At 38.7% G+C, this 72089-nt stretch overlaps 1 pseudogene; it reads left to right on the top strand.

Moving 5' to 3' along the window:
- The first annotated feature begins 16395 nt into the window (after positions 1–16395).
- On the top strand, positions 16396–70972 carry LOC136319312 (eukaryotic initiation factor 4A-I-like; annotated as a pseudogene).
- Positions 70973–72089: the final 1117 nt, after the last annotated feature.

Raw genomic sequence — 72089 nt, 5'->3', positions numbered from 1 at the left:
ATACCAAAAATGCACATATGATTAACAATACATGTTTATCCTATAGCAAAATATCTTCAGATGAAAATTAAATTGTAAGCATTGTTCTATTTTGCCTTCTAAGGAAAAATTTTAAATATGTGTTATTTATCTTACCTAGCTAATACCAACAAATATAAACTGCTCCAAAATCCAAATGTAGTTTTATTTTTTATAAAAATAAAAGATATCATATTTGTCCTCACCTATAGTTTCATCAGTCAATGAGTTACATGTGGTCTCTAGCCTATTTATAAATTCAATTTGAGAAACAGATTCAGAATATAAGTTCATTACAAGATATTTTTTGGTAATAACCATTCCTTCCCTGACCAGGCGATGGCAAAGTGGATAAAGCATTGGACTGGGATGCGATGGACCCAGGTTCGAGACCCCGAGGTCACCAGCTTGAGCGTGGGTTCATCTGGTTTGAGCAAAAGCTCACCAGCTTGGACCCAAGGTCGCTGGCTTGAGCAAGGGGTTACTCAGTCTGCTGAAGGCCCACAGTCAAGGCACATATGAGAAAACAATCAATGAAGAACTAAAATGCCACAACAAAGAATTGATGCTTCTCATCTCTCTCTGTTTCTGTCTGTCTGTCCCCATCTATCCTTCTCTCTGACTCTCTGTCTCCGTCAAAAATAAATAAAACATAAAATAAAATAAAAAATAACCATTTTTTGTAACTAATAAAAAATTTATTAATTTATCTCTTAAGGACATATAATTTGTGCTGAAGCATCTTTGTTGATATATATACCATCCTCAAACTTAAAGGTTTCACCAGTACCTATTGGCAATGACTGGTCTCCTGATTTCTTTTTCTTAATTTTAATGGGGTGACATTGATAAATCAGGGTACATATGTTCAGAGAAAACCTCTCTACGTTATTTTGACATTTGATTATGCTGCATTTCCATCACCCAAAGTCCAATGGTCTTCCGTCACCTTCTAACTGCTTTTCAGTGTGCCCCTCAACTCCCCAAACCCCTCCCTCTCCTCTTCCCACCCTGTAACTCCCACACTCTTGTCCATGTCTCTGAGTCTCATTTTTATGTCTCAGCTATGTATGGAATCATAGTTATTAGTTTTTTCTGATTTACTTATTTCGCTCAGTATAATGTTATCAAGGTCCAACCATGTTGTTGTAAATGATTCGATGTCATCATTTCTTATGGCTGAGTAGTATTCCATAGTATATATGTACCAAAGCTTTTTAATCCACTTGTCCACTGACGGACACTTGGGCTGTTTCCAGATCTTCGCTATTGTGAACAATGTTGAAATAAACATAGGGATGCTTTTCTTCTTTTGAAACAGTGCTATAGTGTTCTTGGGGTACATTTCTAAAAGAGGTATAGCTGGGTCAAAAGGCAGTTCAATTTTTAACTTTTTGAGGAATCTCCATACTGTTTTCCACAGTGGCTGCACCAGTCTGCATTCCCATCAGCAGTGCAAAAGGGTTCCCTTTTCATCCTCGCCAGCACTTATTCTGTACTGTTTTGTGATGAGCACCATTCTGATTGCTGTGAAATTATATCTCATTGTGATTTTAATTTACATTTCTCTAATGATTAGTGATGTTGAGCATTTTTTCATATGCCTATTGGCCATCTGTATGTCCTTTTTTGAGAAGAGTCTATTCATTTCTTTCACCCATTTTTTTATTGGATTGTCTTCCTGGTATTGAGTTTTACAAGTTCTTTATAAATTTTGGTCATTAACCCCTTATCAGATGAATAGTCAAATATATTCTCCCATTGTGTAGTTTGTCTTTTTATTCTGTTCTTATTGTCTTTAGCTGTGCAAAAGCTTTTTAGTTTGATATAGTCCCATTTATTTATCTTGTCTTTTATTTCACTTGCCCATGGAGATAAATCGGCAAGTATATTGCTGCAAGAAATGTCAGAGCTTACTGCCTATGTTTTCTTCTAAGTTGTTTATGGTTTTATGGCTTACATTTAAGTCTTATCCACTTTGAGTTTATTTTTGTGAATGGTGAAAATTGGTGGTCTAGTTTTATTTTTTTGCAGGTAGCTGTCCAATTTTCCCAATACCATTTGTTGAAGAGGCTGTCTTTACTCCAATGTATGCTCTTACCTCCTTTGTCAAATATCAGTTATCCATAAAAGTGTGGGTTTATTTCTGGGTTCTCAGTTCTGTTTCATTAATCTATATGCCTGTTCTTATGCCAGTACCAGCTGTTTTGAGTACAATGGCTTGTAGTATAACTTGATATCAGGAAGTGTGATAGCTTCCACTTTATTCTTCCTTTCCAAGATTGCTGAGGCTATTCGTGCTTGCTTTTGGTTCCATATAATTTTTTGGAATATGTGTTCTATATCTTTAAAGTAAGTCATTGGTATTTTAATTGGTATTGCATTGAATTTATAAGTTGCTTTGGGTAATATAGACATTTTAATGATGTTTATTCTCCCTAATCATGAGTACGGTGTATGCTTCCACTTGTTTTTTTCTTCCCTGATATCTTTTATTAATGTTTTATAATTTTCCGAGTACAAGTCTTTAATCTCCTTGGTTAAATTTATTCCTAGGTACTTTATTTTTTTGGTTGCAATGGTGAAGAGGATTGCTTCCTTAATTTTTCTTTCTGACAGTTCATTGTTAGTGTATAAAAATGCCTCTGATTTCTGAGTATTAATTTTATATCCTGCCACTTTGCTGAATTCATTTATCAGGTCCAGTAGTTTTTGACTGAGACTTTAGGGTTTTCTATATACAATGTCATATCACCTGCAAATAATGATAGTTTTACTTCTTCTTTTCGAATTTGGATGCCTTTTATTTCTTCTTCTTGTCTGATTGCTGTGGCTAGGACTTGCAGAACTATGTTGAATAAGAGTGGTGAAAAGGGGCACCCCTGCCTTGTTCCTGATCTTAAGGGGATCGCTTTTAATTTTTGCCCATTGAGTATGATGTTGGCTGTGGGTTTGTCATAGATGGCCTTTATCATGTTGAGGTATGTTCCCTGTATTCCCACTTTGCTGAGAGTTTTGATCATGAATGTGTGCTGGATTTTATCAAATACATTTTCTGCATCTATTGAAATTATCATGTGGTTTTTCTCCTTCCTTTTGTTTATGTGATGAATCACATTGATTGATTTGTGAATATTGTACCAGCCTTGCCTCCCAAGAATAAATCCCACTAGATCAGGGGTCCCCAAACTACAGCCTGCGGGCAGCATGTGGCCCCCTGAGGCCATTTATCCGGCCCCCGCTGCACTTCTGGAAAAGGCACCTCTTTCATTGGTGGTCAGTGAAAGGAGCATAGTTCCCATTGAATTACTGGTCAGTTGGTTGATTTAAATTTACTTGTTCTATATTTTAAATATTGTATTTGTTCCCGTTTTGTTTTTTTACTTTAAAATAAGATATGTGCATTGTGCATAGGGGTTTGTTCATAGTTTTTTTTATAGTACGGCCCTCCAACAGTCTGAGGGACAGTGAACTGGCCCCCTGTGTAAAAAGTTTGGGGACCCCTGCGCTAGATCATGGTTTATAATTTATTTCATATATTGCTGAATTCGGTTTGCAAAAATTTTGTTGAGGATTTTAGCATCTAAATTCATCAGGGATATTGGCCTATAATTTTCTTTCTTTGTGTTGCCTTTGCCTGGTTTTGGAATCAAAATTATACTCACCTCATAAAAGAAGCTTGGAATTCTTCCTTCCTCTTGAATTTTTTGAAATAGCTTGTTAAGGATAAGAGTTAGTTCTTCTTTAAATATTTGGTAGAATTCACTTGTGAAGCCATCAAGCCCAGAACTTTTCTTTTTTGAAAGTTTTTTGATAACTGTTTCAATCTCATTTGTTGTAATTGGTCTGTTTAGGTTTTCTGATTCTTCCAGATTAATCTTTGGAAGATTATATGTTTCAAGAAATTTGTCCATTTCATCTAGGTTGTCTAGTTTTTTGGCGTACAGTTCATCATAGTATTTTCTTACAATATTTTGTATTTCTGTTGTGTTAGTTGTTATTTCTCCACTCTCATTTCTAATTTTACTTATTTGAGTCCTCTTTCTTTTTTCTTGGTGAGTCTGGTTAAAGGTTCATTGATCTTCTCAAAGAACCAGCTCCTAGTTTCATTGATCCTCTGTATTGTTTCTTTAGCCTCTATGTCATTTATTTCTGCTCTGATCTTTATTATTTCCTTGCTTCTACTACCTCTAAGCTTTACGTGCTGTTCTTTTTCTAGTTCTTTTAGATGCAGGGTCAAGTTGTTTATTTGAGCTTTTTCTAGCTTCTTGAGGAGTGCCTGTAATGCTATAAACTTCCCTCTCAGGACTGCTTTTCCTGTGTCCCATAAATTTTAAGTTGATGTATGCTCATTATCATTCTTTTCTAGGAATTTTTTTATTTCTTCTTCAATCTCATTGTTAATGCATTTGTTATTTAATAACATGCTATTTAGTTTCCAAGTGTTTGAATATTTTTCAGTTTTTCTGTTGTGGTTGATTTCTAGTTTCATGCCATTGTGATCAGAGAAAGTGCTCAATATGATTTCCATCTTCTTAAATTTGTTGAGACTGCTTTTATGCCCTAACATGTGGTCTATTCTAGAGAATGTACTATGATCACTTCAAAACAATGAATATTCTGCTGCTTTAGGGTGAAAGGTTCTGAAGATATCTATTAAATCAAGTTGGTCTAGTATGTCCTTTAAGTCTGCTGTTACTTTGTTAATTTTGTTTCTTGAGGATCTATCTAGTGATGTTAGTGGGGTATTGAAAACCCCTACTATTATAGTATTGCTGTTGATCTTGCCCTTTAAATCCATCAAAGTTTGCTTTATATATTTAGGTGCTCCTATATTAGGTGCATAGATATTTATAATGGCTATATCTTTCTGTTGGATTGCTCCCTTTATCATTATGTAGTGACCTTCTTTATCTCTTACTATAACCTTTGCTTTAAAGTCCATTTTGTCTGATATAAGTATTGCTACCCCAGCTTTTTCTTCATTTCCATCTGCATGAAATATTTTTTCCATTCTTTATCTTCAGTCTATGTGCATCTTTTGTTTTAAGGTGTGTCTCTTGTAGACAGCATATGTATGGGTCCTGTTTTCTTATCCATGCAGATACCCTATGTCTTTTGATCAGATCATTTAATCCATTTACATTTAAGATTATTATTGATATGTAGTTCTTTATTGCTTTTTTATTCTTTAAAGCTGTATTTCTCCTTTTCTTTTTTTTTTTTAGTGATAGAGAGAGACAGAGACAGACAGGAAGGGAGAGAGATGAGAGCATCAACTTGTAGTTGCAGCACTTAGTTGTCCAATGATTGCTTTTTCATATGTGCCTTGACCAAGGGCCCCTGCCAATGTGGGAAGTGTGAAACCAGAAACAGGCAGAAACCTGTGGCTGAGCATAGGTGCGCAGCCCTTTCTGTGGTGCTGAGGCTTGTGGCCCTGGTGGCGTGCAGGCCCACCCATGGGGGCGGGGCAAGGGCCAAGGCCAGCCGAGGCTTGTAGACTGGGCACATGAACACAGCCCCTCCCATGGAGGAGAAGTGAAAACCTCACTGACTTCCACAGCAGGCCGGCACCAGCAATGCCTATACCCGAATGCCCAAGACAGCAGCAGGGGGGTGGCGGGCCAGCAAGCAGACCACACCTAGAGAACACACAGGCCACACCCATTGGACTCCAGTGGCTACACCCTTCTTAGACACAGACAAAATGAGAAGGCAGAGAAATGCAACCCAAATGAATCAAGAGAAATCCTCATAAAAGGACTTGAATGAGTCAGATATAACAAAATTACCAGATGCAGAGTTTAAAATAATGATTGTTAGGATGCTCAATGATGTTAGAACAACAATAGATGAACATAAAAAAACACCTGAAAAAGAAATAGCAAGTATAAAAAAGGACATTAAAATATTTTTAAAAATCATTCAGAAATGACAAATACAATATCAGAAATGAAGGCCACACTGGAAGGAATTAAAAGCAGAATGGATGAAGCTAAGGATAGAATCAACGAGTTAGAGTACAAGAAAAATGAAGGCACAGAAGCAGAGCAGCAAAAGGAAAAGAGACTCAAAAAGTCTGAGGAAACCCTAGGAGAGCTCTGTGACAACATGAAGAGAAATAACATCTGCATCATAGGGATTCCTGAAGAAGAAGAGAAAGAACAAGGGATAGACACTTTGTTCAATCAAATCATAGCTGAAAACTTTCTTAAATTAATGCAGAAAAAAGTCACACAAATTCAAGGAGCACAGAGAATTCCATTAAAGAGAAACCCAAACAAATCTACATAAAAACAATAATAACCAAAATACCAAAGCTAAGAGATAAAGAGAAAATATTGAAAGCTGCTGAAGAAAAAAAAAAGGCTATCACCTACAAAGGAGACCCCATAAGGATGACATCCGAGTTCTCAACAGAAACACTTGAGTACAAAAGGGTATGGCAAAAAATATTCAAAGTAATGCAGAACAAGAGCTTACAACCAAGACTACTATATCCAGCAAGGCTATCATTTAAAATTGAAGGAGAAATAAAAGCTTCTCAGACAAAAAAAAAAAAAAAAAACTCAAGGAATTTATTACAACCAAACCAATGCTGCAAAAAATGTTAAGGGGCCTGTTGTAAACAGATCAAAGGGGGGGGAAAGAATATAGCAAAAGAGGAATACATTTTTAAAGAATAAAATGGCAAGAAACAACTATATGTCAATAATAACCTTAAATGTAAATGGATTAAATGATTCGATCAAAAGACATAGGGTAGCTGTGTGGATAAAAAAACAGGACCCATACATATACTATCTACAAGAAACACACCTTAAAACAAAAGATGCACATAGACGAAAGGTAAAAGGATGAAAAAAAATATTTCATGCAAATGGAAATGAAAAAAATTTTGCGATAGCAATACTTATATCAGAAAAATAGACTTTAAAACAAAGGCTATAGTATTAGATAAAGAAGGTCACTATATAATAATAAAGGAAGCAATCCAACAGAAAGTTATAACCATTATAAATATCTACACACCCAATATAGGAGCACCTAAATATATAAAGCAGACTTTGGTGGTTTAAAGGGCGAGATCAACAGCAATACTATAATAGTAGGGGATTTCAATACTCCACTAACATCATTAGATAGATCCTCAAGAAAGAAAATTAACAAAGAAACAGCAGACTTAAAGGACACACTAAATCAACTCGATTTAATAGATATCTTCAGAACCTTTCACCCTTAAGCAGCAGATTATACATTCTTTTCAAGTGCTCATGGTACATTCTCTAGGATAGATCACATGTTAGGACACAAAAGCAGTCTCAACAAATTTAAAAAGATTGATATCATATCAAGCATTTTCTCTGATCACAATGGCGTGCAACTAGAAATCAACCATAACAGAAACACTGAAAAATACTCAAACACTTGGAAACTAAATAGCATGTTATTAAATAACGAATAGGTCAACAATGAGATCAAACAAGAAATTTTAAAAATCTTAGAAACGAATGATAATGAGCATACAACAACTCAAAATTTATGGGACACGGCAAAAGCAGTCCTGAGAAGGAAGTTCATAGCATTACAGGCATACCTTAAGAAGCTAGAAAAAGCTCAAATAAACAACTTAACCTGGCATCTAAAAGGACTAGAAAAAAAACAGCAAGTAAAGCCCAGAGGTAGTAGAAGAAGAAAATAATAAAAATCAGAGCAGAAATAAATGACATAGAGGCTAAAGAAACAATACAGAGGATCAAAAAAAGCAGGAGTGCATTCTTTAAAAAGGTAAACAAGAGGCCCTGGCCAGTTGGCTCAGTGGTAGAGCATCGGCCTGGCATACAGAAGTCCTGGGTTCGATTCCCGGCCAGGGCACACAGGGGAAGCGCCCATCTGCTTCTCCACCCCTCCCCCTCTCCTTCCTCTCTGTCTCTCTCTTCCCCTCCCACAACTGAGGTTCCACTGAAGCAAAGATGGCCCAGGCGCTGGGGATGGTTCCTTGGCCTCTGCCCCAGGCGCTAGAGTGGCTCTGGTTGCAACAGAGCGATGCCCTGGAGGGGCAGAGCATCGCCCCCTGGTGGGCAGAGCGTCGCCCCTGGTGGGCGTGCTGGGTGGATCCCAGTCGGGCACATGCGGGAGTCTGTCTGACTGTCTCTCCCCATTTCCAGCTTCAGAAAAATACAAAAAAAAAGGTAAACAAGATCAATGAACCTTTAGCCAGACTCACCAAGAAAAAAAGAGAGAGGACTCAAATAAAAATATTAGAAATGAAAGAGGAGAAATAACTGACACAACAGAAATACAAAAATACTATGAAGAACTGTATGCCAAAAAATTAGACCATCTAGATGAAAAGGACAAATTTCTTGAAACATATAATCTTTTAAAAACCAATCAGGAAGAATCAGATAACCTAAACAGAATGATTACAACAAATGAGATCAAAACAGTTTCAAAAAACTCCCAACAAATAAAAGCCCGGGCCAGATGGCTTCACAAGTGAATTCTACCAAATATTCAAAAAAGAACTAACTCCTACCTTCTCAAGCTGTTTCAAAATATACAAGAGGAAGGAAGACTTCCAAGTTCCTTTTATGAGACGAGAATTATTCAGATTCCAAAACCAGGCAAAGACAACACAAAGAAAGAAAACTGTAAACCAATATCCCTGATGAATATATATGCTAAAATGTTCAACAAAATATTAGCAAACCAGATCCAGCAATATATGAAAAAAATTATACACCATTATCAAGTGGGATTTATTCTGGGGAGGAAAGGCTCGTACAACATTTGCAAATCAATGTAATTCATCACATAAACAAAAGGAAGGAGAAAAACCACATGATAATTTCAATAGATGCAGAAAATGTATTTGATAAAGTCCAGCACCCATTCATGATCAAAACTCTTAGCAAAGTGGGAATACAGGAAACATACCTCAACACGATAAAGGCCATCTATGACAAACCCACAGCCAACATCATACTCAATGGGCAAAAATTAAAAGCAATCCCCTTAAGATCAGGAACAAGGCAGGGGTGCCCCTTTTCACCACTCTTATTCAACATAGTTCTGGAAGTCCTAGCCACAGCAATCAGACAAGAAGAAGAAATAAAAGGCATCCAAATTCGAAAAGAAGTAAAACTGTCATTATTTGCAGATGATATGATATTGTATATAGAAAACCCTGAAGTCTCAGTCAAAAAACTACTGGACCTTTCAGAAAGGTGGCAGGATATAAAATTAATACTCAGAAATCAGAGGCATTTTTATACACCAACAATGAACTGTCTGAAAAAGAAATTTAAAAAAAAAACAATTCTTTTCACTCTTGCAACCAGAAAAAATAAAGTACCTAGGAGTAAATTTAACCAAGGAGATTAAAGACTTGTACTCGGAAAATTATAAAACATTGATAAAAGAAATTAAGGAAGATACAAACAAGTGGAAGCATATACTGTGCTCATGGTTAGGAAGAATAAACATCATTAAAATATCTATATTACCCAAAGCAATTTATAAATTAAGTGCAACACCAATCAAAATACCAATGTCATACTTCAAAGATATAGAAAGTATGTTCCAAAAATGTATATGGAACCAAAAAAGAACATGAATAACCTCAGTAATCTTGAAAAGGAAGAATAAAGTGAGAGGCATCACACTTCCTGATATCAAGTTATATTACAAGGTCATTGTACTCAAAATATCTTTGTACTGGCATAAGAACAGGCATATAGATTAATGAAACAGAACTGAGAACCCAGAAATAAACCCACACTTTTATGGATAACTGATATTTGACAAAGGAGGTAAGAGCATACATTGGAGTAAAGACAGCCTCTTCAACAAATGGTGTTAGGAAAATTGGACAAGTACTTGCAAAAAAATGAAACTAGACCACCAACTTACACAATTCACAAAAATAAACTCAAAATGGATAAAAGACTTAAATGTAAGCTGTGAAACTATAAACAGCTTAGAAGAAAACATAGGCATTAAGCTCTCCAACATCTCTCAACAATATATTTGCTGATTTATCTCCACCACCAAGGGAAATAAAAGACAGGATAAACAAATGGGACTATATCAAACTAAAAAGCTTTTGCCAGCTAAAGACAATAAGAACAGAATAAAAAGACAAACTACACAATGAAAGAACATATTCGACAATACGTCTGATAAGGGGTTAATAACCAAAATTTATAAAGAACTTGTAAAATTCAATACCAGGAAGATAAACGATCCAATCAAAAAATGGGCAAAGGAAATGAATACACACTTCTCCAAAGAGGATATACAGATGGCCAATAGGCATATGAAAAAATGCTCAACATCACTAGTCATTAGAGAAATGAAAATTAAAACCACAATCAGATATCACCTCACACCAATCAGAATGGCACTCATCAACAAAACAACACAGAATAAGTGCTGGCGAGGATGTGGAGAAAAGGGAACCCTCCTGCACTGCTGGTGGGAATGCAGACTAGTGCAGCCACTGTGGAAAACAGTATGGAGAGTCCTCAAAAAATTAAAAATTGAACTGCCTTTTGATCCAGCTATCCCACTTTTAGAAATATACTCAAGAATTTCATAGCACTGTTTCATGTTTACGGCAGCACTGTTCACAGGGCAATGCAAAGAAAGCCTGACCTGTGGTGGCACAGTGGATAAAGCGTCAACCTGGAAATGCTGAGGTCGCCAGTTCAAAACCCTGGGCTTGCCTGGTCAAGGCACATATGGGAGTTGATGCTTCCAGCTCCTCCCCCCTTCTCTCTCTCTGTCTCTCCTCTCTCTCTCCCTCTCCTCTCTAAAATGAATAAATAAATAAATAAAAATTTAAATATCCCTGGCTTGTACCACTCCTGAGTTCCTCTTCCTTAAAAAAAAAGAAAGCCAGACGATACCTGCATCCACATTGTGTAGTGTTCCAGGAGAGAAAATTTGGGAAATTTGAATATTAGTCCCTAGGCAGTGGTTCAATAGATATAGAGTGTCAGCCCGGCATATGGATGTCCCAGGGTTCAATTCCCGGTCAGGGCACACAGGAGATGTGATCATCTGCTTATCTTCCCCTTCCTCTCTCACTTCTCTCCCTCTTCCCCTCCCATAGCCAATGGCTTCATTGGTTTGAGCATGGCCCTGGGTGCTGAGAATACCTTGGTTGGTCCAACCGTGTTAGCCTCGGGCACTAAAAATAACTCAGTACTCAAACATCAGCCCCAGATGGGGTTGCCAGGTGGATCCCAATAGGGGCATATGCAGGAGTCTGCTTCATTATTTCCTCTCCTCTCACCAAAAAAAGAAGAAAAAAAGAGATAGGAAGGAAGGAAGGAAGGAAGGAAGGAAGGAAGGAAGGAAGGAAGGAAGGAAGGAAGGAAGGAGAGAGAGAGAGAGAAAGGAAAGTAATTAATTAAGAAAGAAAGAAGGAAGGAAGGAAGGAAGGAAGGAAGGAAGGAAGGAAGGAAGGAAGGAAGGAAGGAAGGAAGGAAGGAGAGAGAGAGAAAGGAAAGAAAGAAAGAAAAAAGAAAGAAAGAAAGAAAAAGAAAGAAAGAAAGAAAGAAAGAAAGAAAGAAAGAAAGAAAGAAAGAAAGAAAGAAAGAAAGAGGAAAAGAAAAAGGAGAAGAAAGAAATAATATTTTATAATGGCAAATCTCTTTGCCCTGGAAAGAGACTATTATCCTTCTTATATTGTATGGTAACATGCTTACCCTTAGCTCCAGAGGGAAATACTATTCTTATGTGCTGGGGAATATTATTAGTTTCCCATTGCTGCTGAAATAAATCACTACAAACTTAGTGACTTAACCAATATGTGTTTATTATCTTGCGGTTCTGGAGGTCAGAAATCCAAATGGACTAAAATCAAGGTGTTAGCTGCTGTCCTTTCATAGGAAAATCCATTTCCTTCACTTTTCCAGCCTCTGGGGCCACCAGAATTCTTGGGTTCGTGACCTCTTTCTTCCATCAAGACCAAGCTGAGTCCTACTCAGGTTGATTCACTCTGATCTTTTCTGCCTCTCTCTTCTACTTTCAAGTATCCTTGTGATTACATTGGGCCTATCTGGAGAACCCAGAATAACTTCCTTATTATTTTTATTTTATCCTCAAGATTTTATTGTCACATAATGTGAAGCTTAGAACTGGATCACTTGGCCCTTTCTCTTATCTTCTCCCAGTTAAAAATGCTTGCATCTCTTGATAGCCAGCATTCTCTTCGATCTGCAGTTGGGCTGAAGGTATTCAAGCCCAGCACAATCTTTTTTGTAGTTTTAGTTTTTTGCAAAAAAAAAAAAAATTGGCTTAGTCTGCCCCCCATAGCCTCTCTGCTTCCTGTCATAATACCATTTCTCCTGTGCATACAGAAAATCCTTGCCCTTCTTGTACTGTGTTAATCTGTAGGTTGACACCTACAACACTTCTGACACCTACAACACTTCTTACAGAAAGTGCAACGGGTTTTAGGAATGTTCACCATGTTTGCGAGAGTGTTATCAGTATATGTAACCTCCTTAATTTAAGGTCCTTAAGCTGATTAGCATTCTTAATCATATCTACATTAATTCTCATTTACCTTATAAGGTAACAATTAAGACATGGTCATCTTAGAGGGACCATTATTCTGCCTACCTCACAAAACTAAAAGAACATCTGCTATTTGCTTCAAAGGAAGACAATCCTTATCTTCCAAGGTGGTTAGCTGTGCAAACAGCCATGAAAAGATCTTCCAAGACAAAGGGCAGTCAGTGTTTTCCTTCACAAGACGGACAGAAATATGAGACACTCATGGATGTATCACAATTTATTACCTTCACATAGTTGCATAAAACTAAGCAAGGATTTTTAATTGCTTTGTTATATATTTTCCCTCCTATTATTGTTTTTGTTCTGTTTTTAAATATGACACCTGACAGAATCACATAGCTACATTGGTTTATATGGGTTAAAAAGGCTAAATGATTCCATGTACCTGTGGAAACTGAAATTATAACTAGATCTCTTTAGCAGAAGTTTCATACATTAATCAGGCACTAAGACTTAATAAACTGTCACTAACTTACAGAGGTAAATGAACACTTACAGAAAACAAAGCAGGTTTTTTTTGTTTGTTTGTTTTTTGTTTTTGTATTTTTCTGAAGTGAGAAGCAGGGAGACAGAGAGACAAATTCTCGCATGTGCCTGACTGGGATCCACCCAGCAAGCCCACCAGGGGGTGATGCTCTGCCCATCTGGGGTGTTGCTCCATTGCAACTGGAGCCATTCTAGTGCCTGAGGTGGAGGCTATGGAGCCATCCTCAGTGTCTGGGCCAACTTTGCTCCAATGGAGCCTTGGCTGCAGGAAGGGAAGAGAGAGATAGAGAGGAAGGAGAGGGAGGAGGGTGGAGAAGCAGATGGGTGCTTCTCCAGTGTGCCCTGGCTGGGAATCAAACCCAGGACTTCCACACTTGGGCCAACACTCTACCACTGAGCCAGCCATCCAGGGCTGAAAACAAAGCAGTTTAAATAACCGCAACAAAGGTGGTTTGGTGGCCAGCGCTGGAGGGAGGGTTCTTTTATATTTCATCTCAGTGCTAGAGAATTTTCTATGTCAGGAAATTCTTTGTACTTAACCTTAAATCTTGCTATTTACAGTTTTAACCCATCTCCTCTTAAAATATCCTCAGTGATATCTCATTCACATGATCCTTTGTGTCTTCTAGAAAGGACAAAAATAAAAGCCTCTAGTGATACTCCTTCCTAATAAATTGTTCTGAAAGAAATTTACCCTGTTGTTTTTTTACAAAATTATCAAGATTTATTAATAAATTTTAATTTTCCAGTGACAATGAGATCTATGCATCTGAAGTTATTCTCCTGCCACATGGCAGAAGAAGGGTTTATTCTAACAAAACTGGTATATTACAATTTCCCAAAACGTTGAAACAAAGTGTCTTGATGAATGTGCACTTTTTTCTAAAAACATAAAAGTAGCACATGGGCAAACAGTGGCACTATGTAGACTTCATGAACATAGGGGTTGTCTTGCATCTTATTCAATACCTGGAGAGAGGCTCATGACACCTCAGCAAACAGAAGTCAGAGGTGGACCACCAGACTGAACTACAGATAGCCTGAGCAAGAGAATTCAACTGAAACAAGAGAGCTACAGAAGAGAAACTCATAACCAGGAGAGGAAATGGGTGTCCACAGAACAAAAGAAAGCATCCCAGAAACAGTTCATATTGAATATTGGCAAATCCCCTTCTGCAAGAGTAGATGTCAATCAAAAACCTTCTTGCCTGACCATTGGTAGCACTGAAGTCACCAGTTCGAAGCCCCTAAGGTTCTGGCTCTGAGTGCAGGCTCATCAGCAGAGGGTTGCTGGCTTGAGCAGGGGGAATCATCCATATGATCCCAAAGCTCTCCATCTTGAGCTCAAAGGTTGCTGACATGAAAAGCTCAAAGCCACTAACTTGAGCAAGGGAACAGTGGCTCGCCCTAGTCAACGCACATACAAAAAGCAATTAACATACAACTAAAGTGAAAGCAACCACAAGTTGATGCTTCTCATCCTCTCTCTCCCTTCCTAACTCTCTCTTGAAAAAAAAAAAAGTAAAGTAAAAACTGTCTTGTCCCTTTCCCCATTTCTTTTCCTATTTTTCTGTTTCAACTGCCAGGACCAGAAACATTAGCTGGCAAGATGGAAAGAGTGAAGGAAGCACATATGTAATGTGCTACCATAGAGGGATTAGAAAGTTCTAAAGGAATGCTGATCCTCAAACTTTTCTCTCATGGCTTAAAAGGCTTCAACAGAACCCTAAAATCTATTTCACAATCACACACACAGATACACACACACACACACACACACACAGAAATTATACTTATTATGTTCCTCCCATCTCTAAAGTTTGGTTAATTTTAAATTTTTTATGGGTTGATATCTGCTAGTATTTAAAAACTCATGAAGCCCTGGCCGGTTGGCTCAGCGGTAGAGCGTCGGCCTGGTGTGCGGGGGACCCGGGTTCGATTCCCAGCCAGGGCACATAGGAGTAGCGCCCATTTGCTTCTCCACCCCCCCCTCCTCTCTGTCTCTCTCTTCCCCTCCTGCAGCCAAGGCTCCATTGGAGCAGAGATGGCCCAGGCGCTGGGGATGGCTCCTTGGCCTCTGCCCCAGGTGCTAGAGTGGCTCTGGTCACGGCAGAGCGACGCCCCAGAGGGGCAGAGCATCGCCCCCTGGTGGGCAGAGCATGGCCCCTGGTGGGCGTGCCGGGTGGATCCCGGTCGGGCGCATGCAGGAGTCTGTCTGACTGTCTCTCCCCGTTTCCAGCTTCAGAAAAATATAAATAAATAAATAAATAAAATAAAAACTCATGAAATTAGGTAAAGTAAACCTAAGACAGCATATAAAAAGTAATTAAGCCCAATAGGGCAAAGAAGACCAAAAGGTAAAGAGGAATAAAATAAGATAAATGGAAACAGACTGTAGCAGACAAAAGGGCCAGATTTCCAAAAAAACAACAAAATATGTTTTAACTTAATTGAGACATCATCATGATAACGTCAATGAAAGTAAGATGACTGACAGGTGGACTGAAGTCATGCCTCCAACATCTATCTGGCACCACTGAGGTGATCACAAGCAGTTGTGCCTTTCTGGAATGTGTGTAAGGAAAATCAGGCTCTAGTTAAAAAGCTAGGAAGCCAAGGAAACTTCTGGGACAGGAGACTTGAAAAACATCAGGAAGACATTCAGACCCAGAATGGACCTTGAATCCAAAGATCACAATGAAGTAATGGGACTAAATTAACAGAAACCCCAAAACAAGCAGAAACCAGAAGTTTGCCAAATTCACTAAGTCCAAACACATCAGCTACCAAGATAACTCTGAAACCCAAAATAAGCAGACTATTAATAACCATAGTGATCATTCAATACCAAAAAAATATTTTAACATAATAATCTTAATGTCACAGAAAAATAGATGTAATTTTTAACTTCAATTTGCATATTTTTGTTGCTATCGCAGTTTAGTAGGGTGAATGTATTCATCAGAGTTCTCTGGAGGAACAGGACTAATAGGAGATAGCTTTGTTTTAAGGAATTGGCGATGTGATCAAGGCCCCATAAACAGTCTCACATATATCTCAATGAATCTAAGAGATACATTTTCTTGATAATCTTTTTTACTTTTTAAAAACAATTATCAAATGTGTTTTATATATTTTTATATTTGTCTTATATTTTTTAATTTTTTTCTATTGATTTGTGAGACAGAGAGGAAGGGGGAGAGGGAAAAAGACAGAGAATCATCAACTTGTTTCACTTAGTTCTTCCATTCAGTTGTGGACCCATTGATTATTTCTAACACACGCTGTAAGGCCACCGCCATGGACCATGCAGATTCCCATTGGTTTCGGGCAGACGGTAAAGGAACTGTGGAACCAGAAGATGATGAGCCATTTTGTGTATTAAAGTCTCCTAACAGCAGGCAGGGAAGACTGTTTCCCTTTTTCCCATCTCAGGACCCCACCAGCCTCAGCACTCCCAGCCAAACAGGCTGGGTGGAAATCACGGCTCCCAAGCCCCAGCCCGGACTCTCTCTTTCTGCACTTCTCTCTCTCTCTCTTTCTTTCTCTCTCTCTCTCTTCCCACACCTCAGCAAAACAGGCTGGGGGGGAAAAACCCTTCTCCAGCAAACAATAGCAAACAATGGCTCCTCCCAAGCAGGAAGGCAATCTGCAATCTGCTGCCCTGAGGGCAAGCACAGCAGCCTTCCATAGAGCTGCTCTGATACAAGTGGGAAAACCTAAAAAAAAAACACTTGTTTACCCAACACATGCCTTAACTAGGGGTCAAACAGGTGACTTCTGGCATGCCAGGTCGACAGGTAACCAAACCACTGGCCAGAGCCAATTATTGAATGTTTTCATATCTCTATACTATTTTGAGCAACAGCAGACTATTAACCTTAGTGATCATTCAATACCAAAAAAATATTTTAACAAAATAATCTTAATGTCACAGAAAAATAGATGTAATTTTTAACTTCAATTTACATATTTTTGTTGCTATCGCAGTTTAGTATGGTGAATGTATTCATCAGAGTTCTCAAGAGGAACAGGTCTAATAAAAGATTTGTTTTAAGGAATTGGCTATGTGATTGTAGGGACTGGCATATTTGAAGTCTGCAGGGCTGTTGGGCGGATAAAATGTATTATGCTCACTTTGTTAAAGATGCCGTGGCCCAGGTGATATTAATGTGTGTTGGGGGCAAGCAGGATCATTGTAGCCTGGGGCTTGGTTTTGGGATTAAGCCTTTCCCACCCCATTTTGATGTGGGGTGGTACAATCCAATCATGCCTCAGAGAAGTGACTTTGTATTAGAGACTTCCCTATTTTGTATATTGGATTAGAGGTTGTGAGGCTACACTATAAAATGGGGGCAGAACAGGAGTTTACGGCTCTTGGTTCCTGAGATTATCATTAGAAGAGAGAGCAGAGGAGAGCAGAGAAAGGCCACGTGGAGGAGGCCAGGAGAAGCAGCCAAGATGGTGGAGTGCTGAGTGAGATGGAGTTTGTACAGAGTTTGTATCTGGGATAAGGAAGGAGATGGGGAACAGAGGTGAATAAGTCTAGTGAGCTAGAAACCTTTGATTCTAGGAAACTCGGATAAGTCAGTGGCTTTGTGAGCGCTGAATGTGACTGGGTTTTGGAGCCCAGTGTGTATTTTTACTTGCCTGCCGGGTGCAAGCTAGAATTAAAGACTATGGCCCATCAGCTTTTGGCTCCGTTGTTTCTTTACCGACTGTCCGAATCCAATGCGAACCTGCATAGGCCAGAAGGCTGCTTTGATAGTGGCCCTGGCCTTGGCTTCTGGCTTTACAAGGGCAGTCTGGTAAGCTAGAAACTCAGGTAGGAGTAATGTTGCAGTCTTGGAGAATTTTGTCCTCAGGAAACCTCAGTTATTGCTTTTCATTCAACTGTTTAGATGAATCTCCACATGATCAAGGGTAATCTCCTTAAAGGAGGTGTTAACCACACCTATAAAAACCTCTAGATTAGTGTTTAAGTAGGTACTTGTAAAGCCAGAAGCCACAGCTACCATCACAGTAGCCCGGTCCATGCAGGTTTGCATTGGATTCGGACAGTCGGTAAGGAAACAACGGAGCCAAAAACTGGTGGGCCATTAGCTTTAATCCTAGCTTGCACCTGGCAGGCAAGTAAAAACACACACTGGGCTCCAAAACCCACTCACATTCAGTGCTCACAAAGCTACTGATTTATCCGAGTTTCCTAGAATCAAAGGTGTCTAGCTCACCAGACTTACTCATCTCTGTTCCCCATCTCCTTCCTTCTCCAGCATCAAACTGCACAAACTGGCCTCTCACTCAATACTCCGCCATCTTGGTTGCTTCTCCTGGCCTACTCCACGTGGCCTTTCTCTGCTTTCCTCTCTGCTCTCTCCTCTAATCTCAGGAACCAAGAGCGCAAGCTCCCACTCTGCCCCTATTTTTTTTTTATATTTTATTTATTAATTTTTAGAGAGAGAGGAGAGAGAGAGAGAGAATGGGAGGGAGGAGCAGGAAGCATCAACTCCCATATGTGCCTTGACCGGGCAAGCCCAAGGTTTCGAACCGGCAACCTCAGTGTTCCAGGTCGACGCTTTATCCCACTGCGCCACCACAGGTCAGGCTCTGCCCCTATTTTATAGTGTAGAAATCCAAACCTATAATCCAATATACAAAATAGGGAAGTCTCTAATACAAAGTCATGCCCAGATAAGGGGCATGATGGGATTGTACCACCCCACATCAAAAAGGGTGGGAAAGGCTTAATCCCAAAACCAAGCCCCAGGCTACAAGGATTCTGCCTGCCCACCGCCTGCCCCCAACACACATTAATATCATCTGGGCATCAGCCTCTTTAACAAAGTGAGCATAATACATTTTATCTGCCCAACAGTACTATAGCCCAGTGGTCCTCAACCTTTTTTGTGCCATGGACTGTTTTAATGTCAGAAAATATAAATATTTTCACGGACTTGCCTTTAGGGTGGGATGGATAAATGTATCACATGACTGAGACAAGCGTCAAGAGTGAGTCTTAGATGGATGTAACAGAGGGAATCTGGTCATTTTTTAAAAATAAAACATAGTTCAGACTTAAATACAGTGTGTCCTAAAGTCATGGTGCACTTTTGACCAGTCACAGGAAAACCAAAAGATGATAGAAATGTGAAATCTGCACCAAATAAAAGGAAAACCCTCCCAGTTTCTGTAGGATGATGTGGCAGTATGTGTGCGTGCGCAGATGATGACGTAACACCATGTATACAGCAGAGCAGCCCACGGCCATGCCAGTTGAGATGTGGACAGTACAGAGGAAAGTTCAGTGTGTTTTGTAGCTCGCTAAATTCGAATTCGTGACCAAAGTGCAAATGTGAATATTGGCGCGTTTATAATGAAGCGCCACTACATAGGAATAACATTACTCGGTGGGATAAGCAGTTGAAGGAAACAGGCAGTTTGGTGGAGAAACCCCATTCTGGTAGGCCATCAGTCAGTGATGAGTCTGTAGAGACTATATGGGATAGCTACCTAAGGAGCCCTAAAAAATCTGTGCATGAGCCCACATCGAACTGCACTGAATAGGTATGAAACTGGGAGAGATTTTCTTTTATTTGGTGCAGATTTCACATTTCTATCATCTTTTGTTGCTTTCCTGTGACCGGTCAAAAGTGCACCATGACTTTACGGACACACTGTATAAATAAAACGGAAATAATGTTAAGTTATTTATTCTTTCTCTGTGGACCGGTACCAAATGGCCCACAGACCGGTACCAGTCCACGGCCCAGGGGTCAGGGACCACTGCTATAGCATATCCTAGTTGACAGAAAATTAACTACCGCAATTGTAAAGCCAGAAGCCACGGCCAGGGCCACCACTATCAAAGCAGCCCGGCCCATGCAGGTTCGCATTGGATTCGAACAGTCGGTAAAGAAACAACTGAGCCACAAACTGGTGGGCCATAGTCTTTAATCCTAGCTTGCACCTGGCGGGCAAGTAAAAATACACACTGGGCTCCAAAACCCACTCACATTCAGCGCTCAGAAAGCCACTGATTTATCCGAGTTTCCTAGAATCAAAGGTTTCTAGCTCACCAGACTTATTCACCTCTGTTCCCCATCTCCTTCCTTATCCCAGATACAAACTCAACACAAACTGGCATCTCACTCAGCACTCCTCCCTCTTGGCTGCTTCTCCTGGCCTCCTCCACGTGGCCTCCTTCCGCTCTCTGCTCTGCTCTCTCCTCTAAAGATAATCTCAGGAACCAAGAGCGCAAACTCCCGTTCCGCCCCCACTTTATACTGTAGCTTCACAACCTCTAATCCAATATACAAAGTAGGGAAGTCTCTAATACAAAGACACTTCTCTGAGGCATGATTGGATTGTACCACCCCACATCAAAATGGGGTGGGAAAGGCTTAATCCCAAAACCAAACCCCAGGCTACAAGGATTCTCAACACACATTAATATCACCTGGGCGACGGCCTCTTCGTGGGCAGTGTCATATTTAACAAAGTGAGCATAATATACTCTATCTGCCCAACAGCAATGAATGACAAAAGTGCAAGAATATATTACATTAGGGTAAAATTCTGTAAGAGAAGTGGAATGAAAACACAATTTTAAGAAATAAAAGAAATAATGGGGTGTCATCTCCCTTCCCAGAGCATACCTACACATTTCCTTCCCCCTTCTTCCCCACAGGCCTGCGTGGGGTCCCCAGGAGAGATGCCACCAGGGGAGCAGTGGGCAGCAGCTCATCCAGGGCTGACCCTGAACGCTTTTCCTGTGACTCTCCAGCCAGCTGGCAGCAGCAACGCCTGGCCTCCTTATTTCCCATTAGTTTTCTAGAGAGCAAAGCAGCCCCACCTAGGCTCTGTCCCATTGGCTTCTCCTGTCTGAGGACCTTCTTTGTCTCACTGTCCCAGCTTTAAAAAATGCACTCTCAAAATAAAATGTTTTAAAAATGCAATTTTTAACATCATTAACAAACAATCTTTTGAAAAGAGTATTTTTAACTATATATTACATCTTTTGTAAAATTTTTAACTTCTATTGAAAAAAATTAGATGTCAGCGTAAAAATAAGTAAACTTACATAAGTATTGATTATCAATATTCCTTTAGGAGTCATGACAGCAAAAATGCACTCTAGGGCAACAGTGTATAGTTGTTAAAATTTATGAAGTCAGTCATACTTATACATACATATTAGCTATGTGAATTTAGGACAATTATTTCATTAAGAGACCTTTGTTTGGGGAGTTTGTTAGGCAAGATGGTTTCTAGTGTTTGATGTGACTGAAACCATCTTAAGAAGCAAGTTGTTCTCAGTGACCTGGGGAGGGTGAGGTCCCTATCTCCTGAAAGGACTGTTCTTTCTCAGATTAGTTGGCCCATTAAATTGTTCACCACTTTAGAATATGCAGCTGTGTTCCTGGAGGCTACATACAGGGTGGGGCAAAAGTAGGTTTGCAGTTGTGAGTACTCGAAACACAATTTATTCTTGGATTATGCATTAATTATTGTATTATTTTTCATACAAACAACTGTGAATCTACTTTTATATCAAGCCCCCATCACCTTTTGGGTGCAGAAATCCACTGTCTTGCTGCTGTCCACGACTCAGCTCCTGTCTGTAAATTCCCTTAAGCTTTGTGTTTAATTCTGGAGGAGTCAACCTCTTTCTGTGATCTCTCCCTCCTTCCTGTGAAGGTTGAATCCAGTACCTCCCAGGAAATTTTTGCAACAGGGGCTGTTGCTGTTTCAATATTATATTAATAGCACTTACTTCATCTAGTTTGGGGGAACATTAACTGAGATAATATTGGCAAAGCACTTAGCATATTTCCTGACACACAGTAACTCAACAAATGCTATTATTTTTCAGCAAGTCTTATTTGCAGAACATAACCTACCGAGGCCAATAATGCAGGAGGAACTCCTAAGCTCTGGTTTATTTGCCAGACTCACCTTGCTCAATTCTTCCTTTTAGGTCAATCCTCAGTGTTCTGTGTGTAGACACTAAAGGATAGGTCCTTGATCCCAGCCTCAGCTCATGATGCTTGCTGCTCTAGCACTCGAATCCCCAGATTTCTTAACCTTGTATTAGACATCAGTTTTCTCTCTTGTACTGGACACATATTCCAGCCAAGCTTCTTCCTAATGGTTGCTCTTGTTCCTTAAACTATCTCTTATGATCATGGATCTCAGAGTTCCTTTGCTGATCTACCCATTTATGACACAGCTTTCAGTGTAAAAACATTTTCTGTTCCTACTCAAATGATTTTGTTTGTCTGGAGGAGCTGTTAATGCCTTTGCTGATTTCTGCCTTTCCGCTGTAATCCCCCGCGGGCCAGGCATGTACTTTTGGAAGGTTGTTCTGACCTTTTGTTGTGTGTTCTTTTCCAAACTCTCCTGTTTGTCGGCCTAAGTGCTGTTCTATCTGCTTCTTGGGCTGCTTCTACCATACACAGGTCTCTCTCTCTTTCTTTCTCTCTCTCTCTCTTTCTCTCTCTCAACTTCTACCTGTAAAACTCAGAAATTATTGAACTATCCAACAATTTTCTAGAATATTGCCTGTTCATCTTAATGGATATTTTTAATCCTATAGAAGGATTTCTCCAAATTGAAGTATTTTTGCCAACTGGAGCCTAGAAAATAGGCCTCCTTAAAAAGAGAAAACAGCCCTGGCTGGTTGGCTCAGCGGTAGAGCGTCGGCCTAGCGTGCGGAGGACCCGGGTTCGATTCCCGGCCAGGGCACACAGGAGAAGCGCCCATTTGCTTCTCCACCCCTCCGCCGCGCTTTCCTCTCTGTCTCTCTCGTCCCCTCCTGCAGCCAAGGCTCCATTGGAGCAAAGATGGCCCGGGCGCTGGGGATGGCTCTGTGGCCTCTGCCCCAGGTGCTAGAGTGGCTCTGGTCGCAACATGGCGACGCCCAGGATGGGCAGAGCATCGCCCCATGGTGGGCAGAGCGTCGCCCCTGGTGGGCGTGCCGGGTGGATCCCGGTCGGGCGCATGCGGGAGTCTGTCTGACTGTCTCTCCCTGTTTCCAGCTTCAGAAAAATGGAAAAAATATATATATAAAAAAAAAAAAAAAAGAGAAAACACAAAACACATTACTCCTTCAACATAATAAATTTTGATTTGATCTAAGATTTCTTGCAATTTGATGTCCACAAGGCATACATTTTCCAGATCAATGTTGCTTATTCCCTACTTAAATTTTAAAATTTGATTATTTTTTAAAAATTCATTTAATAGTGCACTTTGAAGATACTTCAGAGAAATGAGAAAATACCACATTTTCATTACTCAAAAACAACCACTGTTAACATTTTTGGATGTTTTCTCTAATAAAAAAGGAAAATCCACCTCACCCCCTGCTACACACACACACACACACACACACACACACACACACTGGAAATAAAGGAGTGGAAAAAAGGCAGATCCGAATGTGACTTTCTGACATTAAATATTTTGCAGACATTTGTGCTACTTACCCAACAACCATCATTTCCTTAAGTCACCAAAGAGAGCAAGAAGTTTTTGGAGAAGGCTGGGTTGGTATCACCTCCTCCTCTTCCACTGCTAATGAAATTTTCAATCTTGTCTCTCACTTTTGTTGACAAAAAAAGCCTCCTACTGTTTCTGGCCTTTAGATGGCAGCATGGTCTCTAACACCTGACTGCCTTTATCCCAAGTTTATGTAATTCTCATACTCAAAAAGAATTTTAAACTTGAATTATCTGGAGAAGTGTTTAGGAGTTGGAAGAGCTGAGAGGGGAGTGAAGAGTAATTCAAGGAAATTCTGGAGAAGCCAGAAGTTGTCTGTGTAATCACAATGTTTCCAGCTACAACATCTATGCCAAAGACATATACATGTAGGTTATAGTTACCATATCTCATTAACTGTTACTTACAAGATTCTGAGAAAACTGTTTGTTCATTCACTTATTCACTCAATACATATTTATAAACTTCCTACTGTGTTTCAGATACAGTAGGGTAGTAGACAGTACTAGAGAGGAGTATTGTCTAGTAGTAGTGTAGCAGACAGTAGAGAGATCACTCTCATTCACTTATTCTGCCATTATTTATTAGACTGAAATGTTTGTCTCTTGGACTCTCCGCCTGGATCTTCCCCTGCCTCCTATAACTCAACCAGCACAGCAGTGAGCTACTCGGCACAACCAGCATGCAGCTCTACAAAGTCTGCTCTTCATAAAATATTCTATTTCATTTAATATCATCCACCTCATCTCCAACACTAGAGGCCTTAGGATCCTAGTCCATGCCTTTTCGTTCTTGGTTTTCTTTTTTTTATTATTTATTTATTCATTTTTAGAGAGGAGAGAGAGACAGAGAAAGAGAAGGGGGAGGAGCTGGAAGCATCAATTCCCATATGTGCCTTGACCAGGCAAGACCAGGGTTTTGAACCGGCGACCTCAGCATTTCCAGGTCCACGCTTTATCCACTGTGCCACCACAGGTCAGGCCGTTCTTTGTTTTCTTTGTTCCCCTAAGCAGTTGCCAAGAATTTGTATCAATTCTGCTTCTACACTGTCTTTCAAATTTAACTTCAGAATCACTACCCTCATTTATGCTGTTCTTAAATCTACTATTTTCTTTTTTTTTTCTTTTTTTTTTTTTTTTTTTTTTTTTTTTGTATTTTTCTGAAGCTAGAAACGGGGAGAGACAGTCAGACAGACTCCCGCATGCGCCCGACCGGGATCTACCCGGCACGCCCACCAGGGGCGACGCTCTGCCTACCAGGGGGCGATGCTCTGCCTCTCCAGGGTGTCGCTCTGTTGCGACCAGAGCCACTCTAGCGCCTGGGGCAGAGGCCAAGGAACCATCCCCAGCGCCCGGGCCATCTTTGCTCCAATGGAGCCTCGGCTGCGGGAGGGGAAGAGAGAGACAGAGAGGAAGGAGAGGGGGAGGGGTGGAGAAGCAGATGAGCGCTTCTCCTGTGTGCCCTGGCCGGGAATCGAACCCGGGACTTCTGCACACCAGGCCAACGCTCTACCACTGAGCCAACCGCCCAGGGCCTAAATCTACTATTTTCTACAGTAAGCATTATTTTCCTTAAGAAACGTCTGTTATCAGTCCCTACTCAAAATCTCTATAATGTATTCCTAACAAAGCCCAGAATTCACATTCTTCCTGAAATATCACAGATTTTTCCAGCTCTTACAGTCCCTTACTCCCACCCATGTTTGTATATAACACCAAACTCTGAATAGTGCTTCCTCCTACTACCCCCCCACCAATGGTGACATTCAGGCCCTTACCAATATGAATAGGAGTATCTTCAGTCCCCAGACGCCCATGCAGTGAGACTAGGGCCAAGTGACTGGTTCTGCTCACAAACTGTATTGCTTCTAGACTAGACCAAGAAAGTTGAGAGCCAAATGCCTCCTCTCCCGTTCTTCTCCCTTGCCAGTCATCTTGGAGAAAACACGTTCCAAATGGCATAGTTACAAGATGAAGAAAGATTGCCTGAATCACATCAGACGTTATGCAAATGAGAAATAAGCATAATTTGTTGTGCCATTAGGATTTGGGATTTACCTAATGAAGCAGCTAGCATTAATTATCCCAATGTTCTAGCCCTGGGCCTTATTTTTATACAGATGCCTTTGCTAAAATCCCTTTTTCCTCTCTCCATTCAAATTTATGGCTATTGAAAGCCTCTCATCCTTAAAGGTAGTAGTTCTTAAACACTAGCATGTAAATTGCCTAATTCATGATGAAATTGTACCTAAGCCAGGGGAGGTGAGGGGAATAACTATATAGTAAGATTCTATAAAAGCAAATATATGGATTTAAATCACTGTCCTTGGGCTAAGATAACATCTCTCATCTTCAAGTACCTTCTTTTATAAAGTAATAGTGCTGTTAGAGGGCAGAAGGAAGTCCCCTTCACCCTCCCATTATTTGGCAATAATTAGGTTCAGCATATGTATATTGTTTCCAATGTTGTTTTCTAGATGTTGGCACTTTTTAATATTCCCAAGTCTAACAACCACTACTTGAAAAGCACAACAACTTTGCCAGGAAGGCTTCCATTATCCTCCCAGGCCCAAAGTGAACTCTGTCATTTATTTTGCCATAGACCTTGATCACTTGAGTATATCCCTCTCCTCCTGGAAACAAAATTTCTTCAGGCACGGATTTTATTACTATCCATAGCAAGAAGTTCAGAAAAATGTGTTCTTAGACAAATTAGAAAATGGAGAGCTAGAGAAATTAAATTATTTGGAAATTATAATTGCTAACATTTACTGGGCATTTTCTATGTTGCAGACATTCTTCTAAGCATTTCACATATATTTACTCATTTTATCCTCACAACAGGGCTATCTGGTAGGTTACCATCAGCATAGCGGTTTGGTAAAAAGATTCTGCAACTTGCCTACGGTCACACAGCTGGGAGGTGGTCATTCTAAGGTTGGAATCCAAGCAGCTTGGCTCTAGAGACCATGCAGTTAACCACCACAGTACGAGTGAAATGGGGGTGTGACTTTTTAAAGTGCAAACCAGGTCTCCAAGTTTTGGGCTGGCATTCTTTTTTTTAATAGATGACCATGGTTGCAAAATCACGTTTTCTTCAACCTGTTTTTTAAGGTATTTATTATTTCAAGTAAGTTTATCAGAGGATTCAAACCTTTGGTAGTGTCTTATCAGCATTTCCGCAGAATTATTTCAGATTTCCCATTGAACATTCTAATTTTCTACATCCATCTGTTCAGCTGTAAGGCAGTTCTGTTTCTACGTATGTTTCTTTACCACCTGTCCCCCAGAAAGAAAGTAAATTAAGTTATCGAACATTGTTCAGGAAATGGTGACAGAAACTCAATAAGGTGGGAAATAAGCCAATAACATCAAGCTTCCATTTATTAAGATTTTCAATACCTATTTGGTCAGGCTTAAATAAGGCTGAATTAATCCAAGTGCCGTAAGTTTTAATGCAGTAGGATGTCCACAGGTTGAATTCTTTCGAATGGCAGGTACACCATTTTATACTTTAAAGGTACAAAGGGAATGTTGGACTTTAAAGACTAGAAAAATGTCAGTGTTACCAAAAAAAATCAAAAAAATAGTGGCTAGTCTGTCAAAGAGGTCAAAGTGATTTTATTTTAACAAGGTTTCATATTTTGTTTGCTTGTGGAAGTCTTCTTAGGAATCAGGAAAATTTTATCATTGGATGGCCCTAATATCATCTTCCTAAATACTGACCACAGTGGCCAATAGGTATCAAAAATATATTTTACTAGAAGAAAAAATTAGTAAATGTTTATACAAGCCCCAAATTACATAAATTTACATGCTTTTTCATGTCATTGTGGTAAATATCCCTACGCCTCCATATCAGTGACAGATGAAATTCATTTTACTCTGGAGGGTACTCCTCTGTGTAGCAGACTCCTGCATAACTCTTCCTCTATGGCAGGGGTCCCCAAACTACGGCCCACGGGCTGCATGCGGACCCCTGAGGCCATTTATCCGGCCCCCACCGCACTTCCAGAAGGGGCACCTCTTTCATTGGTGGTCAGTGAGAGGAGCATAGTTCCCATTGAATTACTGGTCAGTTGGTTGATTTAAATTTACTTGTTCTTTATTTTAAATATTGTATTTGTTCCTGTTTTGTTTTTTTTACTTTAAAATAAGATCTGTACAGTGTGCATAGGGATTTGTTCATAGTTTTTTTTATAGTCTGGCCCTCCAATGGTCTGAGGGACAGTGAACTGGCCCCCTGTGTAAAAAGTTTGGGGACCCCTGCTCTATGGTCTTCCTCCAAGGACCCATTGTACAGTGCCAGTGACTGCCCTGGGGATAACAGGAGGGGTCTCGGAACCCTCCCATTCTCTAGTACAGTGGTTCTCAAACTTTTTAAAGTTAGGGCGCATTCACAATCCTATAAATAATTGTAGGCGCATTATATACAGATTTCTGAAAAATATATTATAACTAAGTCAGGTATTAAAGAAAAAAATATAAAGTCCAAGCATGCTTTTATGGTAATTAAACAAAATAAATACGACAAAATTAAATTTATTCTGACATTAAAAAACATTTTTATGTTACATTTTTTATGTTTTTTAGAATTTGTAAAAAAGAAAGGTTAAAAATTTAAAAAACAACAAAAAAAGTTATCTTTTTATATATATAGATACATTCTTAGTAAGATTTAGTAAATTTGGCAGGTCCCAGCACAAATGTGTTAAGTTTTTTCATTTTTGTGTTTATGAGAAACATGAGCCTGGTGTGTCCTAGAGATTTCTTCAATGTTCAAGAATATATAAATATTTGAAAAGCAAACTCTCATTTCCTTATCAATACATTAAAGAATTCCTCTCTTTTTATTCTTAATTGTGTTGAGGGTAGAAAATCCTAATTCACATAAATAGGATGTTGAAAATTGTAGTAAAATATCACTGGGGAACAATTTTTTTTCATTTTCTGTTGCATGAGGTTTTAGAACTGTTTCTATATATCTCTGCATCGCTGATTCTAAATCTAAAATCTAGTTTTTGGTGCATGCTCTAGATTTTATGCAATTTAAATTTTGTGTTACAGTTAATGGCATGCATTGATTTTTAAATTGGCATTAAAGAGCAACGACTCTTGAATTGAACATAACCGCAAGGCAATTAATGTTTTACAAACATAACTTTGACATAATTGTAGTTGTTTTTAAATGTAAAAAATTATTATTTTCCTGACTGGGCGGTGGCACAGTGGATAAAGCATCGGACTGGGATACATAGGACCCAGGTTCGAGACCCCAAGGTGGCCAGCTTGAGCGCAGACTTATCTGGCTTGAGCAAAAAGCCCACCAGCTTGAACCCAAGGTCGCTGGCTCCAGCAAAGGGTCACTCGGTCTGCTGAAGGCCCGCGGTCAAGGCACATATAAGAAAGCAATCAATGAACAACTAAGGTGTTACAACACGCAATGAAAAACTAATGATTGATGCTTCTCATCTCTCTCCATTCCTGTCTGTCTGTCCCTGTCTATCCCTCTCTCTGACTCACTCTCTGTCTCTGTAAAAAATAAAAAAATTTTTAAAAAAATAAAAATTATTAACTGATAAACACCCTCTTATTTTGTTTTAAGACTGAATCATGGCTTCTTCAAGTAGGCATAAATGTAAGAATAGTCCTGACACCCTCTGTTATATATGTGGCTGTTACACACTTCAACATCAAAGGCGCAATATTTTATCATTTGTGACACATACATGTATTGCCTAATTTCAAGTTCCCCTTGGCAATCAAGACAAGAATTGGGCTCCTCATATTGTGTGTCATGTTTGTGAGAAAATGCTTCATGACTGGACAAAAAGAAAATGCAAAGGAATGCCTTTTGGTATTCCCATGGTTTGGTGTGAACCTAAGGACCACAGCAGTGACTATTATTTCTGTCTGATCCATACAAAGGGCATCAGCAAGAAAAAATAGCATAATAAGAACTGATGACATTGAATCATTTAAAACAACATGGATGGACCTTGATAACATTATACTGAGTGAAATAAGTAAATCAGAAAAAACTAAGAACTATATGATTTCATACATGGATGGGACATAAAAATGAGACTCAGAGACATGGACAAGAGTGTGGTGGTTATGGGGGGGAGAGGGAGGGTTGGGGGGAGGGGCAGGGAGGGGCACAAAGAAAACCAGATAGAAGGTGATGAAAGACAATTTGACTTTGATTGATGGGTATGCAACAAAATCAAATGTCAAAATAACCTAGAGATATTTTCTCTGAACATATGTACCCTGATTTATCAATGTCACCCCATTAAAATTAATAAATAAATAAAATTTAAAAAAATGGTATATGATTGCATATCCTAATATTCCTTTAGCAATACGACCTATCCTACACTCTGAGACACTCCCGGTTCCAGTTTTCAATGGTTTTATTTCTTCTAAGAATGAAGAAAGTGAACATGGTGATCAAGTGTATTTTGATAAGATGCATGAGGAAATGGTTGTAGAATCTGAAGGGTCTTTTTCTGACGCCAAGCAGTCATTAACCCTTCAGCAGTTTAGCCAACCCAAATTGAATGACTTAGTAAGAATGACATAAAAATTGTCCTCAACTTTCTAAAGTATGAGGAGCATAACTGGATCATTTGTGTGGATTTTAAAATGGTAAATTTTCTGCTCAGACAACAGAGAGGTTTCACCAACTATCCTTGCTTTCTGTGTTTGTGGGACAGCGGAGCTCCAGAGAGACACTGGACACAGAAGGAGTGACCGAAACGTGAAGCTCTAGAAGTAGGGGTGCAAAATATTATGAATGAACCTGTAGTTAATCAAGACAGGATCATTTCCTCCCACTTCACATCAAACTTGGCTTAATGAAGCAGTTTGTTCAGGCTTTGAATAAAGAAACTGAATGCTTTCAACATATTATTTCTGCTTTTCCTGCCTCGTCTTTTGAGAAGAGAAAAGCAGGTGTATTTGATGGACCTCAAATTCAAACCCTCATACGTGACAAAGAATTTGCCAGGAAGATTAATAAGGAGGAGAAAGCAGCATGGCAGTCTTTTGTGGCAGTTACAAAGAACTTCCTTGGCAACAAAAAAGCAGAAAACTATGAACTTCTGGTTCAAAGAATGTTGTTGGCTTTCCGCGACATTTGATGTAACATGAGCATTAAGATTCACTTCTTTGATCAGTTTCCCAAAAATCTTGGAGCTGTTAGTAATGAGCAGATTACTGCTCATTTGATGCTGGAGCATCAAACAAGATTGTCCTCAAGAAGTACACAAATGCAAGAGCTACAAACGCAAATTTTTGCCTGAATAGAATTTAAATACATTTTGCGTAAATTTTATGATTAAAAAAAGCATTTTAATATTTTCTATTTTGAAATTGTAGACAAATTTTGATGCAATCATATCTTTTAGTGTATTAGTGTATTTACTGCATTATATAAATTATTGTATTTTCACAAAGATGATGCCCAAGAAGACATTCTACTTCATTATGTTAAACTAAATGTTGTAAATTTTACAATAAGATTAAAACCTAAAATCTTGAATTGCAAAAAAACTGTAGCTTACAGAGAAAAACTAATCAGATATGAGATCAGCACACTCGAATTAGGTAAGAACAAGTGTTTCTGTGGATGCAACAAAAATTTTGTTCCCCAGTGAAAGCTTTTTTAGATATTGCCATATATTCTTCTTTTATAGAAATCCATAAGGCTTCAAGAGACAATTCCTTATGTTTAATCATCAATCCACGATCAGTGGATATAGCTGCCAGTTCTTCTTCTTCTGTTCATGTTAAACCAAAATTACCTGAAGCTTCCATGAATGGGTTTCTAATCCAATTGTATTCTTCAGTGTTAAGTGATGGAAAATGCTATAAATTAAATTCTGCCCATCAGCCTTCAAGTCCTATTTTATTTACACTTAACTTTTGCTCACTTCCAGAATCAGATTCTTCCATATCACACTTCTTTTTGAGAAATCTCTTCATTTTATTTCAGTATATTTATCTAAAAATAATATAATGATGTGTTAATAATAAATATAATAATGATGTGTTAACAAAAAGAGTGATATTTCCGTAATGAAATGGTATAAGAGAGTAACTATATATATTTATTTTTATATCTGGGTACATACTGTGAACCAGCACAGCTAGTAATTCCAGGTCCCAAGTGGGAATGGTGAGAAAATAAGAAAATATGGGGTAAAGAGGGCCCTGTAATTGTTGCTGGCAAGAATAAAGCATGCCCCCAAACTGCATCTTGCTTTATTTAATAGAGCAAAGTGGGCCATTAACAAATCAATGAGATCTTTGATTATGTTTCCAAGGCAACCCAAGCATTTTTACCAAGTGCAGAAAACCCCCACCATACATATCATCTTAACTTTGCACCAAAGGATAGAAGAAACTTGCCTCCAGTCTTTCCGGGGAACATGGGGGGTAGTGTAAACAATCCAGCACCACAGTTTAACAGCCTTTTGCAACCTAATCAGACAAGTGAGGTGGGGGGTTGGGCAGACTGTCAGCTTACAGCCAATTCCCCACACCTGTGTCCCCACAAAAATCTAAATTCCAAAAACCCTGTTGGTTTTTTGGTTCCCAACAAGCACATATTTCTCTGGAATACCATAGGGCACGCCTGGAAATCTTCTAGGGTGCACACTTTGAGAACCACTGCTCTAGTAGTACAGTCTTGACAGCAGAACCCATGATTCTAACAATGAAGCAGGTTTCCCTTATTGAGACCTTTACACTTTGGTCACCTATCAGCTGCCCCTGAATGCCAGAGACTCACTTGGAATTTGGAACCTGCTATCTCCTCCCATAATACAAATTATCTCTCCTTTAAAAAACTCCCCTTCTCCCCAGCTATGAAAGATTCTAAAGCATTTGTGATTAGCAAAGAGGATGACAGACCTCACCACAACACAAGTAGCCTTCCCACCTCCCAGTGAGACTGTTGAACACCTTTTTTTTAAGATGTACGCTCTGATACTGATTAGGAATTTGGGGCAGGTTGTCGTATATTTTTCCAGAAAGAAAATATTATATTTTCATAGTAAGGTGATATTCTACCAACATATATACACATCACTAATTTTTTAAAGTTTTTTTTTTATTTTTGATCAAAGTCACAATTTACATTGATATCCACCTAGCATATGAATAAATAAAGCAACAACTTCTAAAAATATGTGGGAAAATTCCTAAAAATAACACATATGCAGTATGTATTCCACCCAAACATATGGCAAATATAATTATATGTACGGAAAACATGTAATATCCCATTTTTCAATCATTAAGCACTTAACATTTCAACTCTAAAGTACTGTAAAAGAAAATTTCATATAGTGCAAAAATTTAAAAATAATACAGGCTACATTTGTTGATCATAATATAATAAAAATAGAAATTAATAACTAAATTGTTAATAAAAAAAAGACTTGTCAATTTATAAGCATTCACCCAAATAACTGTCAGGTATGATAATGTTTTAATTATAGTTTCAGAAGACATTTTTTGGTATGCATTTCTGAGGTTAAAGCCTACATTTTTAACATAAACTTCTCAATGCCAACATTACTTACTATTTACAAAAGTATATCACCATTGCTAGACATATACATTCCCATGGTTTAATTATTTCTGCTAATATTAATTTGGTTTCCATAGAAATCTCAAACAGCTGACCCTTTAGAAGAGCCTGCAGGGGACCTATTAGTACAGACTTTAGGACATATCCAGGATGAACCTAAAATATAAAATCGGGCCCTATGGTAAGTTCTATTACAAATTTATGACCTCTTTTAAGTGTATGTTTAAAAGACAATGAATCCCCAAGTTGGGTGACTTTATACTAACCCAAACAAATTCTCCCAAATGACATCTAAGATCAAGAAAATTGCAGACTTGCCTCTCACTTACTCTAAAATAATTTCCTTAAAGCATGTTCTTCTAAGAGCAAAGAAACTTATTTAGACTGTTAATTAAATCTGTCCCCCCAAGATGAAGCAAAGAATATGAAGTTACAATTCTAAATATACCTTCCATGGACCTCCCAACACATAAAATATTGTAACAGCTATAAAAGGACATCTAAGTAGAATCAACTAAGAATACAAAAATATTTCTTATTCTGAACACTCTCCAGAATTAAAAATAAGACACTTAAAGGAACCGTGATACACTAAAAAAGCAGTGGAGAGAAAACTACATGGTTTAAAACCCAAGTAAAATTATTCCATGGGCACTTAAAAACTCAGGCATTTTCAATAGTCTGAGGATTATTTTTTATAAAGGGAAACATATGTTATCCATACACATCTTTTCATTAAACCCCAAAGTCCCATCTATTTGCTGGTTATAAAAATTCAACATATGGAAAGAAAGTATAAAACCATAAAACTTGAAGTACAATGTACATGCACGTAGGCATATGCACATAATTTCCTGGGTGTTTAACTTTAAGCAGCATGTAAAATGCCTTTGCAGGTCTTGTTCTGTTTTAGTTTTTTCAATTTTAAGTGATATCGAGTCTCAAAGCAACAGTTTCATGCCTGGGTTTAGAAATAAGATTTACTTTCTCTGGCCACACACAGTTTGAGCAAATTTAATTTGGTCCCAAGAGTCTGAAAGCATGAGGCACCAGTGCACTTATTTACCTCTCACACTGTAATGCCCCCCCCCAATTTTCTCATCCAGCATTCCTCCTATACCAAGAAATGAGACCCCTTAACAGATCTTGTGGCTGAGGGAAAAGACCCAAAGGACTTGAAATCAAATAGCTTTACCATATAGCAATGGCTCTGTGATTTAAGCCTCCTAATGATACTAAATGATACCTGACTGTATTAAATGAAAGTAAAGATTCCTTCCCCATTTACCCTACAGGCTTGTTGTAAGAGAAGATACGAGAAAATGAATAGTCAATATACAAGCAGCACATGATATCTGCTAGACACTGGGGAAGCAGCGCTAAGACGTGCCCCCCCTTGTAGATTTGTAAAGAGCCTCCTAACTGCAAAGCAGATAGACCTGATGGCATCGACCATGTGTCCCCACACAAGGGTGACACGCCTTTGCATGGAATCTGATTCACAGTTTGGATCACTCGCTTTTCTTGGTCTCAAAGGCTTTTGTCCAGAACTCCCCGAGCTCATTATCTCATCCCCCCAACTTTAACACTGCAGCCTTCCCAACACCCCCACCAGGTCTCCACTTGGACCGCACCTTCTCAACAAAGCTATCCTTGACACTAAGTTATTTTGTTCATTTTTAATTAAACAGTTTTATATAAAATTAATAATTTTATATAAATATAAAATTGTTTCTAGAAATTTAATAATTTAAGTAATTACTTTATTGACTACTTTTGTAACTGTAGATTTAGGGGATTTTGTCTGTGCTTTGCAATGGAATCTATTTGTTTTAATTTGTGCATGTTTATGATGTCCTAACTTTTATTTGTTTCTAACTTTTTATTGTGGAGATTTTCAAATACACACAAAAATAAAGCAAAGAGGTTAATGACCCCCACATATTTGACACTCTGCTTCAACACTTAACACACAGCCTCCTGGTTTCAACTGTCACTCCTTCCTCATGCCCATAGCCCAGTTCTGGATTATTTTAAAGTAAACGTTTATTTACCATAATAGCTCTGTATATTTTACCATAATACATATGTATATTGCTCTAAATGGTAAAAGTTATTTTTTAATAAAATTACAATTAGATCATCACACCTACATATGACACTGTATTTAAAATTACCCCAGCACATCCTTTTTGCCTACTTATTCCTCTATATTGCCTTTTCGCTGCCTGATTTACAATCTATTTTATTTGTGTATTATCTTTCTCACCCACTAGAACATAAGCTCCCCGAAAGCAAGTGTTTTCATCTGTTTGGTTCCCTGCTGTATGTTCAGTATCCAGAACTATACCAAACACACTGAAGGCACTCAATGCCTTGTTTCTGAAACAACAAATCCATTATAGTCAACAGAGACTGGATTCACATAATGAACTTAGGGCAAGGCCCTACCTACCTTGATAGCCCTACCATAAATGTCAGCTAACATTTTGATGGGAGCAAAAGATGGAAGACTATTCAGATTTGCTTTTTCCAAGAAAACTTGAACTCCTATATTCCTAAGAAATTGCTCAAAGGTATATTCAGGTGACAAGATAGAAATGTCCAAACAAACAAATGGGAAAACAAATAAAAGAATTATTACCACCTTGACAAAAAGTCATTTTATTTCACACAGAAGTTCTTAGTCCTTGGAAACTCTGAGGTGAACATTATTTTCACAACTTGAATTTGCACTTCTATTTATTAATAGTCTAGGAATAGGCACATGTTAACAGCAAAAGCTCCTGATTCTACTTTGAATTAATAGAATAATAACAGCTAACATTTGTAGAGCACTTGTTATGTGCTAGGCATCTTCTAAGTGCTTTACTCAAACTAGCTCATTTTACCTTTATAACGACTGCACAATGTAGGACAATTGTAATCTTCAGTTTGCAGGTGAAGGTGAATGGGGCATGGAGTAGGAACTCTACAAGCAAAGCAGTCAAGAGTACCTTCAATGTCCTCCAACTGCTAAGTGAGGGCCCATGACCTGAACCCAGGTGGTCTGGCTCCAAAGTCTGCACTCTCAGCCCCTGTACTGTCCTCAAAATATCACACTGCTGGGAGCTGCCGGTATGCATTCTCTCTGAGGAAACCAGTAAGGCGGACTCGAACAGCAAAACAATTTAGGACTCGCCCTGGCCGTTTGGCTCAGTGGTAGAGCGTCAGCCTGGCGTGCAGAAGTCCCGGGTTCCATTCCTGGCCAGGGCACACAAGAGAGGCATCCATCTGCTTCTCCACCCCTCCCCCTCTCCTTCCTCTCTCTCTCTCTCTTCCCCTCCTGCAGCCGAAGCTCCATTGGAGCAAGGATGGCCCGGGCGCTGGGGATGGCTCCTTGGCCTCTGCCCCAGGCGCTAGAGTAGCTCTGGTCGCAAGAGAGGGACGCCCCGCAAGGGCAGAGCATCGCCCCCTGGTAGGCAGAGCGTCGCCCCCTGGTGGGCGTGCCGGGTGGATCCTGGTCGGGCGCATGCGGGAGTCTGACTGTCTCTCCCCGTTTCTAGCTTCGGAAAAATACAAAAATAAATAAATAAATAAAACAATTTAGGACTCAATCTAAGCTGGTTAATACCCCAACTGCACTGCTAATATGACCTTCAGCAAATTAATTACCCACTCTGAGACTCAGTATCTTCATTTCTAAAATAAGGTGGTGTTACATGACAGCATCTATGTAAAGCGTTTAAGCACCATTGCTGACATTTTGTAGCAGTCAGTACAGTGTAATGAGTAAGAACAGCCTGTGGAATCAGACTGCCCACGCTGGGATCCCAGCAATGCCACTTACTCTGTGATCTTGGGAAAACTGTTTAACCTTTCTGCACCTCTACTTCCCCATCTATATAGTGGAGAAAATATTAGTACCTAGCTCACAAAATTATGACAATCGAGAGCATTACATGTTTAGAACAGCACCTAACACATAAATTCTAAATAAACATTAATTTTTTTTATTTTACTTGCCCATGTCATTTCTTCCTTTTCCCAACATATTTCCAAGCCAGCTTCCTATACTCCACATACCCAGATAATATACACAGGATATTAAAATGAGCATTTCTGCTGATATCCCAAAAAGTAATGATTGTAAAACTCCAGAGAAAGGTGCCAGGCAATCATAGCCAAAAGTTACAAATGCAGAGTCCCAGAACTGGCTTCCCAAGAAGAGGAGAGCCAGCTTCAAACATCTGTCAGGCTAGAGAGTGATGCCTTCCAGTCACAAAAGGCTATTCTCCTGTAATGAAGTCAAAATCGCACCTAGGGAGTAGGGACGGTGGAGAATAACAGAAGAACTTGAACTTGCTTCCCCTCTCGAGACCACTGGTTCCTTCCCACCTGCTCCAGACCAAACTACAGTGGTGAAAGGAGCATGTAGGAGACCCTGGCTACAGGGGGCGCGAGAAGACTATTATCTTTGAATGAAAATTGAAATGTTCATTAATATACTGAGCGTAACACTTGTAAATACAGAATTGAGACCACGTGTCTGCATCGTAAAGGAGGATAGTCAGATTACTCAGAGCAAGCAGAAAAGTCATGGGCCTGCTAGGGTTCTCATTCTGAGAAAAGGGTATTGTACCCCACTGAATAAATTATACCAAGTCATTAGGAGAAAAAAATAAAACTGTGCTTTGTTGACATCATACATATTTTGCTTGTCCAATAGACAAGCTATATTTAGGTAGCATTTGACTCCTGTGTCTTGATTTCCCTGCTTCCGATTTAGGAATGCCCCGGCAACCCTCACCCCACTTCCACGCTCTCAACCTCCGATCTCCATCTAGCCCCAGTAGATCTTAGATTCAGTTTCTGCCACACCCAGCACAAAGCTCTAGCCAACCAAACCTCCCCATTGGTCCAGCAGTGGTCAGAGGCTCATGCCTCATCGTCCTTGCACATACCCACCCTCTGTGTGCAATGTCCTTTCCCCTCTCCTGCACTGGGTGAACACCTGCAAGACATCATCAACAATGGCCTCGCCCTAGCAGACAGTTTCCCAAGCTTCCTCAGATGCATGTACCCCTGCCTTTCAGTGGCATACTTGTCACGCTGCACTGGGCAGTGTGGTCACCATGCTGAGCTGAAGGCTCCATAGAGCAGGGACTTACACTTCGAGGTGGGCTCAATAGTTAGACTGACAAGTCTCAAGCTGTATTTACTGAATTCAAAACAGGTGTTATGTTTTATTCATCATGTTTAAGTGGTTCTTTTCATAATCATTTTACATTTAAAATTTTGTATTTGATATAAATCAAATATTTCCAACTACAGCATCCTAACAGTTGATTTCTGGATAAAACACAAACTCTCCTAAAGAAATGGTATTTTAAAAGAAACAGATAGCAGTGAGAAGTTTCAACTGAGAAGACTAGGTTGCCCATTTCTTTTCTTAAGGCTGGGACAGTGCCACCAACCAGGAGTTCATGCTTCAAAACTTTGACACGATGGTCCTTCCCATCCAGAAGGCAGCATGTCTCTCCCCTTCCTCTCAGAACTTCGTCCAAAAGAAAAAAAAAAAAGAACAAAACAGATTGCCTTTAGATACAAGAAATTTCCTCTGGCTTGTGCTGGGGCTCCCTGACCAGACTTCCCTTTCATCTGCCTTCAGAGATTTTCTTGTCTGGCTTTCGAATCCCCTGGAGATACTTCATGAGGCTCTACAAACAAAGGCAGGGGCAGCACATTCCAACCTGATTGAAGGAAGAGAACAGATGATGTGCACGTTTTGTTCAAGGCCACATGTACCTTCCTCTGCTTAAAGGGCAACGAGCAAAAGTTAGGCTCCTCCTGAAAGTGGAGAGTTTGCATGAGTCCTGCTCACAGTCAAGTGATAAACACCTGCTTTGACAGGAACATAAGACACTGCTACCTACATGATGTTTACACTCATCTTGTCATTGTGGGGAAAGAATAATAATCACTGAGGACAGTCATACTAGAGAAACAAATATGATTTTAAGGAAATATGTAGTACAACTAAGTCATGTCTATATCCCAGGCATGGAATGATTACATTTTACATTTTCAGTCTGGTTCTATCAATTCCAGATGAAATTTCTCTCCAGTGTTCATAGTAAAATATTTAAATTCACTGCTTTCCCATGATGACCATCTTATGTAAAAGTGGTATCTCACTGAGCACGTACTGCAAGACAGACAGAAACTTGGGGTTGGGTAGCAGACAGAAGGCCAGAAGGTGGAGGAAGAGGATTGGGAATGACAAAAGCTGTCAGTTGTTCGCCACATGATAAGTACTCAATAAATATTTTCTGAATCTATGTTCTGCCTCCAGATTCAATGATATAGTAATGAGTGATCTAAATTATCACAGAATACCAAGAACTGAACTTTTTGATTATTGTCAGATACATTAAAATACTGCACAAACGACTAGGACATCACTTAGTGGCCCACATACCACTCCCAGTATTCGGACACTGATAATCACTTTCAAGTCCCTGCTTATAAAGTTAAAATTACAAGATGTTGCAATACAATTGAATAACATTGCCCCTTCTAGTTATCAAAGGAAAGCAGCACTACAGCTTCCTGGTTTAAACCAGTTTTCAGAAATATTTATTTCTTCCCTGCACTTCCCAAGATTCAACAGGGTTGCAAGTAGAAGGAAGAAACTAGATTTCTGTACTGACAAAGTACCTAGTTTTCTCCAACCAATAGAGCAGTGAGACCATTTCCACAAAGTAGACTTTTGCTGCAAAGGTGTTATCTAAATGTTTATGATAGATAGATAGATAGATAGATAGATAGATAGATAGATAGATAGATAGATGATAGATAGATGATAGATAGATACACACACACCACTATATAAGGTGTGCTTATGACCCTTACTTAGAACCCTCAGTAGTTCTCTCACTAGAAAACTTCACCTAAAACTAAAGCTTCCAGTAAAGCTCCAGCAGCAAGAAGAACAAAATTAATCTATGATTTGAGTTTCCTTTCTCTAAAAGCACAACATCTATTATCTGAGTTATTAATTCAGCACTGTGGGGGGTGGGCATCAGTTTGTTTCACCTCTAGAGTAAATCCTTGGAAAAGTGATTTCTATGACAAATTCCATGGACCAGCTAAATTTTTGAAGGACTTTTTCTGAACCTGCCAATGTAACTGCCATTTCTCTTGCTCCCTGCCACATTCTCCCTTACTCCTAATAATCTCTTATTACCCTTACATAACTACAGCCATTTCAGAGTGTTTTATAAACTTCCTGTAGCCTCAAATAACATATAAACTCCCCCATATCTCCAGGGAAGAGCTCCAATATCCCTTCACTTTAAGAAAAGCCCTCCAGAGCACTGCCCTCCATTATGACTAATATAGGCGAGGACAAGTAATGTATTAAAAGTTGTTTTCAATGCTATATCAATGTGATACCATTGATCTATATAAAAAGATCATACAGAAATCAATCTGTACCATTTGGAGGTGTATTTATTTTATAAGGTGGTTTGTTTTCACTTTTTATTTTTCCAAAGTTAGAAGTGAGAAGGCAGGCAGACAGACTCCCACAAGCACCCGAACAGGATCTACCTGGCATGCTCACCAGGGGGCAATGTTCTGCCCATTTGGGGTGTTGCTCTGTTGTGGCTGAAGCCATTCTAGTGCTTGAGGCAGAGGTCATGGAGCCGTTCTCAGCACCCTGGCCAACATTGCTCCAATGGAACCTTGGCTACAGGAGGGAAAGAGAGAGATAAAGAGAAAAGAGAGGGTGAAGGGTGGAGAAGCAGATGGGCATTTCTCTGTGCCCTGGCTGGGAATCAAACCTGGGATTTCCACACACTAGGCTGATGCTCTACCACTGAGCTGACTGGCCAGGGCTATTTTATAAGGTTTTTTAGGAGATCTTAATTCATTAAATTTAACCCAACTCCAACTGGGAACCCAAGTGAGAAAAACACAAAGGCAAAGAATTTGGACAAAGCTTTTCATCAAGAAGTTCTGTTGGAGGGAAAATGGCGACAGAGTAGGCGGACGTTACAACTCCCTCCTCCCAGAACCAAAGTGGATTACAACTTAACTTAGGAACAATAATCTTGAAGAATCAACTTTGGACAAAACTAAGAGGAATATATAAGCAAGCAACACTGAAAGAACCACACAGAGCTGGTAGAAAAGGCAGAGATGTGGAAAGGGCTGCCCTACTCCCAGGAGTGAGTAGTGGCCTGGAAGGTCTCTCAAAGTAGGGTGGGTTGTCTGGAGAGTTTTGGACCCTCAACCCTAGGACCAGAGCCCCAGCATGGAGCCCCAGAGACTAGAGGAGGCGTATGGATAGTAGTTAGCTGAAAGAAGCCGGATTACTGTTTGCAAGAGGGAGACAGAACTCTCAGACCCAGAATCCATCTTAAAGAGACCGCGCAGAAAATCTCGTTCACAGCCACTTACCCGGGCTCCCGGAGTGAGGAGCTCCAGGAGGACTGGAATTGCAAGAGGAGAGTGTAGCCTTGGGGGCACAGGGAGATACTGTGGGGGACAGCTACCCTGACTCCTGCACTGGGTCACTCACAAAACCTAAAGTGTCCATTCTTCCTGGGGGAACAAAGCAAGCAAAGGGAAGCAGTTACCCCACCCAACAGAGGCTCTCCTGCTCTAATCAGTGCAGAGAGACACTTAAAAGTGGGGGGCACATCTGGAACACAGGATTTGAGTGCAGAGGTCTAGACTACATTGAACCTGCAACCTGCTGACCCTCCAAAGGGCTGGAAGGTCCAGCTGCAGGGGCAATTGCAGTGCCTGGCCTATGTGAAGGTTGAGGGTGGAGCTCAGTGAGGAAGCCCACATGGTGGTGGCAGAGGTCAAAGCACAGAGAGGTCTCCCACATGCCCAAAAGGGCGGAACCCTGTGGGGCAAGGCATCCCCAGTGCAGGGGATACATACCATGTGCCTGTGATGGGTGGAGCCCAGTGAGGCAAGGAGTCTCCCACACCTGTGTAGCAGCCTGAGCTGCAGCCCATGAGCCCACATTCCCAGCAGTGCCAGTGACCGAGTGCCAGAGGAGGCAGCAGTGCCAGTAGCAGGCTAGCGGACAGACCACACCTCAGGAATAGAGATGCCACAAACACTGGCCAGGAGTAGATAAAAGCTAGCCTAGGAGTGCAGCTGACCGTTTCAATAGCATTAAGGCCCAGCAGAGGCAGCCACAAAATCTGGATTGCCTGTAGCTCCAAGAAGGTTGCTAAGGGCCAGACAAAAGCAGTGATCCACCTTGGTCTGCACCAGGTTCCAGACAGGGAAGTCAAGGGCTGGTATATCCAGCAGCCAGATACAGAAAGCATCAGCTCAGGAACTAACAACCACAGTTAGAGTGGTATCTAGTGTACACAGAAACAAAATAGGAAGACAGAGAAGTGGAATTCAAATGAATCAACAAGAAAAATCCCCAGAAAACGAACTAAAAGAAATAGAAATAAACAAGATACTGGATGCAGAGTTTAGAATAATGGTTGTTAGGATGCTCAAGGATCTTAGAGCAACAATAGATGGACAAAATGAACACATAAACAATGAGATAGCTGACATCAAAAAGGACATTGAAATCATAAAAAATAATCAGACAGACATGAAAAACACAATATCAGAAATGAAGACTACACTAGAAGGAATTAAAAGCAGGCTGGATGAAGCAGAGGATTGAATCAGCAATTTATTTATTTTTTTTATTTATTCACTTTAGAGGAGAGAGAGAAAGAGAGAGAGAGAGAGAGAAGGGGGAGGAGCAGGAAGCATCAACTCCCATATGTGCCATGACCAGGCAAGCCCAGGGTTTCGAACCGGCGACCTCAGCATTTCCAGGTCGACACTTTATCCACTGCACCACCACAGGTCAGGCATTGAATCAGCAATTTAGAGGACAAGATAAGTGAAAGCACAAAAGCAGAAAAGCAAAAGAAAAAAGAGGATCAAAAAGTCTGAGGAAACTCTAAGAGAGCTCTGAGATAACATGAAGAGAAATAACATCCACATAATAGGGGTTCCTGAAGGAGAAGAGAAAGAACAAGGGATAGACAACCTGAATGAAAAAATCATAGCTGAATTTTTTTTAATTGATGCAGGAAAAGGTCACGCAAGTTCAAGAAGCACAGAGAATCCCATTAAAATGGAACACAAAGAGACTGACACCAAGTTACATCAATTAAAATACGAAAGCTAAGAGATAAAGAAAGAATACTAAAAGCTGCAAGAGAAAAGCAGTCAAGTCCCCATAAGGATGATATCCAACTTCTCAATAGAAACACTTCAGGCCAGAAGGGAGTGGCAAAAAATATTCAAAGTAAAGCAGAACAAAAACCTACAACCAAGATGTCTTTATCCAACAAGGCTGTAGTTTAAAATAAAAGAAGAAATAAAAAGGTTCACAGACAAAAAATAACTTAAGGAATTCATTACAATCAAACCAATGCTGCAAGAAATGTTAATGGGCCTGTTGTAAACAGAACAGTGGGGGGGAATCTAGTAAAAGAGAAAAGTAGATTTAAAGAATAAAATTACAATAAACTACATATCAATAATAACCTTAAATGTAAAGAATTAAATGCTCCAATCAAAAGACATAGCTTAGCTGGGTGGATAAGAAAACAGGACCAGTACATATGCTGTCTACAAGAGACCCACCTCAAAAATAAATACACATAGACTGAAAGTAAAGAAATTAAAAAATAATATGTCATGCAAATGGAAATGAAAAAGATCAGAGTGAAAATAAATGACATAAATGCCAAAAAAAAAAAAAATACAGAAGATAAACTAAACCAAAAGCTGGTTCTTTGAAAAGGTAAACAAGATAGATGAACCTTGAAAAAGGACTCACCAAGAAAAAAGGAGAGAGGACTCAAATAAATAAAATTAGAAATGAGAGTGGAGAAGTAACAACTGACAGCAGAAATACAAAGGATTGTAAGAAAGTACTATGAAGAACTGTATGCCAAAAATTAGACAACTTAGGTGAAATGGACAAATTTCTTAAAAAATATAATCTCTCAAAAATCAATCTGGGGCCCTGGCCGGTTGACTCAGCAGTAGAGCGTCAGCCTGGCGTGTGGGGGACCCGGGTTCGATTCCCGGCTAGGGCACATAGGAGAGGCTCCCATTTGCTTCTCCAGCCCCGCCCCCTCCCTCTTCTCTATCTCTCTCTTCCCCTCCCGCAGCCAAAGCTCCATTGGAGCAAAGATGGCCCGGGCGCTGGGGATGGCTCCTTGGCCTCTGCCCCAGGTGGTAGAGTGGCTCTGGTCATGGCAGAGCGACCCCCCGGAGGGGCAGAGCATCGCCCCTGGTGGGCGTGCCAGGTGGATCCCGGTCGGGCGCATGTGGGAGTCTGTCTGACTGTCTCTCCCCGTTTCCAGCTTCAGAAAAATACAAAAAAAAAAAATCAATCTGGGAGAATCAGAAAACCTAAACAGACTGATTACAACAAAGGAGATTGAAACAGTTATCAAAAAACTCCCAAAAAATAAAAGTCCTGGGCCAGATGGCTTCACAGGCAAATTCTACCAAATATTCAAAGAACTAGCTCCTATCCTTCTCAAACTATTTCAAAAAATTCAAGAGGAGGGAAGACTTCCAAGCTCCTTTTATGAGGCGAGCATAATTCTGATCCCAAAACCAGGCAAAGACAACACAAAGAAAGAAAACTATAGGCCAATACCTTTGACTAATTTAGATGTTAAAATTCTCAACAAAATATTAGCAAACTGGATTCAGCAATACATGAAAAAAATCATACATCATGATCAAGTAGGATTTATTCTGGGGAGGCAAGGCTGGTACAATATTTGCAAATCAATCAATGTGATTCATCACAAAAAAAAAGGAGAAAAACCACATGATAATAACAATAGATGCAGAAAGAACATTTGATAAAATCCAGCACCCATTTATGATCAAAACTCTCAGCAAAGTGGGAATACAGGGAACATACCTCAACATAATAAAGGCCATCTATGACAGGCGCACAGCCAGCATCATACTCAATGGACAAAAGTTAAAAGCAATCCCCTTGAGATCAGAAACAAGGAAGGGGTCCCCCCTTTCACCACCCTTATTCAACATAGTTCTAGAAGTCCTAGCTACAGCAATCAGACAAGAAAAAGAAATAAAAGGCATCCAAATTGGAAAAGAATAAGTAAAACTATCATTATTTGCAGATGATATGATACTGTACATAGAAAACCCTAAAGTCTCTGTCAAAAAACTACTGGACTTGATAAGTGAATTCAGCAAGGTGGAAGAATATAAAATTTATACTCAGAAATCAGAGGCATTTTTATACACCAAAAATGATCTGTCTAAAAGAGAAATTAAGAACACAATCCCCTTCACTATTGCAACCAGAAAAAATAATATACATAGGAGTAAATTTAACCAAGGAGGTTAAAGACTTGTACTCAGAAAACTATAAAACATTGATAAAAGAAATCAAGGAAGATACAAACAAGTTGAAGCATATACTGTGTTCATGGTTAGGAAGAATAAACATAATTAAAATGTCTTTATTACCCAAAGTAATTTATAAATTCAATGCAATTTCTATTAAAATACCAATGACATACTTCAAAGATATAGAAAACATATTCCAAGAATTCATATAGAACCAAAAGAGAACATAAATAACCTGAGCAGTCTTGAAAAAGAAGAATAAAGTGGGTGGTATCATACTTCCTGATATCAAGTTATACTACAAGGCCATTATACTCAAAACAGCTTGGTACTTGTATAAGTACAGGCATAAAGATCAATGGAACAAAACAGAGAATCCAGAGAACACCTTTATGGACAACTGATATTTGACAAAGGAGGTAATAGAATACAATGGTGTAAAGACAGTCTCTTTAACAAATGGTGTTGGGAAAATTGGACAGCTACCTGCAAAAAAAATGAAACTAGACCACCAATTTACACCATTCACAAAAATAAACTCAAAATAGATAAAAGGCTTAAATGTAAGTTGTGAAACCACAAGCATCTTAGAAGAAAACATAGACAGTAAGCTCTCCAACATCTCTCACAGCAATATATTTGCGATTTATCTCCACTGGCAAGTGAAATAAAAGACAAAATAAACAAATGGGATTATATCAAATTAAAAAGCTTTTGCACAGATAAAGACAATATGAACAAAATAAAAAGACAAAACACTTGTAAATGGGAGAACATATTAGACAGTAAGTCTGATAAGGGGTTAATAACCAAAATTTATAAAGAACTTGTAAAACTCAACGCCAGGAAAATAATCAACCCAATCAAAAAAATGGGCAAAAGAAATGAATAGACACTTCTCCAAAGAGGATATACAGATGGCCAATAGGCAGATTAAAAAATGTTTAACATCACTAATCATTAGAGAAATGCAAATTAAATGAGATATCACCTCACACCTATCAGAATGGCGCTCGTTAACAAAATAACACATAATAAGTGCTGTCGAGGATGTGGAGAAAAGGGAACCCTCCTGCACTGCTGGTGGGAATGCAGACTGGTTCAGCCACTGTGGAAAACAGTATAGCGATTTCTCAAAAAATTAAAAATGGAACTGTCTTTTGACCCAGCCATCCCACTTTTAGGAATATATCCCAAGAACACCACATCACTGATTCAAAAGAAGAAATGCACTCCTGTGTTTATGGCAGCATTGTTTACAATAGCCAAGATCTGGAAACAGCCCATGTGTCCGTAAGTGGACAAATGGATTAAAAATCAGTGGTACATACACACAGTGGAATACTATGGGGCCATGAAAAAAAAGGAAATCTTACCTTTTGTGACAACATGGATGGATCTGGAAACTACTATGTTAAGTGAAATACTGTAAGCCAGGCAAAGTAAAAAAAATATCATATGACCTCACTCATTTGTGTGAATCCAATGAACAATGTGAACTGAGGAACCGAATAGAGGCAGAGGCGGAATCAAAGGGACCAGAGGGAAAGCGGACAGAGGAAAAGGGGATGATAGGATGGGATCAGAGAAGGGAAAGAAATTGGTGAAATTATATACGCATAACACAGCGTTATAGAGAGAAGAAAAGCAAATCCTGGAGGGAAGGGGGTAGGGCATTGAGGGGAGGGATCAAGGGAGATGTTGAGGGAAACATGGGGAGGGGGAGATACATTCGGGGGACACTAGAATCTATGTAAACACAATAAATTAAAATCAATTTAAAGAAAGTTCTATCTCCTCTTCCTTCTCTTCCCAGTAGTGGAAGGAAGGAAGGAAGGAAGGAAGGAAGGAAGGAAGGAAGGAAGGAAGGAAGGAAGGAAGGAAGGAAGGAAGGAAGGAAGGAAGGAAGGAAGGAAGGAAGGAAGGAAGGAAGGAAAGAAGAAGGAAGGAGAGGGTAAGGGAAAGAGAAAAATAGAGCAGAGAAAAAGAGAGCCTCTATGCTGTTGGAGAAAGGATTCTGACTGTAAGACACCTCTAGGATGCTAGATGCTTTGTTAGCAGAGAAGACAGTAACAAGACTCTTCATGAAAACTGATGATAGAAATTGTCTCTGTAGCTACCCCATCTTGGCACGGTTGCTCAGCTGTGTGAATCTGTAATCTTAGTAATAAAGTTAGTGAGATGCTTTGACTTTCTGATTCAGCTGCCAGTGCAGCTCAGGGCGAGTTGAGAACACCTAGATGCCATTGCTACACTCTGGGAATCCTCTTTGGACAGGTACATATTATTTACTGCTACAATTGGTGATCCTCTAGGCACTATCTCAGCACCTTAATTATTCTTCCACCACTAGAAATCTCTAACAAAAGTCCTTCCCATGTTCATCTTACAGATATGCAAAGGTCAACTTATATTTCTTATATACATTCTATTTTCAGAAATATCTTCCTGGGCCCTGGCCAGTTGGCTCAGCGGTAGAGCGTTGGCCTGGCGTGCAGGGGACCCGGGTTCGATTCCCGGCCAGGGCACATAGGAGAAGCACCCATTTGCTTCTCCACCCCCACCCCCTCCTTCCTCTCTGTCTCTCTCTTCCTCTCCTGCAGCCAAGGCTCCATTGGAGCAAAGATGGCCCGGGCGCTGGGGATGGCTCCTTGGCCTCTGCCCCAGGCGCTGGAGTGGCTCTGGTCGCGGCAGAGCGACGCCCCGGAGGGGCCGAGCATCGCCCCCTGGTGGGCAGAGCGTCGCCCCTGGTGGGCGTGCCGGGTGGATCCCAGTCGGGCGCACGCGGGAGTCTGACTGTCTCTCCCCGTTTCCAGCTTCAGAAAAATACAAACAAAAAAAAGAAAGAAAGAAAGAAAGAAAGAAATATCTTCCTGCTTTACAATCTTAACACACAGTGGTCAACTTCTGAGGTCCCTTTAAAACAAAGAGTCATTATGTGGTTTTGTGGCTAGGAGAGAGAAATCTACAGTAAGTGCCATTCTTAATTAAGTTGCCAAAAATCCCTTTATTGAGGGTCTAGGGATAAATGCCTTTGTGTTCCTCCTTGAGAAACTGGATTGCTTTTATTCAATGGACACTCTGAACTGTGTCCCTGATCTCTATAAATTTTGATTAGATAACAAGCATAAAGCCTCAAAGGAATGAGAAGACAAGTCACAGACTGGGAAAAAATATCGGCAAAACCCATATGTAATAAAGGACTTATCTAAAATATATTAAGAACTCTAAAACTCAACAATAAGTAAATAAACAACCTGACTTTAAAATGGGCCTACAATGCCCTGGCTGGATGGCTTAGTTGGTTAGAGCTTTGTCCCGACCTGCAGAAGTTGCTGGTTTGATCCCTGCCCAGGGAACATATGGAAACACATTGGTACTCTTGTTCCTCTCTTCCCCTTCCTCCATCTCAAAAATTAATTTTTGAAATATCTTAAAAATAAAAATGGGCCAAAGATTTAACAGACAACTCACCAGACACAAATGACAAATAAGCACACATAAAAGATGTTCAACACCACATGTCATGAGGGAATTGAAAATTAAAACAACAATAAGATATCACTACACAACAATTAGAATGGCTGAAGTCCAAAATACTGATGACACCAAATGCTGACAAGGATATACAACCACTTTGGAAGGCAATTCATTAGTTTCTTTAACAATTAAACATGCTCTTATCCCATGATCCAGCAACTATGCTCCTTGGTATTTACCCAAAGGCATTAGAAATTTATGTCCATCCAAACCTGTTCATAAACATTCACAGCAACTTTATTCATAATTGCCAAAACTTAGAAGCCACCAAGATGTCTTTCAGTATGTAAATGGATAAACTGTGCTACATCCAAACAATGAAATATTATTCAGCACTAAGAAGAAATAAGCTGCTATGTTTGGTGTCGGTTGGGTACTAGAAATATCAGGGAGAAGAGAATACATTGTAAAGTATATGATTGTCTAACCACTGGGCTGTACACTTGAAACAAATACAAAATAATATTGCCTATAAACTGTAATTGAAATAATTAAAACATTTAAAAAAAATAAGCTATCGCCTGACCAGGCAGTGGCGCAGTGGATAGAGCATCATACTGAGATGCAGAGGACCTTGAGGGATGCAGAAGACCCAGGTTTAAAACCCTGAGGTCACAAGCTTGAGTGCAGGGTCACTGGCTTGAGCATGGGGTTATAGACATGACCCCATGGTCACTGGCTTGAGCTCAAAGGTCACTGGCTTGAAGCCCAAGATTACTATCTTGAACAAGGGGTCACTCAGTCTGCTGGAGCCCCCGGCCAAGGCACATATGAGAAAGCAATCAATGAACAATTAAGGAGCTACAATGAATAATGGACGCTTCTCATCTCTCTCCCTTCCTGTCTGTCCCTTCCTGTTTGTCTGTCCTTACCTGTTCCTCTCTCTGATTCTCTCACAGTCTCTGTCAAAATAAATAAATATATATATATAAGCTATCAAGTTATGAAAAGACATGGAGGGACCTTAAATGCATATTATTAAGGGAAAGAAGCCTGTTGAAATAGCTGTATATGATATATATGTATATCATATATCTATATATGTATGTATGATTCTAACTATATAATATACTGGAAAAGACAAGACTATGGAGACAATAAAAAGGTCAATGGTTGCCAGAGGATATGTGACAAGGAGGACCAATACAATTAAAATAAAGTTTATTTGCCCTGGCCAGTGTTCTTAGTGGATAGAGTGTTGACCCAACGTGCGGACATCCTGGGTTCAATCCCTGGTCAGGGTTCACATGAAAAGTGGCCATCTGCTTTTCTTACCTTCCCTCTCCACTTTCTCTTTCTCTTCCCTTCTCAAATCCAGTGGCTTAATTGGTCCAAGTGTCAGCCTCAGGCACTAAGGATAGCTTGGCTGATTCGAGCATTGACCCCAGGTAGGGGGTTGCTGGGTGGATCCCAGTTGGAGCACATGTGGGAGTCTGTCTCTCTCCTCTCCTGTCACTTAAAAAAACCAAAATATTTAAAATAAAATTTATTTTAGTTTAGTTAACATATGCTCACTTTATCATGAGAAGGAAACTAAATAGCAAATAAAACAAGGAATAATAAATTAGATAGCAAAGAAAGCCCTTCCCTAGAGTTCCTATATGACTTAACAATCACATTCCACAATTACTATATTTTGCTTCTTTCTCTATATATATTTTTGTATTTCATAAATTGTTTTAGAATAAGTTGAAACACAGTGCCCCTTTACTTCTAAATACTTTCTGGTGTGTTTCTTAGTAACAACGATTTTTGTATTTCATAACCTCAGTAAGATTATCAAAATCAGGATTTTAACACTGACTCAATAATAGCATATACTGTGTATTTGATGTCTAATTGAAAAGAGAGAGAGAGACAAAGAGATAAAAGAAATTAAGCCGGAGAAGGAGAAGAAAAGGAGAGGAAAAGAGGAGAGGAATAGACTGACTTGTCCAGAATCCAGGATCACAAATTGCTCTTAGCTGTCATGACACTTTAGTATTCTTTAATCTGGCAGTTTTATTATATTCTTTTTGTCTTTCTTCCCCTTCATATATTTTAAGAACACAGGCCAGTTATTATGTAAAATTCCCTCAACTTTGATTTGCCTGATGCTGTGTTAATCATAATGTCTCTTCACATATAGATTTGGGTTATGTATTTTTAACAGAAACACCACAGTTTGTCTTCCTCAGTGCATCCTATCAGGAGGTACATGATATTCTTTGCCTCAATATTGGTTAACTTTAATCAAGACGATGATTCCCAAGCTTCTACACTATGAGATTACCACTTTGCTGTTTGTGGTTACTTAGTAATTTTTAAGAACATACTTTGAACTATGTAAATAGCGAAAGCCTCATCAAGCTTTTATCATTAGTTTTAGCATACACTGGTGATATTGCCTGAACTAATTATTATAATGATGGTTTCTATCCTTCTTTATTTATTAGTTGGCAAACTACTATAAGAAAACCTTTTCCTTCTTTCCCATTCATTTATTTATATTAGTATGACACAGAGTTTTACTTTATAAAATGGATTGCATCTATTATTATCATTATTTTTTATTGCTTTTAAATTATTGTGTTAACATGGACTCAAGTATCCCACTCAATATAACTCCCTCACCCCTACCCCCTTGTCCTCCATTACCCCCTTTTGCCCCACTCCCTCCAAATTCCCTCCTCCCTTCCCTATAGGATTTGCTGTCCTGTTATCTGTATCTCTGTGTTATGTATATATAATTTCACTAATTGCTTCACCTTCTCTGGTCCCATCCCCTCATCCCCCTTCCCTCTGACAGCTGTCCCTCTGCTCCTTGTTACCCCACCTCTGCCTCTATTCTGTTCCTTAGTTCACTTTATTCATTAGATTCCACATATAAGTGAGATCATATGATATTTTTCTTTCTCTGCCTGGCTTATTTCACCTAGCATAATAATCTACAGGTCCATCCATGCCATCGCAAAAGATAAGATTTCCACCTTTTTCATTGGCCTAGTAGTATTCCATTGTGTATATGTACCACAATTTATTAATCCACTAGTCCACTAATGGACACTTGGGATGTTTCTAGATCTTGGCTATTGTAAACAATGTTGCAATAAACATAGGAGTGCATATCTTCTTTTAAATTAGTGATTTGGTATTCTTGGGATATATTCCTAAAAGTGGAATAGCTGGGTCAAAAGGCAGTTTCATTTTTAAGTTTTTGAAAAAACACCATACTGTTTTCCACAGTGGCTGCACAAGTCAGCATTCCCACCAGCAGTTCATGAGGGTTCCCTTTTCTTCACACATTTGCCAGCACTTATTGTGTGTTGATTTGTTAGTGAGTGCAGTTCTGACAGGTGTGAGGTGGTATCTCATTGTGGTGTTAATTTGCATTTTTCTGATGATTAATGATGTTGAACATTTCTTAATCTGCCTATTGGCCATCTGTATGTCCTCTTTGAAGAAGTGTCTATTCAGTTCTTTTGCCCATTTTGTTTTTTGTTGGGTTTTTTTTTTTTTGTTGAAGTGAGAAGCAGGGAGGCAGAAGACAGACTCCTGCATGTGCCCAACAGGGATCCACCTGGCATGCCCACTAGAGGGAAATGTTCTGCCCATCTGAGGCATAGCTCCATTGCAACTGGAGCCATTCTAGCACCTGAGGCAGAGGCCATGGAGCCATCCTCAGCACCCAGGCCAACTTTGCTCCAATAGATCCTTGCCTGCAGGAGGGAAAGCCAGAGATAGAGAGAAAGAAGGGAGAAGGGGTGGAGAAGCAAATTGGTGCTTCTCCTGTGTGCCCTGGCTGGGAATTAAAATTGTCTATTTTTTAATTGGATTGTTTACCTTCCTGGTGTTGAGTTTTAGAAGTTCTTTATAAATTTTGGTTATTAACCCCTTATCAAACGTATTTAAAAATATGTTCTCCCATTGTGTGGGTTGTCTTTTTCTTTTGTTCATGCTGTCTTTTGCTGTGCAAAAGCTTTTTAGTTTAATATAGTCCCATTTGTTTATTTTGTCTTTTATTTCACTTGCCCATGGAGATAAACTGGCAAAAATATTGTTACAAGAAATAGTGGAGAGCTTACTGCCTATATTTTCTTCCAAGATGTGTATGGTTTCACAACTTACATTTAAGTCTTTTATCCATTTTGAGTTTATTTTTGTGAATGGCATAAGTTGATGGTCTAGTTTCATTTTTTTGTAGGTAGCTGTCCAATTTTCTCAACACTATTTGTTAAAGAGACTGTCTTTACTCCATTGTATGCCCTTACCTTCTTTGCCAAATATCAATTGCCCATAAAAGCATGGGTTTATTCCTGGGTTCTCTGTTCTGTTCCATTGAACTGTATGCTTGTTCTTATGCCAGTACCAAGCTGTTTTGATTACTATGGCCTTGTAGTATAACTTGATATTAGGAAGTGTGATACTTTATTTTTTTATTTTCAAGATTTCTGAGACTATTCATGTTCTTTTTTGGTTCCATATAAATTTTTGGAATATTTGTTCTATATCTTGAAGTATGACATTGGTATTTAAATAAGAATTACATTGAATCTATAGATTGCTTTGGGCAATATAGACATTTTAATGATGTTTATTATTCCTATTCATGAACACAATATATGCTTCCACTTGTTTGTATCTTCCTTGATTTCTGTTATCAATGTTTTATAATTTTCTGAGTACAAGTCCTTTACCTCCTTGGTTAAATTTACTCCTAGGTACTTTATTTCTTTATTTTTGTTGTTGTAGTTGTTGTAGTTGTTGCAATAGTGAAGGGGATTGTTTCCTTAATTTCTCTTTTAGACAGTTTATTTTTGGTGTATAAAAATGCCACTGATTTCTAAATATTAATTTTATACCCTGCCACTTTGCCAAAATCATTTATCAGGTCTAGTAATTTTTTGACTGAGACTTTAGGGTTTTTTATGTACAGTATCATGTCATCAGCAAATAATGATAGTTTTACTTCTTCTTTTCCTATTTGGATGCCTTTTATTTCTTCTTCTTGTCTGATTGCTGTGACTAGGACTTCCAGAACAATGTTGAATAAGAGTGGTGAAATGGGACACCCCTGCCTTGTTCCTGATCTTAAAGGGATTGCTTTTAATTTTTGCCCATTGAGTATGATGTTGGTTGTTGGTTTGTCACAGATGGCCTTTATCATGTTGAGGTATATTCCCTGTATTCCCACTTTGCTGAAAGTTTTGATCATAAATGGGTGCTGGGTTTTATTAAATGCTTTTTCTGTGATTATTGATATAATCATGTATTTTTTATCCTTTTTGTTTATGTGATGACTCACATTGATTGATTTGCAAATATTGTACCAGCCTTGACTCCCCAAAATAAATCTCATTTGATAATGATGTTAGACTTTTTTAATGTATTGTTGGATTCGGTTTGCTTATATTTTGTTAAAAAATTTTAGCATCTATGTTCATCAGAGATGTTGGTCTATAGTTTTCTTTCTTTGTGGTCTTTACCTGGTTTTGGAAAAAGGCTCATGCTTGCCTCATAAAAGGAGCTTGGAAATCTTCCCTCCTTTTGAATTTTTTGAAACAGCTTGAGAAGGATAGGTGTTAGTTCCTCTTTGAATATTTGGTAAAATTTGCCTGTGAAGTCATTGGTCCAGGATTTTTGTTTGTTGGAAGTTTTTTTATGACTTTCAATTTCATTTGTTGTGACTGGTCTGTTTAGGTTTTCGGATTCTTCCAAATTAAGCCTTAGAAAACTGTATGTTTCTAGGAATTTATCCATTTCACCTAGGTTGTCCAATTTTTTGGCATATAAATTATCATAGTATTTTCTTACAATCCTTTGTATTTCTGCTGTGTCAGTTGTTACTTCTTCATTTTCATTTCTAATTTTATTTATTTGAGTCCTCTCTCTCTTTTCTTGATGAGTCTGGAGAAAGGTTGTCAATCTTGTTTATCTTTTCAAATAACCAACTCTTAGTTTCATTGATCTTCAGTATTTTATTTAGCCTCTATGCCATTTATTTCTGCTCTGATCTTTATTATTTCTTTCCTTCTACTTCCTCTGGGCTTTATTTGTTGTTCTTTTTCTAGTTCTTTTAGATCAGCGGTTCTCAACCTGTGGGTCGCAACCCCAGCAGGGATGGAACGACCAAAACACAGGGGTCGCCTAAAGCCATCGGAAATACATATTTTATTTAAAAATGTATTGTATAATGAATATGTATTTTCCGATGGCTTTAGGCGACCCCTGTGTTTTGGTCATTTGACCCCCGCCGGGGTTGTAACCCACAGGTTGAGAACCGCTGTTTTAGATGCAGGGCTAAGTTGTTTATTTGAGCTTTTACTTGCTTCTTAAGGTATGCTTGTAATGCTATGAACTTTCCTCTCAGTACTACTTTTGCTATGTCTCATAAATTTTGAGTTGTTGTATGTTCATTTTCATTTGTTTTAAGGAAATATTTTATTTCTTCCTTGAACTTATTGTTGACCCATTTGTTATTTAATAACAGCTATTTAGTCTGCAAGTGTTTCCGTTTTTCTATTGTAGTTGACTTCTAGTTTCATGCCGTTGTGATCAGAGAAGATGCTTGATATAATTTCAGTTTTCTTAAATTTGAGACTCATTTTGTATCCTAATGTGGTCTGTTTTAGAGGATGTACATTGAGCACCTGAAAAGAATGTATATTCTGCTGCTTTTGGGTGAAAGGTTTCGAAGATATCTATTAAATCTAGTTGATCTAGTATTGTCTTTAAGACTGCTGTTTCTTTGTTAATTTTCTGTCTGGAGGATCTATCCAGTGATGTTCGTGGGATATTAAAGTCCCCTACTATTATAGTATTGCTGTTGATCTCGCCCTTTATGTGCATCAAAATCTGCTTTTTATTTTTTTTTTTTATATAATTTTATTTTTTTAATGGGGTGACATCAATAAATCAGGATACATATATTCAAAGATAACAAGTCCAGGTTATCTTGTCGTTCAATTATGTTGCATACCCAACACCCAAAGTCAGATTGTCCTCTGTCACCTTCTATCTTGTTTTCTTTGTGCCTCTCCCCACCCCCTATCCCTCTCCCATTCCCCCCTCCCCCCCGTAACCACCACACTCTTGTCAATGTCTCTTAGTTTCAGTATTATGTCCCACCTACGTATGGAATAATACAGTTCCTGGTTTTTTCTGATTTACTTATTTCGCTTCGTATCATGTTATCAAGATCCCACCATTTTGCTGTAAATGTTCCGATGTCATCATTTCTTATGGCTGAGTAGTATTCCATAGTGTATATATGCCACATCTTCTTTATCCAGTCATCTATTGATGGGCTTTTTGGTTGTTTCCATGTCCTGGCCACTGTGAACAATGCTGCAATAAACATGGGGCTGCATGTGTCTTTACGTATCAATGTTTCTGAGTTTTGGGGATATATACCCAGTAGAGGGATTGCTGGGTCATAAGGTAGTTCTATTTTCAGTTTTTTGAGGAACCACCATACTTTCCTCCATAATGGTTGTACTACTTTACATTCCCACCAACAGTGTATGAGGGTTCCTTTTTCTCCACAGCCTCTCCAACATTTGCTATTACCTGACTTGCTAATAACAGCTAATCGAACAGATGTGAGGTGGTATCTCATTGCCGTTTTGATTTGCATTTCTCTAATAGCTAAAGAAGATGAGCATCTTTTCATATATCTGTTGGCCATTTGTATTTCTTCCTGGGAGAAGTGTCTATTCATATCCTCTTCCCATTTTTTTATTGGATTGTTTGTTTGTTTGTTGTTGAGTTTTATGAGTTCTTTGTATATTTTGGATATTAGGCCCTTATCTGAGCTGTTGTTTGAAAATATCATTTCCCATTTAGTTGGCTTTCTGTTTATTTTGTTATCAGTTTCTCTTGCTGAGCAAAAACTTCTTAGTCTGATGTAGTCCCATTCATTAATTTTTGCCTTCACTTCTCTTGCCATTGGAGTCAAATTCATAAAATGCTCTTTAAAACCCAGGTCCATGAGTTGAGTACCTATGTCTTCTTCTATGTACTTAATTGTTTCAGGTCTTATGTTTAGATCTTTGATCCATTTTGAGTTAATTTTTGTACAGGGAGAGAGACTGTAGTCCAGTTTCATTCTTTTGCATGTGGCTTTTCAGTTTTCCCACCACCATTTATTGAAGAGGCTTTCTTTTCTCCATTGTGTGTTGTTGGCCCCTTTATCAAAAATTATTTGACTATATATATGTGGTTTTATTTCTGGACTTTCTATTCTGTTCCATTGGTCTGAGTGTCTATTTTTCTGCCAATACCATGCTGTTTTGATTGTCGTGGCCCTATAATAGAGTTTGAAGTCAGGTATTGTTATGCCCCCAGCTTCATTCTTTTTCTTTAGGATTGCTTTGGCTATTTGGGGTTTTTTATAGTTCCATATAAATCTGATGATTTTTTGCTCTATTTCTTTAAAAAACGTCATTGGAAGTTTGATGGGAATTGCATTAAATTTGTATATTGCTTTGGGTAATATAGCCATCTTGATTATATTTATTCTTCCTAGCCAAGAACAAGGTATATTCTTCCATCTCATTATATCTTTTTCGATTTCCCTTAACAATGGTTTATAGTTTTCATTATATAAGTCCTTTACATTCTTTGTTATGTTTATTCCTAAGTATTTTATTTTTTTTGTTGCAATCGTGAAGGGGATTATTCTTTTGAGTTCCTTCTCAGTTGTTTCATTGTTGGCATATAGAAAGGCTATTGACTTCTGTATGTTAATTTTGTATCCTGCGACCTTACTGTATTGGCTTATTGTTTCTAGTAGTCTTTTTGTGGATTCTTTGGGGTTTTCGATGTATAGGATCATATCATCTGCAAAAAGTGATACCTTTACTTCTTTTCCGATATGGATGCCTTTTATTTCTTTGTCTTGTCTGATTGCTGTGGCGAGAACCTCTAGTACCACATTAAATAAGAGTGGAGAGAGTGGACAACCCTGTCTTGTTCCTGATTTCAGGGGGAAAGCCTTCAGTTTAGTGCCATTTAATATGATGTTAGCTGATGGTTTATCATATATGGCCTTTATCATGTTGAGATATTTTCCTTCTATACCCATTTTGTTGAGAGTCTTAAACATAAAATTGTGTTGTATTTTATCAAAAGCCTTTTCTGCATCTATTGATAAGATCATGTGGTTTTTGTTCTTTGTTTTGTTGATATGGTGTATTACGTTAACCGTTTTACGTATGTTGAACCATCCTTGAGATTCTGGGATGAATCCCACTTGATCATGATGTATTATTTTTTTAATATGTTGTTGTATTCGATTTGCTAGTATTTTGTTTAGTATTTTAGCATCTGTATTCATTAGAGATATTGGTCTGTAGTTTTCTTTTTTTGTGCCATCCTTGCCTGGTTTTGGGATGAGGGTTATGTTGGCCTCATAAAATGTGTTTGGAAGTATTGCTTCTTCTTCAATTTTTTGGAAGACTTTGAGTAGAATAGGAACCAAGTCTTCTTTGAATGTTTGATAAAATTCGCTGGTATAGCCGTCAGGGCCTGGACTTTTATTTTTGGGGAGGTTTTTAATGGTTTTTTCTATTTCTTCTCTACTGATAGGTCTGTTTAGGCTTTCTGCTTCTTCTTGACTCAGTCTAGGAAGGTTGTATTTTTCTAGGAATTTATCCATTTCTTCTAGGTTGTTGAATTTAGTGGCATAAAGTTTTTCATAGTATTCTACAATAATTCTTTGTATATCTACAGTGTCCGTGGTGATTTCTCCTCTTTCATTTTGGATTTTGTTTATATGAGTTCTTTCTCTTTTTTCCTTGGTAAGTCTTGCCAAGGGTTTGTCAATTTTGTTGATCTTTTCAAAGAACCAGCTCCTTGTTCTATTAATTTTTTCTATAGTTTTTCTGTTCTCTAATTCATTTATTTCTGCTCTGATTTTTATTATTTCCTTTCTTCGGCTGGTTTTGGGTTGTCTTTGTTCTTCTTTTTCTAGTTCCTTAAGGTGGGAAGTTAAGTGGTTCACTTGGGCTCTCTCTTGTTTGTTCATATATGCCTGAAGCGATATGAACTTCCCTCTTATCACTGCTTTTGCTGCATCCCATAGATTCTGATATGTCATATTGTCATTTTCATTAGTCTGTATATATCTTTTGATCTCTGCACTTATTTCTTCTTTGACCCATTCATTTTTTAAAAGTATGTTGTTTAGTTTCCACATTTTTGTGGGATTTTTTTCCTCTTTTTTGCAGTTGAATTCTAGTTTCAAGGCTTTATGATCAGAAAATATGCTTGGTACAACTTCAATTTTTCTGAATTTGCTGATGTTGTTTTTGTGGCCCAACATATGGTCAATTCTTGAGAATGATCCATGTACACTGGAGAAAAATGTATACTCAGTCACTTTGGGATGAAATGTCCTGTAGATGTCTATCATATCCAGGTGCTCTAGTGTTTTGTTTAAGGCCACTATGTCTTTGTTGATTCTCTGTTTGGATGACCGATCTAGAGCCGTCAGCGGTGTATTGAGGTCTCCAAATATGATTGTATTTTTGTCAGTTTTTGTTTTAAGATCAATAAGTAGCTGTCTTATATATTTTGGTGCTCCTTGGTTTGGTGCATATATATTAAGAATTGTTATGTCTTCTTGATTCAGTGTCCCCTTAGCCATTATGAAATGGCCATTTTTGTCTCTGAGTACTTTTCCTGTCTTGTAGTCAGCATTATCCGATATGAGTATTGCTACACCTGCTTTTTTTTGGATGTTATTTGCTTGGAGTATTGTTTTCCAGCCTTTCACTTTGAATTTGTTTTTATCCTTGTTACTTAGATGAGTTTCCTGTAGGCAGCATACAGTTGGATTTTCTTTTTTAATCCATTCTGCTACTCTGTGCCTTTTTATTGGTGAGTTTAATCCATTTACATTTAGTGTAATTATTGATACTTGTGAGTTCCCTATTGCCATTTTATATCTTGCTTTCTGTTAGTTTCGTGTCTTGTTTGATCCTTCTCTTTCGTTTTTCTATCTTTTGTTTTTATTTGGTTGTATTCCATACATCTTTCCTCTGTTGCTATCTTTTTTATCTCATGTGCTTCTGTGGTGGTTTTTTCAATGGTGGTTACCTTTGAGTAATGAAAAGGGTCCCTACCCTGTTCATTGTAGCGAACTATTTTGTGAGTACTTTTGCACTCCATCGTCCTTTGCTACTGTTAATCTCCGTCTTCTCCCCCTCTTTCTTTTTGTTGTTGTCACAGTTTAAATTTGGTTTTATTGTGTTCTTCTTGGAGCTTTTACTTGTGGCTCTGTTTTTTTTTTGTTCTTTGTATCTGATTGGAGAACCCCCTTTAGTATTTCCTGGAGTGGGGGTTTTCTCATGATAAATTCCCTCATCTTTTCTTTATCTGTGAATGTTTTTATTTCTCCTTCGTATTTGAAGGATAGCTTTGATGGGTCTAGTATTCGTGGCTGAAAGTTCCTCTCTTTCAGGACTTTAAATATTGGGGTCCACTCTCTTCTAGCTTGTAGAGTTTCTGCTGAGAAATCTGATGATAATCTAATGGGCCTTCCTTTATATGTTGTATTCTTCTTTTCCCTGGCTGCCTTGAGAATTTTTTCTTTGCTGTTGGTTTGTGTCAATTTCATTATGATATGCCTTGGAGTAGGTTTGTTGGGGTTAAGAAAACTTGGAGTTCTGTTTGCTTCTTGAACTTGAGGCTTTAGTTCTTTCCACAGGCTTGGGAAGTTCTCATCTATTATTTGTTTGAGTATGTTCTCCATTCCATTTTCTCTCTCTTCTCCCTCTGATATACCTATTATTCTTATGTTATTCTTTTTGATGGAGTCAGATAATTCTTGTAGGGCTATCTCATTTTTTTTAATTTTTGAGTCTCTTTCTTCTTCTCTCTGTTGTGCCTCAAGTTGCTTGTCTTCTATTTCACTAATCCTCTCTTCTATCTGACCTGTTCTATTAGCTAAGCTTGTTACTTCGTTTTTCAGCTCGTGAATTGAGTTTTTCATCTCTGTTTGATTTGTTTTTATAGTTTCAATTTCCTTGGACATATATTCTTTGTGTTCATGGAGTTGTTTTCTGAGCTCCCTATATTGCCTTTCTGTGTATTCTTGTATATCTCGGAGGATTTTTAGTATTTCTATCTTGAATTCTCTGTCATTTAGCTCCAAGGTTTCCAATATATTAAATTTTTTCTCCATAGATTTTTCCTCATCTAGCTGTGTTACCTCTCTTTCTTTTGTATCCATGATATTCGATTTTCTCTTCCTTAATGGCATCTGAGGGTGGTTTTGTTGATAGTATTAATGAGATTTAATAAAGAATAAAAAGTTAAAAAAAATAAAAAAAAAATAAAAAATAAAAGAGTTGTTTTTTTTTAAAAAAAAATTAATAATGAAATAAAGAAAAATAAAATAAAATAAAAATTTTTAAAAAAAGGAAATTATTCCCCCCTCCTTTTTTCCTCTCCTCTCCTCTCCTCTCCCCTCTTTCTTGAGAAAATCTTGTGGTGGACTGTGAGTTATATCAAACAATGCCTGTGATGGAGGGCCTGAATTGGGGAAAAGTAATAAAGGGGCAAAAAAGAAAAAAAGAAAAAAAAAAAAAAGGAAAAAAAAAAAGAAAAAAAAAGAAAAAAAAAGAGCGTATGGACCCACAAAAAGCAAATAAGGAAAAAATTTGGGTCAAGAATAAAATGATTTGCTTTTAGGTGTTGGTTGTCTAAGAGTTATGATGAGAGGAATAAGAGGAAAACGGAAAAATGGGGGGACAAATTAAAAACTTACTATTGTATTTAGTGGAACAAGAACTAGATAATATGGAGAGCCAGGGATGGGAGCACTGCTAGTGAGTTAAAAAGGTGAAGTAAAAACCCCCCAAAATGCCACAAACATAGGTTTGAGTCCCAGATAAGATAATTTGTTTGTTATTGAGGTTTGAATGAGAGGAGATGTAAAGGAGAAAGGAAGAAACTAATATAGAGGGAGAAAAGAAAGAGAGAGAGAGAAAAAAAAGAGGGAACCACTAAAAGAAGAAAAAAGAAAGGAGAGAGAGAGAGTTAAGGATTTTGGAGTGCAACCCTCATAGAGAGAAAGGAAGAGAAGAGAAAAGATAATGGGAGATGTAACACTTATGGGTAGTGTAGTTCAAGGAGAGGAGAGAGTAAGACCAGTAGAGAGTTAATCGGCCAAATTGGAGGAAGAAAAAAAAAGTATCAAGAATGAAGATAAGAGAAACAAACGAACAAATATAATAAAATGGGATAGGTTATAAAGTCTGCAGATTATTCTTGATTTTGAGAGGTTATCTTCTTGCTTTTTCTTTTCTCTCCCTCTTCCTGGTCGGTGACTCTGTACCCCGGGTTCTGCCCCTTTGGCACGCTCAGGTAGAGGCTTGCAGTTGATAAGTCTCTATGGCAATGTCATGTATTGTGCTTTAGTCTTGTGGGAGTCGAGGCTCATTAGCATTTATAGGCTCCGACAGTGAGAGAGTCCGTGTTCCTGGAGCCTTTCTCCTAGTCTTTCCTTCCTCAATTAGTAGCCTGATAATCCAGCTATGGGGTTGCTGCTGCCTCTGCCTGGATAGTAAGAGGCTCAAAGAGCTGGCAACTCCCCACTCTATTTCCACTCAGCACAGGGCTCTGGGTAAGGCTCAGTCAGTCAGAGCTGCTAGCATAATCAGGCGGGCTTTCCGCCCACTCAAAGACCACTGGCTCTGCCACTCTGTCCGGTAACACAAGCGGGCGCCCACTTCTGGGGGGCGCTTGGAGGAAACTCTCACTCACTGTCTGCGACCAGGATATCCAGCCAGCAGTTTCACGCTCTGAGTGAAACCCCCAACCGCAGGGAAAAGTTGCAGCGTTGGAATTGAGTCTCGCTCCGTCCCCGTGCGCGGCTTTTGCAAGGCGCTGGGGCGGCTCGAGATTCCGCTTTGGCCCACACAAAGGCCCCTGACTCTGCCCCTCTCTGCGATAACACGGGCGCGCACTGCGGAGGCACTCGGAGGAATCGCTCACTCCTTATCTGCGCGCGCACACCAGGATATGAGGCCGGCCGCGGTTCCCTCTGAGTGAAACCCTCACCAGCACGGAAAATCTCCACCGTTGGAAGTAGTTCTCACTCCCTCCCGTGTGTGGCTTTCCCAGGGCGCTGGGGCTGCCCAGAGACTCTGTCCTTGGCCCACAGAAAGGCCTCTGACCCTGCCTCTCCGTGGGGCAACACGGGCACGCACTCTCGGGGCCTAGGAAGAAATTCTCGCCCACTAACTGCGCACCGACCAGGAGACCGGGTAAAATGGCCGCTCCGCTTGTCTTTCTTTGTTTGGGTTTGGCGCGAGTGTTAGCTTGTATTGCCCGGGTTGCCACAGGATCAGATTTTCCTCGGCTTGGATCTGTGTGCCACAGCCTGGTTCGGCCGTTTGTGCCGCGGCGGCCTGGGTCTATTCACCCCCTTTGCCCGCCTCAGTTTCTATATTCACAGTTACCAGAGAAAGCCGCCCTGTTTAGGTTAGTGAGGAAGGCGGAGCATTTCTTACTCCCTTTTTCCTTCGGGGTTTGGTTATATATTTAGCCAATTTTTCACTCAATCATACCTTTGGGTGTATTGCGAAGCATCTGGAAGCTCCAAGTATAGGTTTTTCTGTTTCTGGTTGAAGATCTTGTTGAGTTTTGGGGGAGATTTATCGGTATCGCTTCCTACCCCGCCATTACTCTGACATCATCTCCTAAAATCTGCTTTTTATATTTAGGTGGTCCTATATTAGGCGCATAGATATTTACAATGGTTATATCTTCCTGTTGGATTACTCCCTTTATCATTATGTAGTGACCTTCCATATTCCTTACTATAGCTTTTGTTTTAAAATCTATTTTTTCATATATGAGTATTGCTACTTCAGCTTTTTTTTTTCATTTCCATTTGCATAATATACATGTTTCCATCCCTTCATTTTCAGTCTATGTGTATCTTTTGTTCTGAGGTAGGTCTCTAGTAGACAACATATGTACAGGTCCTATTTTCTTATTCATGCAGCTACCGTATGTTTTTTGATTGGAACATTTAATCCATTACATTTAAGGTTATTATTGATAAGTACTTATTTATTGCCAGTTTATTCTTTTGATCTACAATCCTCTTTTTCTAGATATTTTTTCTTTGTTCTTTTTACAGCAGGCCTTTTAATATTTCTTACAGTACTGGTTTGGTTGTAATAAATTCCTTGAGGGTTTTTTTTTGTTTTGATTGGGAAGCTTTTTATTTCTCCTTCAATTTTAGATTATAGCCTTGCTGGATAAAGAAGTCTTGGTTGTAAGTTCTTGTTCTGCATCACTTCTAATATTTCTTGTCAATCCCTTCTGCCTCAAGTGTTTCTGTTGAGAAGTCAAATGTCCTCCTTATGGGGAATCCTCTGTAGATAATTAACTGCTTTTCTCTTGAAGCTTTTAGTATTCTTTCTTTGTCTCTTACCTTTGGCACTTTAATTATGATGTGTCTTGGTGTAGGCCTCCTTGAGTTCCTCTTTAACAGAACTCTCTGTGCTTCTTGAATTTGTTTAGGGAAGATATCTTTTAAATCTTTTAAATGTAGTTGATCAGTTTAGGGAAGTTTTCAGCTACAATTTCTTCAGACAAGTTCTCTATCCCTTGATTTTTCTCTTCTCCTTCAGGAACCCCTATGATGTGGATGTTGTTTCTGTTCATGTTGTCACAGAGGTCTCTTGGAGTTTCCTCAGTCTTTTTGAGCCTCTTTTTTTTTTTTGCTGCTCTGCTTCCATGCTTTGTTTATCTTGTCTTCTAAAACGCTGATTTGATCCTCTGCTTCATCCAGCCTGCTCTTGAATCTTTCTAGTGCAGTCTTTATTTCTGATATTGTATTTGTCATTTCTGACTGGTTCTTTTTATGATTTCAATATCCCTTCTGAAGCTTGCTATCTCTTTATTTAGGTGTTCATTATGTCCATCCTTTGTTACTCTAAGATCCTTGAGAATCCTAATAATCATTATTTAAATTCTGCATCCGGTAGTTTGGTTACTTCTATCTCATTCAGTTCTTTTCTGGAGATTTCTCTTGTTGATTCATTTGGGTCACATTTCTCTGTCTTCCCATTTTGTCTGTGTATTAGGTAACACTATCTGACTTTGAAATTTTTGAAATCTTTATGAAAAAGATGGGCTCGGTGGTACTGATCTCCAGGCCACCTAGTTTTCTTGTTGTTGTTGTTCTAGAAATGCTTCTTAAGGGTACTTATCATTATTTATTATGATGTTAAAATTGTCCCCATTTTGACTAATGGGAACTTGTCAAGAATTTTCTAAAAAAAAGAAAGAAAGAAAAGGAAGAAGAAAGAAGGAGAAAAGAGAAAAAAGAATAGAAAAGGAAAGAAAAGGAAAAAAAGAAAAAAGAAAAATTTTATTCAAGAGTTTTTTGTCTTTCTGATATGTTTTCATCATTGAGCACTTTCTTCATTTCTGGCACACAGTATTTCTGGCTTAGACAACCTAGAAAAAAATGGATCAGTTTCTATAAAAATACAACCTACCAAGACTGAAGCATAAAAGAAATATTGAAAATCTGTATAGACCAATTACTAAATAGGTGATTGAATCAATAATCAAAAACATCCAAAAAAACAAAAGTCCAAGACCAGATGGCTTCACTTGTAAATTTTACAAAATTCTTAAAAAAGAATTAGCACCAATTTTTTTCATACTATTGCAAATTGTAGAAGAGAAGGGAACATTTTCAAACTCATTTTATGAGACCAGCATTACTGTGAAATATATATATCATATATATCAATATATGATACCACAAGGGGAAAAGAATACAGGACAATAGGCCTGATGAAAAGAAATGCAAAAGTCCTCAAGGAAATATTAACAAATCAAATCAAATTTTTAAAATACTTTAAGAAGATCTTAATGATTAAATGGGGTTTATTCCAGGGATAGAAGGATGATTCAGTATCTACAAATCAATTAATGTGACACACTATACTAACAAAACAAGAACAAAAATCTTATCATTTCAGAAGATGTAAAACCACTTGACAAAATTCAACATTTGTTTATGATAAAAATTAAACAAAATGAGTACAAAGGAAAAATATCTCAACATAATGAAGGTCATATATGACAAGGCACAGCTACCAATATACTCAATAGTAAAAAGCTAATTCCTTTGGCTATAAGATCAGGAAAAAAACAAGGATGCCCCTCTCACCACTTTTATTCAATACCATGATAGAAATCCTAGCGAGAGCAATTAGGCAATAAAAATAAATAAAAGGCATTCAAATTAAAAAAGGAAAAAACATTGAAAAAGAAAAAGTATATCTGTCATTATTTGAAGATGACATTATATATAAAAAACTCTAAGCCCTGGCCGGTTGGCTCAGCAGTAGAGCGTCGGCCTGGCGTGCGGGGGACCCGGGTTCGATTCCTGGCCAGGGCACATAGGAGAAGCGCCCATTTGCTTCTCCACCCTCCCCACGCCCCCTCCTTCCTCTCTGTCTCTCTCTTCCCCTCCCGCAGCCAAGGCTCCATTGGAGCAAAGTTGGCCCGGGCTCTGGGGATGGCTCCATGGCCTCTGCCCCAGGCACTAGAGTGGCTCTGGTCGCGGCAGAGCGATGCCCCGGAGGGGCAGAGCATCGCCCCCGGGTGGATCCCAGTCGGGCACATGCGAGAGTCTGTCTGACTGTCTTTCCCCGTTTCCAGCTTCAGAAAAGTACAAAAAAACAAACAAACAAAAAAAAAAAAAAACTCTGAAGACTTCACCAAAAAATGAATAGAACTAATAAATTAATTCAGTAAAGTAACAGGATACATAATCATACACAGAAATGTATGTATTGCATTTTTATTACACTAATAATGAACTAAGAGAATTTAAGAAAACAATGTCATTACAATTTTATCAAAAAGAATAAAATACCTAAATATAAATTTAATCAAGGATGGGAAAGACATGTATAGTAAAAAGCATAAGACATTGATGAAAAAAATTAAAGAAGACACAAATAAATGGAAAGATATTTCATGCTCATGGATTAGAAGAATTAAAATGCCAATAGTACTCAAAGCAATCTACAAATTCAATGTAATCCTTAACAAAATTACAATGGCATTTTTCACAGAAATAGAACAAACAAGCCTAAAAATTTTATGAAACCAAAAAAGACCCAGAATAGCCAAAACAATCTTGAGAAAAAAAGAAAAATCTAGAGGCATCATGCTTCCTGATTTTAAACTATATTACAGAGCTACAGTAATCAAAAGAGAAAGGTATTAGCATAAAGACAGACACCTGGGTCACTGGAACAGAAAAGAGATCCCAGACATAAATCCATGTAATTAATTTATGCAAAAAAGCCAAAATATACAATGGAAAAGAAAGTCTCTTCAATAAATTGTGTTGGGAAATAGCAACAGCCACCTGCAAAAGAATAAAACTGTACAGCTATTTGACACCACACACAAAAATAACTTAAAATGGATAAAGAACTTAAATGTAAGACCTAAAGTCATAAAAGTCTTTAGACAAAAACATAAGCAGTAAATTCCTTGATATCAGTCTTAGCAATGATTTTTATAACTTGATATCAAGAGCAAAGGTAACAAAAGCAGAAATAAACAAGTGGGACTACATAAAATTAAACAGCTTCTGCAGAACAAAAGAAAACATCAACATAATAAAAATGCAACCTATTGAATGGGAAAAAATATTGGCAAGTTATATATCTGTTAAGAGGTTAATATCCAAAATATATAAGAAACTCACAACTTAGCAAAAAAAATAATAAAAAAACAAACTTAAAAATGGGCAGAATATCCCAAAAGTCATTTTAGCAAAGAAGACATATAAATGATTAACACGTACATGAAAAGGTGCTCAACATTATCATCAGGAAAATGCCATACAAAATCACGAAATTCCACATCCCACCTGTTAGAATGGTTCTTATCAAAAAGACAAGAGATAACAAATGCTGGTGAAAATGTGGAAAAAGGAAATCCTTGTGCACTGTTAATGAGAATGCAAATTGATGCAGCCACCACGTAAAACAGTAAGGAGGAAATGAGGGGACTTTGAGGGCATTACGGTAAATAAAATATATAGATCAAAGAAAGACAAATACAGTGGTATCTTGAGATACTAATTTAATTCGTTCTGTAACCAAGCTCATAAATCAGTCAACTCGTATATCAAACTGCCGATACTAGGCCCATGCACCAACATGCCAACTAGCAGCAACTTCCCGAATCACGACTCATATCTCGGAATTTTCTTCAGATCTCAAACAAAAATACTAACCGAGTTGCAGCTCATATCTTAAAAAATTTGTATGTTGGTCTGTTTGTATCTCAAGGTATCACTGTATTCACTTATGTGTGAAATCTAAAACAAAAATTAAACAGAAAACAAAACCTCAAACTCGTAGATACAAAGAATAGATTGAAGAGGTAGAGGCAAAGTGGCTGAAGGTGATCAAAGACATAAACTTCCAGTTATAAAATAAATAAGTCCTGGGATGTAATGTACAACATGGTAACCAGTAGTGGGATTCAGCCAGTTCACACTAGTTTGACAGAACCGATACCTAATTTTTTGTTGAGTTTAGTGAACCAGTTGTTAAAATAGCACTTGTAATCAGGGTTCTCTCTAAGGTAGGTGCTTGGGCAGCCGCCCAATGTGGAAATCACAAATTTACATCCCTTACTCTTTTTTTAATGTTCATCTGCACAACAGAATATTCTAAGTGCCCATATTAATGTTCATTCTATCCATAGGTGAAAAATATTGCAAGTGAGAATGACAATCAAGAAGCAATATGGGACCTAACCAGGCAGTGGTGCAGTGAATAGAGCATTGGACTGGGATGGAGAGGACCCAGGTTCAAAACCCTGAGGTCGCCAGCTTGAGAGCGAGCTCATCTGGCTTGAGAGCAAGCTCACCAATTTGAGCACAAGGTGGCTGGCTTAAGCAAGGGGTCACTTACTTTGTTGTATTCCCCATATCAAGGTACATATGAGAAAACAATTAATGAACAACTAAGGAGACTAAGGAACCACACAAAAAATTGATACTTCTCAGCTCTCTCCCTTCCTGTCTGTCTGTCCCTATCTGTCCCTCTCTCTGTCTCTCTCTCTCTCTCTCTCTCTCTCTCTCTCTCTCTGTGTCTCTGTCACACACAAAAAGAAACAGAAAAAAGCAATATAGGCCTTGGCCGATTGGCTAAATGGTAGAGCATTGACCTGGCGTGTGGATGTTCTGGGTTCAATTCTCAGTCAGGGCACATGGGAGAAGTACCAATCTGCTTCTCCACCCCTCCCTCTCCTCCTCTCACCTCTTTCTCTCTCTCTTCCCTTTCTGCAGCCATGGCTCAATTGGAGCTAAGTGTCCCTAGCACTGAGGATGGCTCCATGGCCTCTGCCTCAGGCACTAAGAGGGGCTTGGTTGCTGAACAATGGGAAAATGCCCTGTAGTGGGCTTGCTGGGTGTATCCTGGTTGGGGCTCATGTGGGAATCTGTCTCTTTGCCTCTCCTCCCCTCACTGAATAAAAAAATAAAATAAAATGAAGAAGCAATATGGAAATATCTTAAATTGTTGCAGGAAATTACACTCAGACAGCTTAATAGAGGAAGGAAAATTTATTAGATGCCAGCGGAGCATGTGAGACTAGTAGCACCAAAACACAAACTCCCCAAAGTTAGATTTCTTACATCTTATATACCTTTTATAGCATCCATGCAAAGAGCATGTGATTTCTTTGTCTGAGGTCCTACATGCACCTTATGACTCAAGGTGGGGCAGCAAGGCAGAAAGGCTTTCTGGACCCCTGGTTTTATCTATTTACAGGTTCTGTTTTTCTTGGGAGTATTGTAAGAGTCTCCAGGAGATCACTTAGAGATCTATAGGATGTGGATAATCTTTAACTAGCTGAGTCAGTTATTCCTGCAGGCCTCTTCTCCTGCATTTTTCTGGTTTCTCCCTTTTCAAAATAACAGTTTTACTGGTTTTTTGTCAAGTATTATTTAATATTTTTTAATATTTTAAAACTTATGATCTAGTTTTGTGTACCTCTTTTATTATTTTTATTTAAGTATTAAATGCATGAAATAATAAACTACCTTTAGGCATATCATTTTTTTATACTTAAAATGGTCATTAGCTAGTTAAGCCAAGCCTTGGATTCAAGGACCAGATCTATGACATATTCTAAAAGCTCAACAGCAACAAATAGGTAGTTTTGCTATCAGCTTCAATGCCTTCCGATGTGCTTGAGGTGACCAAGAAGTTCATGCGGGACCCCATTCGGATTCTTGTTAAGAAGGAAGAGTTGACTTTGGAGGGTATCTGCCAATTCTACATCAATGTGGAATGAGAGATGTGGAAGCTGGACACACTATGTGATTTGTATGGAACTCTCACCATCACCCAGGTGGTCATCTTCATCAACACTCAAAGAAAGGTTGATTGGCTCACTAATAGATGCATGCCCAAGACTTCACCATCTTTGCCATGCATGGAGACAAGGATCAAAAAGAACGAGATGTAATCATGAGGGACTTCCGCTCTGGCTCTAGCAGAATATTGGTTACCACTGACTTACTGGCCAGAGGCATTGATGTACAATAAGTTCCTTTAGTCATCAGCTATGATCTTCCCACCGAGGAAAACTACATAATCCTGCATACAGAATAGGTCTGGAGGGACGTTTTGGCCGTAAGGGTATGGCTATTAATATAATGACAGCAGAAGACAAGAGGACTCTTTGAGACATTGAGACCTTCTACAACACCTCCATTGAGGAGATGCCCCTCAATGCTAACCTCATCTGAGAGGGCCTGACCTGCTCTTCACCCCAGCCAGGGTTCAGTCCTTGGGGAACTAAGAAGGAGCAGGAGGGGGGAGGAAAGGGAGACAAGGATGGACATCTTGTCATTTTCTTTTCTTAATTTTTTTTCTTTGAGTAAATGTCACTTTTTGAGGCAATAAGTAAATAAATAAATAAATAAATAAATAAATAAATAAAGGTCACTGGGGAGAGAACTGGTTGTTAAATTATTTGAATCCCACTACTGATAATAACTATAGTTCATAATAACATATTGTATAGCTGAAAGATGCTAAGAAAATAAATCTTAAAAGTTCTCATCACACACACAAAAAAATATGTAACAAAGTTGTTGTGATGGATAGTGATCATTTCACAATATATACAAATATCAGATCATTATGTTGTATGCCTGAAACTAATGTAATGTTATTATATCTCAAAAATAATTTTAAAGAAATTTAATAAAAGTGTGGGTGGGTTTTTTTAAGAAAAATAACTTCCTCAAAGAAAGGAATGCCAGAGTCAAAGTGTTATCTTCTTTAATAGGCCAGTTTCTACTGTAACAGAAATATATTTGGTCCGTTCTAATACAAATATCTTTCATCGTTTCACTTCATTGTCATCCCAAACTCCAACTAGACCTAAAATTTTTCTATTCTTTTGCAGATTCTTGAAGATGTAAGAAATTGCGTTTAGAAATTAATTGGAGCCAATTTTAAATAAAACTGCATTGTTTTTCTCTTCATTACATTTTTGCTGACTACCTGTAAGAATCTATCTCTTTGGCGTTCAGGATCACACTTTGTGTTTTATGACTCAGAGGACCATCCATGTTGTAAGCTAACTGGGGGCAAGGCACTCAATCCATACTTGCTGCAAGCTTTCTCCCATACTGCAAACCAGATGGAGAATTTAACTAGTTTATAGAATATAGCAGCTGTTGTCTTTAAGTGTTCATATGCCTCGAGTCAAAACTCATAGCCTGCTGAATGCCTCTAGTGAAGTAAGGGGCTTAAAAATCAGACTTTTCTGAGTTTGCCCTTGTTCTCCTTCTAAAATAGTTTTAAAACATTAACCAGCTTGATAGTACAGCAAATAATAGGAGGGCAATCCCTTTC

Source organism: Saccopteryx bilineata, chromosome 1 (genome assembly GCF_036850765.1).
Source record: "Saccopteryx bilineata isolate mSacBil1 chromosome 1, mSacBil1_pri_phased_curated, whole genome shotgun sequence".
NCBI classification, from domain to species: domain Eukaryota; kingdom Metazoa; phylum Chordata; class Mammalia; order Chiroptera; family Emballonuridae; genus Saccopteryx; species Saccopteryx bilineata.
Note: the sequence above shows the minus strand (reverse complement) of the source record. Positions and strands in the feature narration are given on the sequence as shown.